This window comes from Gossypium hirsutum, chromosome D08, assembly GCF_007990345.1.
Source record: "Gossypium hirsutum isolate 1008001.06 chromosome D08, Gossypium_hirsutum_v2.1, whole genome shotgun sequence".
Lineage (NCBI taxonomy): Eukaryota > Viridiplantae > Streptophyta > Magnoliopsida > Malvales > Malvaceae > Gossypium > Gossypium hirsutum.
In genome coordinates, this window is record NC_053444.1 from 26,942,038 (window position 1) to 27,014,126 (window position 72,089).

Below are 72,089 nucleotides of genomic sequence, written 5' to 3' on the forward strand. Positions count from 1 at the left end.
TAAACTCGGTTTTGTCTTTAATACATTAAATAAAATTTGCACATATTCATTTAAGCATTAAACTTGTCTTATATTAATATTTGTTATTAATATATCATTGTCATTATATAAATTGATTATGTTCACATAGCCGAATTAATGCATGACATTAATGTGTTCACATCATGCCGAATTTATGAGTGTTCATGAGATGTCTTAATGACTTGTTTATTTCATGTAGGTACATTCCTTTGGACGGTACAATGTATGAATGAAGAAACATCTCTTTTGGGCATTCCACACTCATGAATGAAGAAGTATTAAATGCTGGTGCATGTACGGCTAGATGCAATGTTTCTACAAATTCATGCATGTGTCGAATGCATGTATGGACACTAAAGGCTAGTCCATGAATGGATCAAATGCATGGGATGATAGAATGCATGAATGGCTTAAGTGCATGTATGGTGGCTGTCTCTTAACTTTCCAAGGCACTTATTCGGCCAAGAAGTAGCTGCTAACTAATTCTATGTTGACCATAGAGCTCCTTGAGCATGTTCACACTTTGAATTGACCTATAGGCTACTACACATGCATGGATGGGTTCAAGAACGTCCAAGGGAAGGAATTAACTCAATAATTCAACACATTGATTGAATTAAGTGCATGCACAAAGGGGAGAACGAATTTACTAGGTTCATGCTACCATTTATGAACTTACATGCCATTAAAGTGTTTAATTATGAAGATACATGGTCCATACAAGTGCATGAACGTCCCAAGGAGATGAATGCAACCTTTTGGTGCACATACAAGTCACTTGAAGCCTTTCTTTATGACTAAGCATTCATGCACAAACTAAGGGGGAAGAAAGTGTCCATTCAGCTAGTGCATGAATCTGCCGAATTTATGAACTATTTTAATACATTAGTGTGAACGTTTTTATTATTGTTTGAACACCTAGATGCCGAATTTGAATGGTCATCTATGTGCCTATAAATATTTGTTTTCTTTCATTTGTAAAGGACTTTTGACTTTTGATCATTTGAATGAACTTTGTTCAAAGAGTGAGTTTTCTCCTCTCTAAATTCGTACGAGTTTCGATCTGACTTATCTAGCGTGCTAGTGGCGTCTATCGTTCTCTTTTGAACTTATCACCTTGCTTTGGTGTGGCGTTCAACCCTTCTACAATTCTGTAATCCCACCTTGAACCGAATAGAAATCGGGGTGACACTTTTTAGTGTTGAATCGTTTCTGGTGTTTAAGCTCATTTATCCATTCCACCGTCTATCCTAGATTTTACCCAACTATAATATCTTTTACAAAACCGAGCCTTCATTTACCAACTTCCATTTTTTTCTTATTTTTATCCTTAAATCGAGCCTACTACCCTTATAAATTTACCATCACCTTAGCCAACCTTTAAAACCATTTGAAAAGCTTCCGCATCTTTAGCCTTATCTCATCCTATTTCCGATAACTCAACTATTCCTCGTCGACGATCGGGCAATCAAGTGAATCGACTCAATCAACCGAGCCGGATCACATCAAGGGATAACCAGCCCCATAGGTGCAGCCCTCAACGTGTCCCTAGAATGGATGATGATTTTCATGATCGTGGACAATCATCTTTGGCAAAACCAAAGAGCGAGCAGCAACGAGAACATCTCTTTCATACTCGCTGCCATGTACAAGGTAAGCTTTGTAGAGTTATTATTGATGGTGAAAGTTGCTCGAACATAGCCAGCACGACGATGGTGGAAAAGCTTTGCTTAACCACTACCAAGCATCCACGACCTTATCAACTACAAGGGCTTAGCAACGAAAGCCAATTTAAGGTCACTCAACAAGTGCGCATCGCCTTTTCTATCGGTAAGTATCAAGACGAAGTCGTGTGCGACGTAGTACCTATTCAAGCCTGCCATCTGTTGCTAGGAGAACCATGGCAACTAGATCGAAAGGTCACTCACGATGGTCGTACCAATAGGTATTCTTTCAAGTATCAAGGAAGGAAAATCACCTTAGTGCCGCTCACTCCGGAACAAGTCCATGAGGACCAAATCAAACTGAAAAATTTTGTTGTTAAAACAAGTGAGGAAAAAGAAAACGAGAATGAAAAAGAGCAAAAAGAGATTGAGAGTGAAAAGGAATGTGAAACAGAAAAGAAATTTGAAAAAGAAGTTGAAGAAAGAAGAGAAAATGAGTTAGAAAAAGAAACAAAAGAAAAAGACGAGGAAAGGCTAGTGAGGAATGTTTTCACTAACCAAGATATGAATTTTTCTTGTGTTGCTACTTTTCAGGTTCCCGAAGGACCGAAAGATAACTTTCAACTTCAATACCTCTCAAATGAAAGACGCTTTCATACGATCAACTTAGGCAAAGATGAAATCACACTACATGATCCCGAAGGTAAGCGAGGTAAGGAAATTTTAGAAACCGAGTCCAGTGCAGATTTGAAAATTATTGATAAAACTTTTGGTGACTTAGTTCTTAAAAGATCCCCTCATTTTGATCCGATTAATTGTTACTCTTCGATTGTGGTTGATAAAGTCATTAGGAAAAGAAGCGTGATTTGTTATTCTCTTGATTTACCTTGTGTAAAATCCTCGAATTTGTCCAAATCTGTTTTGGAGAATAAGGTAACGAAATTTTCCAAATTTGTTTTCAATTTATATTCGTGCCTTAAACAGTTTATGTGGTTGTACATGAAGTTTGAGTTCCATTTGACAAAGGTTAACTCAACAACGGAGATTCGACTACACTATGCCCCCGATGAGCGGAGGTTTGTTTTAAATGAAAAAGGTAAAATCGACCCTTATTCTTTTGCTTATCAAGGTAAGATGCTTGAAACCTTTGAAACACTTTTGTACTCCTCGGATAGCGACAAAGATCGTGTTGATGAACACTTAGATCGAAACGTGCTTGACTGTCCTATTTTATTTATTGATGATAAATCTATTTTGATGGTTGATAAAAAGATTCTTGTTTTTGATAATGCATGTGTGAGTGAATCTATAAACCGTCGATTAATGCATGGTAATCTGAATCTGTCCATTCACATGCGTTATACCTGTTCTATTATGCTTATAATTGGACTACAAGCTTGTTTGCGTTGCTTTTTACTATTTCATGGCTATTCTTTTCAGTGGACTCAATTGCCATTAGTCCCGTTCGATCGAGGAAAGTCGAGTTCATTTGATTTTTTAGATTCGAGGACGAATCTTTTTGAGGAAGGGGGGAATGATACGAGTCACAAAGGCCCAACCCAAGCTTAAGAAGGTGATGGGCTCAAATCAAGAAAATCAAGATTCACTTTCTTGTTTTCAAGAAAATCAAGAAATCGAATCTTGGCCCAATTTTGCTGTTCGGAGCGATTTCAAGAATCAAGAAAATCAAGATTTCAAATCTTGGAAATCTTGGTCCAAGAAACCAAATCTTGCAGCCAAAACGCATTGGATCTCCATTACGAGCGTCAACAACCCAATTTCGGTAGGAGATGGATCACAAGCCCAAATTCTTAAAGGCGAGGCCCAATAAGCAAATTCCTAGCCCAATCAAGAAATTTCTTCATACTTAGTTGAGAATCAGGCCAAAATGTCAAAGGGCCCAATTTGTAAACATCTTACTTGTTTAATTTAATTTTTTAATCTTTAGGAGCATTACATGTAAAATTCGACCCAAAGCAGCCCATATAAGTGCATGGCCGAATTTACCTTGTTATTTTGTTAATTAGTTTTAATTTTATTAGTTACTTGTGAGATTAGGATTTGTTGGAGGCCTATATAAGCATTGGCCAGCCACCCTTTGTAAAAAGATCTCATTATTATTTTTTCTATCAAATTTTAGATTTGTTGAGTGCAGAATTTTCTTTGGGGTTTTCTCCAAGAATTCTCTCTTGAGTTTTCTTTAGAAGTTGTTTTAACAATCTTTTGATTGTGCGAGCCATCTTCAACCTTCTTCTTGCCATCGAAATTCTTTGGAGGGGAGATTAGAGCCGTTTGAAGAGATTTGTGAAATCTTTCGGGATTTCAAGGATCTTTAGGACATATCCTTTAATTTTTGCTGTTCAATTTCTTTTATTTACTTCTACTTGTGCCGAATCTCAATTCTAATCTATTTGCTGTTTTATTTGTGTTTCCAGCCCTCGTTTATCTTAAAGAATTGATCAATTTCACTTTTTGCTGGAGTTTGACAATCAGCCCTAAATCCCCAAATTCTAGGGTTCTTGCCGAATACACACTTATTCTTCTTGGGTGAATTTGGTTGTGGAAACTTAGGGGAAACTTTCGTGGTGGTCAATTGAGCAGATCACCTTCGCTTTCTCAGCCTCAATAGCCGTTTTATGCCTTCAATTTCTTTCTTTTTCATTGATGCATAAACCCTAATTTGTTTCAAGAAATTCTGGTCGATCTAATTTGCTTGCTGATTTGGTGTTCTTTGACAGATTCGGCTTGTGGGAGTTCATTCTTGGGAATCAATTTCGTGTTCTTGGTTTCAAGAAACCTCTTTCATAAGTGTTTCGTTCCTTGATTAGATCTTGCTGATTTTTAGGGTTCTTATTCCAGATTTTAATTTTCCAGATTTAATCTCGTTCTTTGTTTGATTTCAGATCTGTTCGTTTAGAGCTTTCGTAGGAGTTTCCCGTGACTTGACGACTCGATCTTGGTCCACGCGCAAACCCGTATCACACATTTAAACGTCATATCCCTATAGAAGGAGGGCCTGCAAATAACCTGACTTGTGTTCAAGTTATGTGTGCATTTCAGGATCTTGGGAGCAACATTCCAGTACCGTCAACCAAGGGGGTTGTGACGGTGAAAAATTTTTCTCGAGCAAGTGGCCCGATTTGAGGACAAATCATCTTCAAGAGGGAGGGAATGATGCGAACCTGGTCGCATCATGTTTCAACCCAACTCGATGTCATTGAGAGTGGCCTAAGCTTGAGGGGCCGAAGTGCAAAATGAAGCCTAATCTCAGCTCGTTGAGCTCAATTCAGCTCATTTCCAGCTCATTGGGCTCATTTGCTTGTTTGAGCTTACTTTGCATTTTATAATTTTAGTTGCTGGAATAAAATAAATGCAAATTAGTTTATTCAGCTAAAATAATTAAATTGCATTTTAATTCTGGACTTTTTAATTAGAAGTGTTTAAATTGTGTCTAAAGTTGAGACAAATTAATTTCATATTCTAATTAATTTGTCTTAGTTGCTGTTGAATTAAATTTGTGTCTAAGTTATTATTTGTTTTAATGTGTCTTAGATTAGGCAAATTAATTACATGTTTTTAATATGTCTTAGTTAGCACATGACATGAATTTATTCAGCTTATTACATCATTTTAATGTGTCTGAGTCCAGCTGAATTAATGAGCAGATTTAATGTGTCTTGTTGCTGTCAATTTAAATGTGTCCTAATATGAATTAAATTTATGAATTAAATTGCTTTCAGGTACATGCATAATTGGCTATGAAGAGAGTTGATGATTCCTTTTCTTCATGTGACTATTCGTGAAGCTCAATGGACCATGAGCTGAATTAAAAATCCAGCAATAGTTTTTAGCTTCTCCAAGTGGCTGTTCATGAAGAGCAATGGACAAAGAGTTGTTCACACAAGGCCATTCATCTCACAAAAACGTTTTCACACCATAAGAGCTATTCATTTTCGTTCATCCACACTTGGAGGCTGTTGGACATCAAGTGTTCACACACTTGGGCTGTTCGTGTGCTTAAACTACCATTAATTTGGCTGTTGCTTATTTAGCTACCCAAGGAGGAATTAAAGGCTGCTCATAATGTTTTCAGCTAATCAAACATTGAACAAAATCATTTCAGCTCATTAGTGCAATTATTAGCTGAATTGGAAGACTAAACAACCTGCCCATTGATGTCACCTATGCATAGAAGTTTCCAAATGACTTTTTGGTTATTTCAACAGCCATTTGAGTTCAATTAAGTGTAATTAAGCTGATTGCTTTGAGTTCATTCGGCTGGAACATATTCAGCCTATAAATTGTTGTTTTTGTAATCATTTGAAGGTTACTAATTTTTGAGACTCTGATCTATTATGAACTTTTGTTCAATTGGTGAGTATTTCAACTCCCTTTGTTCTCTCTTGACTCCATTGACTTATCAAGACATTCTTGTGGCGTCAATCTTGTCAATTTCAAACTTATCACTTTACTAAAGTGTGGCGTTCAATCCTATATCGTTGGTTCTTATCTCTCATAGATATTGGGTCACGATTAACAATTTTTTGTCATTTCAAGCTAACATAAGATTTGGGTCGATATTGCATATAATATCGGTGCTTTCTTCAGCCTTGAAACCGAACCTACCCTATCCATCCTTTAATCACTTAAATATTTTCTTGTTTCCAGCCAATTTTGATACGAGTCACAAAAGCCCAAATTCTTGAAGGCGAGGCCCAATAAGCAAATCCCCAGCCCAATCAAGAAATCCATCCATACTTAGTTGAAAATCAGGCCAAATTGTCAAAGTGGCCCAAGTTGTAAAGTTTTATTTTTATTTATTTATTTATTTATTTACTTAGTTTAAATTTTTATGTCAATATTCAGTCCAAGAGTCCCAGATAAAATGACCTTTGACCAAATTTCCATATTAAAATAATTAGGAGTTTTTTTATTTTAGTTTTCTAATTAGATTAGGACTAGTTATAAGGCCTATTTAAAGGCATGGCTGTCCACCTTGTTAAACACTTATCATTATTATTAAAATTTCAGATTTGTTGAGAGCAGAATTTTCTTTGAGTTTTCTCCAAGATTTCTCTCTTGAGTTTTCTTTAGAAGTTGTTTTAACAATCTTTTGATTGTGGGAGCCATCTTCAACCTTCTTCTTGCCATTGATATTCTTTGGAGGGGAGATTAGAGCCGTTTGAAGGGAGTTATGAGATCTTTCGGGATTTCAAGGCTTCTTAGGACTTATCTTTTAATTTCTTACTGTCAATTCTTTCTTTATTTCTGCTTGTGCCGAATCTTTATCTAATTTATTTTCTGTTCTTATTGTGTTTTCAGCCTTTTTCTATCTTAAGGAATTAGCCCAAAAATCCCCAATTTCTAGGGTTCTTGCCGATTCATCCATACTGATACGAGTCACAAAAGCCCAAATTCTTGAAGGCGAGACCCAATAAGCAAATTCCCAGCCCAATCAAGAAATCCATCCATACTTAGTTGAAAATCAGGCCAAATTGTCAAAGTGGCCCAAGTTGTAAAGTTTTATTTTTATTTTTATTTTTATTTATTTATTTACTTATTTTAAATTTTTATGTCAATATTCAGTCCAAGAGTCCCAGATAAAATGACCTTTGACCGAATTTCCATATTAAAATAATTAGGAGTTTTTTTATTTTAGTTTTCTAATTAGATTAGGACTAGTTATAAGGCCTATTTAAAGGCATGGCTGTCCACCTTGTTAAACACTTAACATTACAATTACATTGAAAATTTCAGATTTGATTTGAGTGAAAATTCTCTTTGAGTTCTTCAAGGATTTTCTCTTGAGTTTTCTTTAGAAGTTGTTTTAACAATCTTTTTGATTGTGGGAGCCATCTTCAACCTTCTTCTTGCCATTGATATTCTTTGGAGGGGAGATTAGAGCCGTTTGAAGGGAGTTGTGAGATCTTTCGAGATTTCAAGGCTTCTTAGGACTTATCTTTTAATTTCTTACTGTCAATTCTTTCTTTATTTCTACTTGTGCTGAATCATTATCTAATCTATTTTCTGTTCTTATTGTGTTTTCAGCCTTTTTCTATCTTAAGGAATCAGCCCAAAAATCCCCAATTTCTAGGGTTTTTCCATACTCTTTTTGGGTGAAATTAGATTGTCGAAATTTGGGGAAAACTATCTTGGTGTTCAATTGGGCAGAATCACAATCTCCTTGAGGGTTTCAAGAACCCTAACACTTATTTCTATTCTCAATTTGATTCTTTGCTGATTTGGGGATTTTATTTCAGATCTGAAAATTCAAAAATCTAATCTTTTAATTTTCTGTTTCGTTTCAGATCTAATTGTTTAGGGTTTTCGTAGGAGTTTCTCGTGACTTGGCAACTCGATCTTGGTCCGCGCGCAATCCCGTATCATTTGGTATCAGATTTTGGGCGTTTTGGGTGTTCTTGGTTGATTTCTAAACTGATCTCTATTTTTTAAAGCATAAACGGCAGTTTTACCCAGAAAAATTGTTTAGAAATAATTCATTTGAGTGGGTAAAAGTTGTTCGATTGATCTGAAATTTTACATACATATTTTTGGCACTGTGATTGAATATAAAAAAATTATTCCTGCAAAAAAATCAGTCAAAAAAGTCAAAAAAATCAAAAAATACGAAATTCAATAAAAATTTAAAAAAAGATTTAGCGGGTTGAATTTGGTGCCCAAAATTTCCAGATCAAAAATTCAATATATAAGGACACTCCAGATTTAATTTCGTGATTTTTGGAGATCGGGAACACCTCGAACGAAGTTGTCAAGTTACTCCGCAGTTTTTCGGGTTTTCTGTTTTCAGCAATTTTTATTGATTCTTAGCTGTAGGTTTTCATTTGTTTCCCTTTATTCTTCCTTTACGTTATCTAACACCTTCTTGTTTCTTGTGTTAGTAGGATTTAAACGTGTGCACAACTTCTTCCTCGGTGCAACACGAATCAATTGGTGTCTCGTCAGTTTTTGGCATCCTAGTGCAAATTAGGATTCTTTGGTAATTTGGTTCACACTCTCTAATTGGTTGATATAAACTCTGATAAAGAACTCACAAGATTGAATTCAACCTCATTGAGAATTTGATTTTTTCTTTTTGAGTGATTAACGGTGAGGTTTGATAACTTTTATTTTTGAGTGTTGAGTGTTTTGCAGGTTTTAAAAAAAAATGTCTACAGGTGATAATACTAGTGACATATTTAAAAAATTCCAACAACAGTTGGACGAACAGGCTGCTGCACTTCGAGCGTTGACTGCTACTATCAATGAGGTGCGGTTGAATCAAGAGCCTCAATATCAAGATCAAATTAAAGACGATGTGGATAACCAGCCTCCTGCTCATAGGCGCGCTCCTCGGCGTGTCCCTAGAACTGATTATGATCTTCATGATCGTGCACAACCCTCTTTGGCAAAACCAAAGAGCGAGCAGCAACGAGAACATCTCTTTCATACTCGCTGCCATGTACAAGGTAAGCTTTGTAGAGTTATTATTGATGGTGAAAGTTGCTCGAACGTAGCCAGCACGACGATGGTGGAAAAGCTTTGCTTAACCACTACCAAGCATCCACGACCTTATCAACTACAAGGGCTTAGCAACGAAAGCCAATTTAAGGTCACTCAACAAGTGCGCATCGCCTTTTCTATCGGTAAATATCAAGACGAAGTCGTGTGCGACGTAGTACCTATTCAAGCCTGCCATTTATTGCTAGGAGAACCATGGCAACTGGATCAAAAAGTCACTCACGATGGTCGTACCAATAGGTATTCTTTCAAGCATCAAGGAAAGAAACTTACCTTAGTGCCGCTCACTCCGGAACAAGTCCATGAGGACCAAATCAAACTGAGAAATTCTGTTAAAACAAGTGAGGAAAAAGAAAAAGAGAATGAAAAAGAGCAAAAAGAGATTGAGAGTGAAAAGGAATGTGAAACAGAAAAGAAATTTGAAAAAGAAGTTGAAGAAAGAAGAGAAAATGAGTTAGAAAAAGAAACAAAAGAAAAAGACGAGGAAAGGCTAGTGAGGAATGTTTCCACTAACCAAGATATGAATTTTTCTTGTGTTGCTACTTTTCAGGTTCCTGAAAGATCGAAAGATAACTTTCAACTTCAATACCTCTCAAATGAAAGACGCTTTCATACGATCAACTTAGGCAAAGATGAAATCACACTACATGATCCCGAAGGTAAGCGAGGTAAGGAAATTTTAGAAACCGAGTCCAGTGCAGATTTGAAAATTATTGATAAAACTTTTGGTGACTTAGTTCTTAAAAGATCCCCTCATTTTGATCCGATTAATTGTTACTCTTCGATTGTGGTTGATAAAGTCATTACGAAAAGAAGCGTGATTTGTTATTCTCTTGATTTACTTTGTGTAAAATCCTCGAATTTGTCCAAATCTGTTTTGGAGAATAAGGTAACGAAATTTTCCAAATTTGTTTTCAATTTATATTCGTGCCTTAAACAGTTTATGTGGTTGTACATGAAGTTTGAGTTCCATTTGACAAAGGTTAACTCAACAACGGAGATTCGACTACACTATGCCCCCGATGAGCGAAGGTTTGTTTTAAATGAAAAAGGTAAAATCGACCCTTATTCTTCTGCTTATCGAGGTAAGATGCTTGAAACCTTTGAAACACTTTTGTACTCCTCGGATAGTGATAAAGATCGTGTTGATGAACACTTAGATCGAAACGTGCTTGACTGTCCTATTTTATTTATTCTATCTGTTTTGATGGTTGATAAAAAGATTCTTGTTTTTGATAATGCATGTGTGAGTGAATCTATAGACCGTCGATTAATGCATGGTATGATTATGCAACTCTGTGAACCATGTGAATCTTTTCAAATACCTACTTGTGACGATTATGTTTACCATTTGATTTATTACTCGCAATTTATTCATGGTTTGTGGGAACAATGTGAGACGACTGAATGCCTTAAAACATGTCCATCTTTGTTTCAAATATTTGACGAGGCAGTGGTGAGTAAATTAGATTGTTTGCATGGTAATCTAAATCTGTCCATTCACATGCGTTATACCTGTTCTGTTATGCTTATGATTGGACTACAAGCTTGTTTCCGTTGCTATTTACTATCTCATGGCTATTCTTTTCAGTGGACTCAATTGCCATTAGTCCCGTTCGATAGAGGAAAGTCGAGTTCATTTGATTTTTCAGATTCGAGGATGAATCTTTTTGAGGAAGGGGGGAATGATACGAGTCACAAAAGCCCAAATTCTTGAAGGCGAGACCCAATAAGCAAATTCCCAGCCCAATCAAGAAATCCATCCATACTTAGTTGAAAATCAGGCCAAATTGTCAAAGTGGCCCAAGTTGTAAAGTTTTATTTTTATTTTTATTTTTATTTATTTATTTACTTAGTTTAAATTTTTATGTCAATATTCAGTCCAAGAGTCCCAGATAAAATGACCTTTGACCGAATTTCCATATTAAAATAATTAGGAGTTTTTTTTATTTTAGTTTTCTAATTAGATTAGGACTAGTTATAAGGCCTATTTAAAGGCATGGCTGTCCACCTTGTTAAACACTTAACATTACAATTACATTGAAAATTTCAGATTTGATTTGAGTGAAAATTCTCTTTGAGTTCTTCAAGGATTTTCTCTTGAGTTTTCTTTAGAAGTTGTTTAAATAATCTTTTTGATTGTGGGAGCCATCTTCAACCTTCTTCTTGCCATTGATATTCTTTGGAGGGGAGATTAGAGCCGTTTGAAGGGAGTTGTGAGATCTTTCGAGATTTTAAGGCTTCTTAGGACTTATCTTTTAATTTCTTACTGTCAATTCTTTCTTTATTTCTACTTGTGCTGAATCATTATCTAATCTATTTTCTGTTCTTATTGTGTTTTCAGCCTTTTTCTATCTTAAGGAATCAGCCCAAAAATCCCCAATTTCTAGGGTTTTTCCATACTCTTTTTGGGTGAAATTAGATTGTCAAAATTTGGGGAAAACTATCTTGGTGTTCAATTGGGCAGAATCACAATCTCCTTGAGGGTTTCAAGAACCCTAACACTTATTTCTATTCTCAATTTGATTCTTTGCTGATTTGGGGATTTTATTTCAGATCTGAAAATTCAAAAATCTAATCTTTTAATTTTCTGTTTCGTTTCAGATCTAATTGTTTAGGGTTTTCGTAGGAGTTTCTCGTGACTTGGCAACTCGATCTTGGTCCGCGCGCAACCCCGTATCAAATTTGTTCTTTCAACCTGACTTGAAAACCTCAACTCATACTTCTTAATTTTAACGATCGGGCAACGAAAATGACTCGGATTCATTAACGAGGCCGGGGTCGTATCACAAGTGTTGAAATAGCATCTTTGAATCGTTTAGCTCTAGCTCACGTTATCGGACCGATGGGCAGCTTGAGGGCTTCTTGTTCGTTCTCCACTTGGTTCGCAGGCAAGCTCACATTATTCCCCTCCTCTTCAGAACGATTTGTCCTCAAATCAAAATCTGCATCAAATGGAGACAAATCAGAAACGTTAAAAGTCGCGCTAACATTATATTCACCAGGCAAGCCCAATTTATAGGAGTTATCGTTAATCCACTCAAGGACTTGAAACGGTCCATCCCCTCTCGGAAGAAGTTTGGATCGCCTTTGCATAGGAAATCTCTCCTTGCGCATATGCAACCAAACCCAATCTCCCGGTTTGAACACAACTCGCTTACGACCTTTGTTAGCATGTTGCTCATAGTTCTTGGTCTTGGCCTCAATATTGTCTCGAACTCGTTGGTGCAATTGCTTGATGAAATCAGCTTTGCGCTTCCCATCTACATGAACAAGTTGATTAGAAGGCAATGGCAATAAATCAAGTGGAGTTAATGGATTGAAACCATAGACAATTTCAAAAGGAGAAAATTTGGTGGCTGAATGAACAGCTCTATTATACGCAAACTCCACATGTGGTAAGCATTCTTTGATGTGATCCGGCCCGATTGATTGAGTCGATTCACTTGATTGCCCGATCGTCGACGAGAAGTTTGTTCGATTTTGTAGATAGATGGAGTTAGATGATTTTTTTATAGCGGAAGTTGAGAAAATGGGTTCAAAAGATGGTTTGGATAGATGTTTGATAGGCTCGGTGAAATAAAGAAATATTGTTTATAATTTAATAGTTAAAATGGAATGGAAAAATAGAACTCAAGCGAAGAACGATTCAATACTATATGAAGTATTGCCCCGGGACTTATATTGCTCAAGGTGGATTAAATGGATTGTCGAAGATGGACCTTGACCCGTTACCTATAGAGAGGTAGGAACCAAAGGTATAAAAAGGTGGATGAACGCCACACCAGGATGGTGATAAGTTCAAGAAGTCGGGTTGACGCCACTAGCGAGCTAGATAAGTCAGAACGAGACTCGTACGAAATAGGATAGGAGGAAACCTCACAATCAAGTTTTCAATAATCAAATTCTGTAACCTTTTTACAAAGAGAAAAGAACTATTTATAGATTACATTAGATAGCCAAATAGACTAAGTAAATTCGGCTTTAATTGAATTAAACTAATCTAGAAATGTATCTTTAAAGGCTATGTCCAAATTCGGCTGAATGGTACTTCAATAGGCAGCTTCATGGCTAAGGAAACAAACTTGAAGGCTTGGTGAATGTATGGGAGAGCAATGGACATGTCTAGGTTCGGCCAAGGTGTGAATGGACACTCCAAGAGATGCCTTTTGGCCGAATAGGTACTTAGGAGATCAATGGACAGCAACCGATGCATGTAAGTGAATATTCATGCATTCTTCCATTCATTGTATTAAATCATTCATGCATCATCCTTACGTTCATTGAACCAGCCCATTCATGAATCATCTTTAATTGTGTTCCCACATCATGCATTGTAAGTAGACGTTCATGCACCTAGCTTGAATGAATCTCCACATTCGGCTGTACCTACATGAAACATGAACAAATTAATTAAAAATAGATATATTAATTAACACATAAATTTAAAATAGACAAATTTAATAAAGTCTTAAGCTAAACATATTAAATTCGGCTAAGACAACTTTAAAAACATGAAATAAATCAAAACATAATTATGAGCTGTAATAACTTAAACTAAGTTAATAAAATACTTTAATTATTCAACCAATAAAATAAATGAGCTGAATTGTAGCTAAATTGAGCTCGATTGAGCTGAAATGAGCTCAATTGAGCTGGTCGGAGTTGAAACGAGCTAGAAAAGCTAAAATGGAGCTGAAATTAGCTTGCACTAAGGTGCATGGTTTCTTCAAGGAGTTGGATCGAGCTTCCTCATCTTCAACAAGCTGATTCTCCTTCCAAAACTTGAACAACAAAGCTGAAACAACTTCATGAAATCACTTGGACCTAGCTCGGGTCATTGGTCCCTTTGGAAGCTCGAGGGAATCAAGACGAGGACTTGATGGGGCTTGGGGCGTGGCCACATCATTCTTCCCAAGCCTTCAAATTCTTTCAAATAATAGCTCGAAGCAATGTAGACAGAATCCGGTTGACCACTTCGGTTTGGCCGTCCGTTTGCGGATGGCAAGTGGTTGAAAACAATAGCTTTGTTCCAAGACGCCCCCATAGTGTCCTCCAAAAATGGCTAAGAAACTTCGCGTCTCGGTCGGACACAATTGTCCTAGGCATGTCATGCAACCTGGCCACTTCTTTGAAAAATAAGTTAGCAATATTCACGGCATCATCAGTTTTATGACATGCTATAAAATGAGCCATTTTTGAGAACCTATCTACAACCAAAAATATTGAATCTCGGCCATTTTTACTCCTTGGTAATCCTAGCACGAAATCCATAGAGATATCAGACCAAGGGGTTTCGGGAATAGGTAATGGTTTATACAAACCGTGGGGCTTAATTCGTGACTTAGCCCATTTGCACGCAATGCATCTATTACAAAATTGTTCGACATCTAGTCGCATCTTGGGCCAAAAGAAATGTTCGTGCAATGATGCGATCCCGGTCGCATCATGTTATGACACAACTCGACGCTACCGAGATTGGTCCAAACTCGAGGGGCCCAAGTGCAAAATGAAGTTTTTAATTTTAGTTTGTCAATTTGGCTGTTGGAAAATAAGGACTTTGATTCATTAATTTTTAGTTATTTTAGTTTGTGTTTTTAATTATGTCATAGTTTGCACATCATTAATATGTGTTCTGCATTTAATAAAGTCATGCATTATTTAACTTTCATGTTAGTTAAGTTTGCATCATTAAATTAAGTCAAGTTAGTTTAATTATGTAACTTTCATGTTAGTTAAATTTACATTTCAAAACCATGCATTTAAGCATCTTAGTTTAATAAATGAGTTGCTGGACATTTATTCAACTCATCTTAGTTTTAATTAATAAGTGTTTTTGTTGAACTTTATTTAATAAGTGTTGTTCTTAATTGATCTAGTTCCTAGGATTATTTATTGATGCATAAATTAAGTTTTTTAAATTATGCTTCTTTAATTAAACTAGTTACTGGAATAATTATTGCATATATGTTTTAGTTCATTTATTTAAGTAAGTTTAATGTTTGTTATGATTAATAAGTGTTTTCATTTGTTTAATAAACTCATTTTAATGTGTTTATTGCAGGTGACTTTTTAGCTTATAGTGGTTACAATTCAAGGCTGTTACACATTTAATTAAGTGGTTGTTCAAGTTCTTTTGAGTTACAACTAAAAGGGCTGTTATAAAGGGAGCTTAAAAATCATTAAAGGAGTTTTTAAAGAGCATTTTATGCCCTTTTGATACGAACTCGTTTTGTGATTGATTCGAGTCGTTAGTGTTTGCTCGATCGTGAATTTGAGTAAGGCTAAGTTTGTTTCAAAATAGAAGAAAGGCTACAAAAAAACGTTTAAAAGGGAAATGGGTTTAACAACGAATGGAAAAATTTGGCTAAGGGCAGAGAATGAACCAACAATAGAGGTTGTTGACCCGAGTCTCAAAGTAGCTCTCAGGTGAATGACGGTATAGGAAAACAACAAAGAAAATACCTCGACCCACTATCAAGAATGATAAGAATCTTGGTATATGATGAACGCCACACTATGAAAGTGATAAGTTCGAAAACAAGAAATGGATAGACGCCACAAGCTAAGCTTGATAAGTCAAATCAATTTCGTAAGAACAAAGAGAATTGGATAGCTCACAATTCAAATATTTCATCTATATTCATCCAAAAGTTCTCCTTCTCTATGGCTGATTACATCTATTTATAATGCTAAAACAAGGTAACCGAATGGTCAAAAACATCCACTTAATGTGCCATAAAAACTGATGTCTTTTCTTATTCTTTGAACCAAATAACTCCTTCCATAAAATCACTTTAATTCAGCTGATTTGAATGTCTTTAATGGCTTAGAAAATGACTCTTGAGTTGTCCTTGGCTGGTTGAATAGACACCATCTCTTAACCAGCTCCTTAATGACATTCAAAGGCTTGATTAATTTCTCTTGAAAGCTCCAAAAACGGCTGGAAGTGGAAGAGTTGCTGCTGAATTTTAAAGGGCATAAAATGCTCTTTAAAAACTCCTTTAATGATTTTAAGCTCCCTTTATAACAGCCCCTTTAATTGTAACTCAAAAGAACTTGAACAACCACTTAATTAAATGTGTAACAGCCTTGAATTGTAACCACTATAAGCTAAAAAGTCACCTGCAATAAACACATTAAAATGAGTTTATTAAACAAATGAAAACACTTATTAATCATAACAAACATTAAACTTACTTAAATAAATGAACTAAAACATATATGCAATAATTATTCCAGCAACTAGTTTAATTAAAGAAGCATAATTAAATGAACTTAACTCATGCATCAATAAATAATCCTAGGAACTAGATTAATTAAGAACAACACTTATTAAATAAAGTTCAACAAAAACACTTATTAATTAAAACTAAGATGAGTTGAATAAATGTCCAGCAACTCATTTATTAAACTAAGATGCTTAAATGCATGGTATTGAAATGTAAATTTAACTAACATGAAAGTTACATAATTAAACTAACTTGACTTAATTTAATGATGCAAACTTAACTAACATGAAAGTTACATAATGCATGACTTTATTAAATGCAGAACACATATTAATGATGTGCAAACTATGACATAATTAAAAAACACAAACTAAAATAACTAAAAATTAATGAATCAAAGTCCTTATTTTTGATACGAACTCGTCTCGTGATGTTTTGAGTCGTATGTGTTGCCCAATCGTGAATTGAGTAAGGATGGATTCGTTTCGGTTTTAAAATGAAACAAAATAGAGATAATAGCTTAAAACAAAGGTAATAAACAAAATAAAGAGGAAACAATAACAAATTAATTGGCTAAGACCGAAAATGAACCAACAATAACGAATTGTTGACCCGAATCTCAAAATGGTCTTTAGGTGTTTTCGTTTAAAGGAAACAGGAAAGGAACCTTGACCCACTATCAACTATGATAGGAACCAAAGGTATATTGAACGCCACACCAAAGGTGATAAGTTCAGCAACAAAGAAAAGATGGACGCCACAAGTTATGCTTGATAAGTCAAATCAATTCCGAAAGAACAAAGAGAATTGGATAGCTCACAATTCAAATATTTCAACTATATTCAGCAAAAAAGTTGTTCCCTCTATGGCTGATTACATCTATTTATAATGCTAGAACAAGGTAACCGAATGGTCAAAAACATCCACTTAATGTGCCATAAAAAACTGATGTCTTTTCTTATTCTTTGAACCAAATAACTCCTTCCATAAAATCACTTTAATTCAGCTGATTTGAATGTCTTTAATGGCTTAGAAAATGACTCTTGAGTTGTCCTTGGCTATTTGAATAGACACCATCTCTTACCAGCTCCTCAATGACATTCAAAGGCTTGATTAATTTCTCTTAAAAGCTCCAAAAACGGCTGGAAGTGGAAGAGTTGCTGCTGAATTTTAAAGGGCATAAAATGCTCTTTAAAAATTCCTTTTAATGATCTTTAAGCTCCTTTTTTTAACAGTCCCTTTAATTGTAACTCAAAAGAACTTGAACAGCCACTTATTAAATGTGTAACAGCCTTGAATTGTAACCACTATAAGCTAAAAAGTCACCTGCAATAAATACATTAAAATGAGTTTATTAAACACATTAAAACACTTATTAATCATAACACATATTAAACTTACTTAAATAAATGAACTAAAACATATATGCAATAATTATTCTAGCAACTAGTTTAATTAAAGAAGCATAATTTAAAGAACTTAATTTATGCATCAATAAATAATCCTAGGAACTAGATCAATTAAGAAGCATCTTATTTAATAAAGTTCAATAACTAACTCATGTATTAAAACTTTAAGATAAGTTAAATTAATTGATCAGCAACTTATTTATTAAACTAAAACAAGTTAATTAAAAGAAACAAATTCAGCTTGCAATAAATTGCAAGTAACGCCTTTTGAACGGTTTGAAGCACGACTATCAAATCCGGCCACTCCCTCTTCCCAAGCTCGTTCCACATAGCTTGCTATTACATTTCGAAATCTCTTAGCTCGTGATCGAGTTATTGGTCCTCGTGGCAGCTCAATGGATTCGGTAGTAATTTCCTGGGCTAAGGTTGCATCATTCCCCCCCTCTTCGAGGCGATTTGCTCCCAAATCGTCACCTACATCGTAAAGAGATAAATCAGCAACATTAAAAGTAGCACTAACCCCATACTCACCAGGTAAATCTAACTTATAAGCGTTATCATTAATTCTCTCCAAGACTTGAAAAGGTCCATCTCCTCGTGGTAATAGTTTGGATCGCCTTTGAACGGGAAATCTCTCCTTGCGCATGTGAATCCAAACCCAATCACCAGGTTCAAATATTACTCGTTTACGGCCCTTGTTAACTTGATGTGCATATTGCTCCGTTCTTCGTTCAATATTATCCCTAACTCGCTGATGTAATTGTTTCACAAAATCTGCCTTTTTCTTTCCATCTACATGCACCAATTTATCAAAAGGTAAAGGCAATAAATCCAATGGAGTTAAGGGATTAAATCCATACACTACCTCAAATGGTGAAAACTTGGTAGCTGAATGTACCGATCGATTGTATGCAAATTCAATGTGAGGTAGACACTCCTCCCAAGTTTTTAAATTCTTACGTATAATGGCCCGCAGTAGTGTTGACAGAACTCTATTAACAACCTCTGTTTGGCCATCAGTTTGGGGATGACTTGTTGTGGAAAATAATAGCTTAGTTCCAATCTTTCCCCATAAAGTCCTCCAAAAGTGGCTGAGAAATTTAGTGTCTCGATCCGAAACAATGGTTCTTGGAATTCCATGCAATCGTACAATCTCCCTAAAAAATAGATTGGCAACATTTAAAGCATCGTCAGTTTTGTTACATGCAATGAAATGAGCCATTTTTAAAAACCGATCAACTACAACAAACACAGAATCTTTGCCATTCTTTGTTCTAGGAAGACCCAAAACAAAGTCCATAGAAATATCCATCCATGGCATTTCTGGAACCGGTAATGGAGTATAGAGTCCATGTGGCTAGACCCTTGATTTCGCCTTCTTGTAAACAATACAGCGATTGCACACTTTAGCCACATCTCGTTTCATCTTTGGCCAATAAAAGTGTTCTTGAAGAACGGCCAAAGTTTTGGCAATACCAAAATGTCCCATTAAACCCCCCACTATGTGCTTCATGAACCAGCAAATTTCTAGTTGATCCTTGGGGTATGCACAACTTATTTTCTCGAAATAGGAATCCATCTTGCTGATAGTACCTGTCATACGCACCTTGCACACATAACTTGTAAACTTCTCCAAAATCAGAATCATCGGCATATAATTCCTTTAAATAAGCAAAACCAAGTAACTTAACATCCAAATAATTTAAAAGAGCATACCTTCGCGATAAAGCATCTGCAACGATATTTTCCTTACCTTGCTTATACTTAATCACATATGGAAAGGATTCTAAGAATTCTACCCATTTTGCATGTCGTTTGTTAAGCTTAGTTTGCCCTCTCAAATGCTTCAAAGCCTCATGGTCCGTGTGTATAACGAACTCCTTAGGCCAAAGGTAATGCTGCCATGTTTCTAATGCACGTATCAATGCGTACATTTCTTTGTCATATGTGGGATAATTGAGCGTAGCTCCATTAAGTTTCTCGCTAAAATAAGCCACCGGTCGCCCATCTTGCGTTAAAACCGCACCTATTCCTATTCCAGAAGCATCACATTCTACCTCAAAAATTTTGTTAAAATTCGGCAAACATAAAAGTGGAGCATTAGTCAAGCAATCTTTGATTTTAACAAAAGCAGATTCTTGTTCATCAGACCAAATAAAAGGTGAATTTTTTTTTGATAATACCGGTTAATGGGGCAGCAAGAGTGCTAAAATTCGGTACAAACCTCCTATAGAAGCTTGCAAGGCCATGAAAGCTTCTAACTTGGCTGATGTTATTCGGTCGTGGCCATTCTTGTATTGCTTTATTCTTCTCTTGGTCCACCTCTAATCCATTCGCACTTACAACAAAACCTAGAAAAACAACTTTGTCAGTACAAAAGTTACATTTCTTAAGGTTTGCATACAATACTTCCTTTCGTAAAACCTTCAAAATAGCATGCAAATGTTCAAGATGTTCAGTTAATGATTTGCTGTAAATTAAAATATCATCAAAATAAACTACGCAAAAACGACCAATGAATGACCTCAAAACGTGGTTCATCAACCTCATGAAAGTACCCGGTGCATTGGTGAGGCCAAAAGGCATCACTAACCACTCATACAAACCGTATTTAGTTTTAAACGCAGTCTTCCACTCGTCCCCCTCCCGCATACGAATTTGATGATACCCGCTTTTTAGATCAATCTTAGAGAACAATTTTGCTCCACTAAGCTCGTCTAACATATCATCAAGTCTAGGAATGGGATGTCGGTATTTGACGGTAATTTTGTTGATAGCTCGGCAATCTACGCACATCTTCCATGAACCATCTTTTTTAGGCACCAACAGAACGGGAACCGCACATGGACTTAAACTCTCCCGTATATAGCCTTTTTCCATTAATTCCGCCACTTGTCGTTGCAACTCTTTAGTTTCCTCTGGGTTGCTTCGATAAGCTGGTTGATTTGGAATTGTGGCTTCGGGAATAAAGTCTATTTGGTGTTCAATACCTCGAAAAGGAGGCAATCCACTTGGCACATCTTCTGGGAAAACGTCTTTGAATTCCTGAAGCAAAGAAACAATAGAGAAAGGTAAAGAATTATCAAGTTCGTTAGCATCAAATAAGCATTCCCTGTACATAAGTACAAGTACGGGTTGATGCAACAACAATGATTTTCTTATCTCTTTTTCTCTCGCAAATACGCTCATTTTACCACTCTCAATTTCTTTTTGACTTTCTTGTTCCTCTCGTACTTTTACCTCCACTCCCTTAATTTTTTCTTTCTTTTTTTCATTTTTCTTGTCTCTCTCTTTTTCAATCTTTTCCTTCAACTTCAATTGATCTTGGTACACTTGCTTTAGGGTCAATGGCGCTAAAGTTACATTCTTGCCTCGATGCTTAAATGTATAGCGATTTGTATAACCATCATAGATCACGCGCCTATCAAACTGCCATGGACGTCCCAAAAGTAGATGTCCCGCATGCATAGGAACTACATCGCACACCACTTCATCTTGGTACTTTCCAATAGAAAATGCCACCACAGCTTGTTTTGTTACTTTCAGCTCACCTCCATCATTTAGCCATTGCAACTTGTATGGAGTTGGATGTTTAGTTGTAGCCAAACCTAGCTTTTCCACCAACATAATACTAGCTACATTAGTACAGCTACCACCATCAATGATCATACTACATACCTTGCCTTCAATGTGGCATCGAGTGTGAAAAATTGATGTGATCTCAATCGCATCATGTTGTGGCACCACTCGTTGCTATCATGATTGGCCTAAACACGAGGGCCCCAAGTGCAAGATGAAGCTCAATCTCAGCTCAACAAGCTCAATCTTAGTTTTTCCCAGCTCGATTTAGCTCACATGAGCTTAATTTAGCTTACTTTAGCTCGTTTGAGCTTGGCTTAAGTTTATTTCAACTCATTTATTTTAATGTCTGAATAAATTAAGTAATTTATTAATTTAGCTTAAATTACTACAGCTCATAATTATGTTTTGACTTATTACATGTTTTAAATGTGTCTTGGCCGAATTTAATATGTCTTGTTAATACTTTATTAAATTTGTCTAATTTAATTTATGTTTAATTAGTGTGTCTAAATTATATTAATGTTTGTTCAGCTGAATTTTATGTGATTTAATTTTGGTTCATGTGTTTTTGTAGGTGAGCTGAATTTGGAGAGTAATTAAACAAGGTTCATGCATGATAGGTTCAATGTATGGGAGTGTGCATGCACAATTGAGGTTCAATGGATGGCATTTAAAGGAGCACATGCATTTGGGACGTTCATGCAAGAGGGAGTTGCTGAAAGTTCATGTATTTGAAGATTCATGGATCATATTTATGGGGGAAAATACATGGGACGTTTCATGCATGATTCATGCATTTTCAAGATGACCATTCAAGTATTTTAGGCACATTAATGCCTCATTCAGCCAAGGGAGATGTAGGATCATTAAAGAGCTGCACATTCATGGAATTATGGAGATTCTTCAAGGCTAAGGATGCATGAATGCATCAAGTGAAGCATCATGATGGTTCGGCCAATTCATGTACCATCTTCAAGCATGAACTGGATTTTAATGCTATTTGTGTGAACATGTTAAATACCTGTGTGAACAGAATTTAAGTTAGTGTGAACAACATAGATGCCGAATATCAATAGGCATTTTAGGCTTATAAATAGCTTACTTGTTTATTGTAAAAGGTTACAGAATTTGATTATTGAAAACTTGATTGTGAGGTTTCCTCCTATCCTATTTCGTACGAGTCTCGTTCTGACTTATCTAGCTCGCTAGTGGCGTCAACCCGACTTCTTGAACTTATCACCATCCTGGTGTGGCGTTCATCCACCTTTTTATACCTTTGGTTCCTACCTCTCTATAGGTAACGGGTCAAGGTCCATCTTCGACAATCCATTTAATCCACCTTGAGCAATATAAGTCCCGGGGCAATACTTCATATAGTATTGAATCGTTCTTCACTTGAGTTCTATTTTTCTATTCCATTTGAACTATTCAATTATAAACAATATTTATTTATTTCACCGAGCCTATCAAACATCTATCCAAACCATCTTTTGAACCTATTTTCTCAACTTCCGCTATAAAAAATCATCTAACTCCATCTATCTACAAAATTGAACAAACTTCTCGTCGACGATCGGGCAATCAAGTGAATCGACTCAATCAACCGAGCCGGATCACATCATTTGGTATCAGAGCTACTAAAACGAGGAGCGCCGACATTCGTAATAAGGCCGCAAGTAGATTCGAAACGTGAAAAAAAAATCAAAAAAAAATTTGAGTTGTAATTTAATTTTTTTCCCTTGTATTTAGCTTACTATTGTATAGGAGTAACAAAAAAATCAAAAAAAAATTCGAAAAAAAAATTTGATTGAAAAAAAAAATTCATAAAAAAAGTGAAAAAAATAGAGCAAAAAAAAAGAAAATAAAAAAAGGTGAGCAAAAAAATCAAGTTTAAAAAAAAAGTGAAAAGTCTTGCGAGTTTTTATTTTCTTCTCTTATTTACTCCGATCATCAAGTTTCCCTTCCTACCATTATTTACCATCCCAACACCACATTTTAAACCAATTTTCTTCTTTATTCAGCCTACCCTACACCCGACATTATTGCTTGTAACCCATTTTGAAACCGACCCTCAAGCAGCAAATTAAGTCTATCGAGACGAATTACGAATTTGTGAGACGAGGTCGAGTGGTAAAAGGCAAGAGAGCGTGAGTTCATTCGAAAAAAAAAAACCTAAAAGAGAGTTCAAACACGAGTGAGTGAATTTTTCTTTTTGAGCGAACTTGAGAGATTTGTGGTGAGAATTATTTTTCTTTCTAATTTAACTTTTGTTTTCTAATATTTTGTTGAAGCATGTCTGAAGAATTTTCTGAATTTGAATTCCAAATGTGGAGACAAGAAATGCAAAGGCTAATGCGATCTGAATTTCGACAATTCGACAAAGATAAAGAAGATTTGACACCTACTATCGTTGACATCAAGATTAGTGCAATCCTTCAAAGATTGGAAAATGAACCACAATGTGAAGATATGTTTCACACGCGTTGCCGTGTCCACGATAAAGTTTGTTGCCTCATTATTGATGGTGGAAGTAGGTCAAACATGGCTAGTATTCGAATGGTAAAAAAACTTGGCTTGGCCACTACCAAGCATCCACGACCCTATCAACTGCAAGGACTTGGTGTTGAAGGCAAATTTGAAGTTACTCAACAAGTGCGTGTTGCATTTTCCATCGGAAGATACCAAGACGAAGTCCTTTGTGATGTTGTGCCTATTCAAGTTTGCCATTTGTTGCTAGGAGAACCATGGCAATCGGATCGAAAGGTCATTCACGATGAACGTACCAATAGGTATTCCTTCAAGCATCAAGGAAGGAAAATCACTTTAGCGCCGCTCACACTGGAACAAGTGCAAGAAGACCAATTCAAAATGAAGCAATCCATTGAGCGAGAAAAGGAGAAAGAGATTGAAAAAGAAATTGAAAGAAAACAAAAAGAAAACAAAAAAGAAAAAGAAATTGCAAAAGAAAAAGAAATCGAAAAAGTGAGAGAAAAAGAAAATGAAGAAAAGAAAATTGAAAAAGAAAAAGCGAAAAAAGAAATTGAAAGAGAGCTTGAAAAGAAATCAAGTGAAAAAGAAAGAGTGTCTGTAAAAGAAACGAGTGAAGTGAGTAATCACGAAAAAGAGAGGAATTCTTTTGCTAACCCCCTTTCGAAATTACCTTGTGATTTTTCTTTGTTTCAGGTTTGCAAGATTCCATCCACGGATTGGTTCCAACTTCATTACCTTTCTACCGAGAGACGTTTTCAATTGATCGAAAGAGGTAAGTTGGAAGATAAAAATGATTGTCACATTTCCAATGGTAAGCAAGGTAAGGGTTCCTTGTTGAGCGAGTTTCAACTCATTTACTCACATGTTTATGACAAGATTGCTGAAAATTGTTTTTGCGAAAGGGTTTTCCCCATTGAATTGGTTAATTTTCGTTCATCTATTATTTATGATTTTGTTTCAACTAGTGCTTTGAAAAGTTTTTTTCTATGATAAGTTTGTTGTTGGCAATTTTATTGAAGGCGTTCGATTAGATCAGCATGAACAAAGTGTGATAGTGTGCGATAAAGATTATTCACATACAAAGTTCGATTTGTTTGATTATCATATTCTGAATGATGGTGATTACACCTTCCATAGTGGTAAGAAGTGTTTTCCTATTGATGAGTATGGTATTGGCAAGAATTTTACTGAAGTACGAATAAATCCGCACAAACAAATTTTGAACTCTTGTGATAAAAAGTTGGCATGTGAAACACCTAGTCTACTTGTGTGTTGTGATAATTTGAATTTTCTATTTTTTTTAAATTCCCCATGTCTGAACAAGTCTATTCGAATGAGATTTACGATGTATGAATGTTTGAACATATGCATGCTCAAATTCTTTTTGTTCCACTTGTGTGAATTGTTGGTAATTAAGAAATTCGCACTGCATTTTGGAACGAGTGAACAATATCGTGTGTTCAACCCTGGAGTTCGCTATTCTAGTTCATCTTTGAGAGAAGGCAAGCATTGTAAATTTTGTTTGAATGACCAAGTAAACAATCGTTGCTTGTATGATGCTTTGTCACTAAGTTTGAAAACGAGATGTGTGAATCTTGTTGGCTTGTTAAGACACAATCAAATTTTTGATTGTGGAGAATGTTGTTTATTTTTGTTTAACAGAATCGAGACATATGAATGTTTAAAGGCATGCTTGTTTAATTTTCTTTTGATCCGAATATGTGATAAGACGATGGCATGTAAAATGGTTAGTGCATTTGAATTTGAAGATGGTGTCTCAAATCTGCCTTGCTATATAAATTCTGCATGTTTAAGTAAGATTGATCGAGTGGAACTTAGATTACATGATCATTTGGAGGACTCCTTGATAAATTTTGATTATAAATTTGATTTGATTCTGATGCATCCTTTATTACCAAGTATGGAAAACCATTGTGAACAGGTAAGATCCTCTTCTACATTTGATCCCGGCATTGGATTATGCATTCTAATTTTGAATAAGATTCTGGAAAGATCGTTTGAGTTTATAAATTTTAGTGTCACTAATTCGTTCTATTTCTATGTAGGTGACACTTTGGAATGGTTTCCTCCTAAAGAGGGAGGGCATGGAACTAAATCATTTTCTTTTCAAACCATTTGTGGTTCCTGGAGTTTTAAAAACAATACTTTTCGAATCATGAACAAAAGGGCTTGTGATCTCGAAAAATTTTTCGCGAGCAAGTGGCCCGATTTGAGGACAAATCGTCTTCAAGAGGGAGGGTATGATGTGATCTCAATCGCATCATGTTGTGGCACCACTCGTTGCTATCATGATTGGCCTAAACACGAGGGCCCCAAGTGCAAGATGAAGCTCAATCTCAGCTCAACAAGCTCAATCTTAGTTTTTCCCAGCTCGATTTAGCTCACATGAGCTTAATTTAGCTTACTTTAGCTCGTTTGAGCTTGGCTTAAGTTTATTTCAACTCATTTATTTTAATGTCTGAATAAATTAAGTAATTTATTAATTTAGCTTAAATTACTACAGCTCATAATTATGTTTTGACTTATTACATGTTTTAAATGTGTCTTGGCCGAATTTAATATGTCTTGTTAATACTTTATTAAATTTGTCTAATTTAATTTATGTTTAATTAGTGTGTCTAAATTATATTAATGTTTGTTCAGCTGAATTTTATGTGATTTAATTTTGGTTCATGTGTTTTTGTAGGTGAGCTGAATTTGGAGAGTAATTAAACAAGGTTCATGCATGATAGGTTCAATGTATGGGAGTGTGCATGCACAATTGAGGTTCAATGGATGGCATTTAAAGGAGCACATGCATTTGGGACGTTCATGCAAGAGGGAGTTGCTGAAAGTTCATGTATTTGAAGATTCATGGATCATATTTATGGGGGAAAATACATGGGACGTTTCATGCATGATTCATGCATTTTCAAGATGACCATTCAAGTATTTTAGGCACATTAATGCCTCATTCAGCCAAGGGAGATGTAGGATCATTAAAGAGCTGCACATTCATGGAATTATGGAGATTCTTCAAGGCTAAGGATGCATGAATGCATCAAGTAAAGCATCATGATGGTTCGGCCAATTCATGTACCATCTTCAAGCATGAACTGGATTTTAATGCTATTTGTGTGAACATGTTAAATACCTGTGTGAACAGAATTTAAGTTAGTGTGAACAACATAGATGCCGAATATCAATAGGCATTTTAGGCTTATAAATAGCTTACTTGTTTATTGTAAAAGGTTACAGAATTTGATTATTGAAAACTTGATTGTGAGGTTTCCTCCTATCCTATTTCGTACGAGTCTCGTTCTGACTTATCTAGCTCGCTAGTGGCGTCAACCCGACTTCTTGAACTTATCACCATCCTGGTGTGGCGTTCATCCACCTTTTTATACCTTTGGTTCCTACCTCTCTATAGGTAACGGGTCAAGGTCCATCTTCGACAATCCATTTAATCCACCTTGAGCAATATAAGTCCCGGGGCAATACTTCATATAGTATTGAATCGTTCTTCGCTTGAGTTCTATTTTTCTATTCCATTTGAACTATTCAATTATAAACAATATTTATTTATTTCACCGAGCCTATCAAACATCTATCCAAACCATCTTTTGAACCCATTTTCTCAACTTCCGCTATAAAAAATCATCTAACTCCATCTATCTACAAAATCGAACAAACTTCTCGTCGACGATCGGGCAATCAAGTGAATCGACTCAATCAACCGAGCCGGATCACATCAAAAATATTCTCCCTTTGTTGATCAGTTTCAACACTTTGAATACTGAGGCTACGCTTCACCACAAGAATTTCTCCTTCAACGGGTAACTCTAAATCTTCATCATCGGATGGCATTTCAGGTTCATTTTCATCTTCTTCCTCCGACTCAACTTCTCCATCAGCTCTTATCACCATAATTCGTCGATTGGGACATTGACTAGCTATGTGCCCTCGGCCTTGACACTTGAAACATCTTATGTCTCTCGTGCGATTTGGCGCTTGCTCATTTTTATTTCGACTTGTCTCTCCAATGGGTTGATTTGATTTAACTGCTACAGTCGGCTCTTTTGTTCTAACAGGGGGTTTGTTGACTCCTTGATTCCATTTGTTGGTTGAAGAATTGGCATAGGGTCTACTAACTCCTTTTCGCTTAAGTTGCTTTTCAACCTTAATCGCCATGTGAACCATGTCCATCACTTCAACATAGTGTTGTAGTTCAACTATGTTGGCAACGTCACGGTTTAAACCTGCAAGGAACCTAGCCATGGTTGCCTCTCGATCCTCCTCGATATCAGCTCGAATCATCGCTATCTCCATCTCCTTATAATAATCTTCAACACTTCTATTTCCTTGAGTAAGGTTTTGAAGTCATTGATAAAGATCTCGATGGTAGTATGATGGAATAAATCTTTTCCGCATGACTAATTTCATTTCTCCCCAAGTAGAGATGGGTCTTTCACCATTTCGTCGTCGACTAGTTACAAGCTGGTCCCACCACACTATGGCATAATCAGAAAACTCAATTGCCGCGAGTTTCACCTTTTTACTCTCCGAATAGTTGTGGCAATCAAAAACAAGCTCAATCTTCTTTTCCCACTCCAAATAAGCTTCAGGGTCATTCTTACCTTGGAATGGTGGAATTGTCATCTTGATATTCTTAAGATTGTCATCTGGTCGTTCACGATCTCTAGGACCTCGTTGTCGTTGACGGCCTCGACGTCGTACACTTTGGGTAGATGAGTGATCACTTTCTTGTCCACTTGCTTCATAAGGATCTTGAATTGGACGTTCTCTCTCTTGTCTTGCATCTTCCGGAGTCATCTCACGTTGTTCTCGTCTCTCGACTCGATATAATCGATCTTCAATTGGTTCAAGTTTTCTATCAAATAATCGCTCCATCTCTCGCATAATTGCTTGAAGGGTAAGATCTGGCACTCCTCCTCCAACATTTCTTACGGGACGGAACCCTCCTTCCACATTTTGATTTCTTTCCGGACTTCATGACATATTTTTTTTTAAAATGAACTCACAACAAAGAATCTCACTATCCACTCACAAAGAAATCCCACTTCCTTGGCTTTTATACTCTCGAATAAACTCACCACTCTCTTGCCTCTTTCCACTCACTCCTCCTCTCTAAGTTCTTAGGAATTATTTAAACTTAAAAAGCAGTTGTTGTGGGTCGGCTTACAACCTTGATGTTTGGGCTTGGTAAGAATATTGTAGGACAAAGGAAAGTAGGCTTGAATCAAGAAATGAAAGGTTGGATGTGGTGAAATAGTAGAAGGTAGTAATAACTATAATTTGGGCAGCAAACAACAACAAAATTTCAAAACTAGCTTCTTCTTTTTTTTCACGAAATTTTTTTTTTCACGAATTTTTTTTTCACGAATTTTTTTTCAACTTGATATCCAATCTCTTGAGTTTGAATGGAAACCAAATTTTTTTTTTTGAATTTTTTTTTGAATTTTTTTTTTGAAGAAACTACTATACCCTATTGCCGACAAAGTCGATTCTTACTCCAAATTCACTAGCTCTGATACCAATTTGATACGAACTCGTCTCGTGATGTTTTGAGTCGTATGTGTTGCCCAATCGTGAATTGAGTAAGGATGGATTCGTTTCGGTTTTAAAATGAAACAAAATAGAGATAATGGCTTCAAACAAAGGTAATAAACAAAATAAAGAGGAAACAATAATAAATTAATTGGCTAAGACCAAAAATGAACCAACAATAACGAATTGTTGACCCGAATCTCAAAATGGTCTTTAGGTGTTTCCGGTTAAAGGAAACAGGAAAGGAACCTTGACCCACTATCAACTATGATAGGAACCAAAGGTATATTGAACGCCACACCAAAGGTGATAAGTTCAGCAACAAAGAAAAGATGGACGCCACAAGCTATGCTTGATAAGTCAAATCAATTCCGAAAGAACAAAGAGAATTGGGTAGCTCACAATTCAAATATTTCATCTATATTCAGCAAAAAAGTTGTTCCCTCTATGGCTGATTACATCTATTTATAATGCTAGAACAAGGTAACCGAATGGTCAAAAACATCCACTTAATGTGCCATAAAAAACTGATGTCTTTTCTTATTCTTTGAACCAAATAACTCCTTCCATAAAATCACTTTAATTCAGCTGATTTGAATGTCTTTAATGGCTTAGAAAATGACTCTTGAGTTGTCCTTGGCTAGTTGAATAGACACCATCTCTTACCATCTCCTTAATGACATTCAAAGGCTTGATTAATTTCTCTTAAAAGCTCCAAAAACGGCTGGAAGTGGAAGAGTTGCTGCTGAATTTTAAAGGGCACAAAATGCTCTTTAAAAACTCCTTTTAATGATCTTTAAGCTCCTTTTTTTAACAGCCCCTTTAATTGTAACTCAAAAGAACTTGAACAGCCACTTATTAAATGTGTAACAGCTGATACGCCCCAGCTCGGGAAGGAGAGTTGAGTCGTAGATGTGCCCGATCGTGAATTGGAGTAATTTGAAAGCTTTACAAAATAGGCTAGAAGAAAAGGAATTATTTAGGCTCAAAAGAGTTTTGCTGGTTTAGGAAATGAATTAGAAGACAATGGATGTAATTTGGCTAAGGATTCAAAAGCCGAACTAACACAATAGTAGTGTGTTAACCCGTAACTTATGAGAATGCTTAGGTTGGTAAGGTGTCAATGGAAGGTTTGTTAAGTGGATAGAAACTTCGACCCGCTATCAAAAATGATAGGAACCTCAGTACGAATCGAACGCCACACTTTCGGGATTAAAGTGATAAGTTCGGATAGAAAGACGGGTTGACGCCACAAGGGTTCTTGATAAGTCAGACGAGTCTTTGGAGAACAATGAGAGTTGAAAACAAACTCACAAAGTAATCAGATTTCATATAAAGTTTAAAAGTATATTGTCTAACCTTAAAACGAATACAAAGCAAGCTATTTATAGCTAAATTCCTAAGGTAGCCGAATGGACTAATAAGATGCTGAATGGTCAGCCAAAATTAAAACAAAAGAGACTAGAAATTTCCAGCAACCTTCCTAAGACATTTTTGGGAAGCTTCATGCATGAAGAAGTCAATTGGACAGCTTCTAGATGTAATCCATTCAGCTGGACATTAATGGAAGTATTGGTGAGCTGAATAAGGGGTCTTGGTTCGGCCAATGAAGTTGAATGCACCTTAATGAAGCCTCCTTGTGAGTTGAACAGCTTGACCATTTTTATTGACGTTTTGGGCACACAAAACAGCTCCTAAATGCTTCTTGGGAGTATGAAACGTCAACCTTGGTTAATTAAGCAACAGACATGCTTTGGCCGAATGGTCACTTGGAAATTCCCCAAACAACAGCTCTTTGCTGTACCCGAAGCAATACCAGCTTTAATGCTGTTCAATAACGTCCCCCTTGCATGCTTTCATTAATGCTGTCCATGCATGGTGAATATCTCATTTAATTCATGTTTTGCTTCCCTTTAAATGCCGTTCCATACATGGGAACATTTCATTTAATTCATGTCTTTGCTGCATATTAAATCAGGAAGCAGCTTCTTTAATTTCGTCCATTAAATGGCCACATGAAAAAGCACAAACAACTCCTTTAATGTCGTTCCTTGCATGTAGAACAGCATCTTTAATGCATGTCTTGCTGTACATTAAATTCGGCCAACATCCACTTCCTTAAATTGCCGTCCAAGCCATTAAACCTGCAGCCAAATAATTAAATTCGGTCATTAATATCTGCTCATTAAAAATCAGCATCTTAAGACAAATTAAATTGGCAGCAATTTGATCAATAAATATGCTCATAAATTCGGCTGAAACTAATGAAAAACATCAATAAATTTGGCAACTAAGACACATTTAATTCAGCATCCTAGACAAGTTAATTAAATTTGGCTGAACATTAAATAACAGCTTAGGCATAATAAATCAGCAATAAGACACATTAAATAATTGTAATATGGCAAACACATTTATGCTAGGTAATAATTAAAACAAATTAAACATGCAATAAACAAACATAATTAAAATGTCCAGATTTCTTAATTAAACACTTAGTAATTATTTGAGCTAAAATAACTAACTCAACTAATTAATTTATTCCGGCAAATTAAATTAAAAGAGCTAACGAGTTAAATTGAGCTTGAATGAGCTGACTTGAGCACGAATGAGCTAACTTGAGCTCGAATGAGTTGAACCACACGAAAAGAAATTCAAATGAGCTAAAAATTAGCTTCATCTTGCACTTGGGGCCCTCGTGTTTAGGCCAATCTCGACGGCGTTGGGTTGTGACATTACATGATGCGATCAGGATCACATCATACCCTCCCTCTTGAAGACGATTTGTCCTCAAATCGGGCCACTTGCTCGAAAAAAAATTTTCAAGAGCTCGAACCTTTTTGTTCATGACCCGAATAGAATCATTGCCAAAACTTTGAAAATCACGAATGGTTCGAGAAAATTTTGAATTATTTCCACGCCCTCCCTCTTTTGGAGGGAACCAATTTAGAGTGTCACCTACACGAGAATGAAAGGAATTAGAGACACTAAAAATTATAAACACAAATGATCTTTTTAGATGCTTATTCAAAATTGGGATGCTTAACCCAATGCCAGGATCAAAAATGAAATTCGGTCTTACCTTTCCAAAATGAATCAAAAAGTTCATGGATAGAAACAAATCCGAACCACAAAACAGTCGAAAGGCATAATCTCGAAAGTCAAAATTGCAAAATCCAAACCCTTTTAACAAGAACAAAGAATAATAATCTCCGGGGTCAAAAACGAAGCTTCCTCTTGCTTGGCTTGACGTTAACTTAGGAATGTATATCCCAGGTTTAAAAACGCAATTTTCATTGGTCGTTTCGCAACGCAACGAAAATTTCTTCTTCACCAAGACTTCACACATGTCAAGCAAATAGGAGTTAGGCATACATACATTCGAGCAATCAAACCCTTCATATTTCATTCGCACACGTAAACAAGAAAAGTTCACACCAGAATTTAGATAATTCACATGATCATCACAAGCAAACAGATTAGATGTCAACTTTTCATCACACAATCCCAATTTTTGTTTGGGCTTACCTGGACTTACTTCTTGATCAATCTTGACAATGATAGGCTTATGAGCAGAAAGATATTTCACATTACTATGTAAAACACATTTATCAACAATCAAATTATGATTTCCAATCAGATCAAGATGAAAAACTTTCTCACAAACTAAGTCTTTGCTAATCTCGTCATCAAGAATCAAGTAAGATTGAGAAGACTCAAATACAGTAGATCCCTTACATGGCTTACCTTTAAGCACTTGTGGACTAGGGTCATCTACGATCTTACCTTTCTCGACTAATCGAAATCGTTTCTCCTTAGAAAAGTATTGAAGTTGAAATTGATCGATGGGATTTCGAGAAACCTGAAAAGTAGAAACAAAATAAGGAAAATTCATAGGATGGTTAGTAACAACACTCCTTTCTTTTTCACTTTCATCCTTTTCATTTCTTTCTTTTTCCAACTCATTTTCAAATCCTCTTTCTTTTACCATATCACTCATTTCTTTTGCACTCTCGTTTCTTCCTTCAATCTCACTCTCTTTTTCGGTTTCCTTTTCTTTTTCGCACTCGTTTTTATTCTCAATCTCATTTTCAATTTTCTTTTCTATCTCCCACTCATCTTCCTTTTCTTTCATTTCTTTTTCATGTTCATTTTCTTGCTCGCGCTCTTTTTCTTTTTGTCTTGTTCTTTCATTACAAGAAGATGATAACTTATAAGAACCATAACGACAAGCTTCTCGTTCGAAAGAAATGGCAGATTCATCATGCAAGTCACGATCATCTCTTTGTGAATAACCCTCCGTATTCGAGTACTTTGACACTCTTGAAACACGTTCGCCTCTTCGTAAATAATCCTTCGTAGATGAATAAATTGAGGCACTTGTAGAGACATGTTTACCTTTTCGTTTATCATCTCTGAAGGACTCAAACTCGGAGTTTGCTTCTCTTGGTCTCGAACGCCTTGTTGAATAAACGTCTTGATAAGAGTCTCTTGTCGAGTAGTGTCGTCGGGATAATCTTAACTCCATCTCATGACTCGATGAAATTTGCTTTTGTTGGGCTCTTGTCTCTATTCGATCCAATCTATCATGCAATTTATCAAAGTTTGATTTCACCATTCTACGCATTTCTTGCATCAAATATTGGAATTCTGATTCGGAAAATTCTTCTTGAGACATTTTTTTTTAATCACACAACAAAACTCACACTTCACTCACAAATAAAATTCACACAATATGGCTTTTACTTCTCTCGAATGGTCTCACCAATCACTCTTGCCTTTTTTTTCCACTCGATTTTTGCCTCTCAAAGTTCTTCGCAAACTAAATCGACGAATCAATACCGTTTGGCGTCGGCTTACAAAATTGATTTGGCTTGGTGGGTAATGATGTCGGAAATGGTAGGCTATCAAACAAAATAGGAATGGTTAAGTGTGGCTATATAGATATGGTCCTTCGGGCAATAAGCAATGCTTTTACAAACCCAAAATGAATTTCAATCACTCTTTTTTTTTTTCAATTTCGATTTTTTTTCTATTTTTTTTAATTCCAAATTTTTTTTCTTCTTTTTTTTTCTTCAATACTAAATACAAAAATTAAAAATAAATTGAATACAAACTTTTTTTGAATTTTTTTTCGAATTTTTTTTCAAGTTTATTTTATTTTTTTTACAATACCGTAATACCGATAACGTCGATCTTACTCCGATTCAGCTAGCTCTGATACCAAATGATACGCCCCGGCTCAGGAAGGAGAGTTGAGTCGTAGATGTGCCCGATTGTGAATTGGAGTAATTTGAAAGCTTTACAAAATAGGCTAGAAGAAAAGGAATTATTTAGGCTCAAAAGAGTTTTGTTGGTTTAGGAAATGAATTAGAAGACAATGGATGTAATTTGGCTAAGGATTCAAAAGCCGAACTAACACAATAGTAGTGTGTTAACCCGTAACTTATGAGAATGCTTAGGTTGGTAAGGTGTCAATGGAAGGTTTGTTAAGTGGATAGAAACTTCGACTCGCTATCAAAAATGATAGGAACCTCAGTACGAATCGAACGCCACACTTTTGGGATTAAAGTGATAAGTTCGGATAGAAAGACGGGTTGACGCCACAAGGTTTACTTGATAAGTCAGACGAGTCTTTGGAGAACAATGAGAGTTGAAAACAAACTCACAAAGTAATCAGATTTCATATAAAGTTTAAAAGTATATTGTCTAACCTTAAAACGAATACAAAGCAAGCTATTTATAGCTAAATTCCTAAGGTAGCCGAATGGACTAATAAGATGCTGAATGGTCAGCCAAAATTAAAACAAAAGAGACTAGAAATTTCCAGCAACCTTCCTAAGACATTTTTGGGAAGCTTCATGCATGAAGAAGTCAATTGGACAGCTTCTAGATGTAATCCATTCAGCTGGACATTAATGGAAGTATTGGTGAGCTGAATAAGGGGTCTTGGTTCGGCCAATGAAGTTGAATGCACCTTAATGAAGCCTCCTTGTGAGTTGAACAGCTTGACCATTTTTATTGACGTTTTGGGCACACAAAACAGCTCCTAAATGCTTCTTGGGAGTATGAAACGTCAACCTTGGTTAATTAAGCAACAGACATGCTTTGGCCGAATGGTCACTTGGAAATTCCCCAAACAACAGCTCTTTGCTGTACCCGAAGCAATACCAGCTTTAATGCTGTTCAATAATGTCCCCCCTTGCATGCTTTCATTAATGCCGTCCATGCATGGTGAATATCTCATTTAATTCATGTTTTGCTTCCCTTTAAATGCCGTTCCATACATGGGAACATTTCATTTAATTCATGTCTTTGCTGCACATTAAATCAGCAAGCAGCTTCTTTAATTTCGTCCATTAAATGGCCACATGAAAAAGCACAAACAACTCCTTTAATGCCGTTCCTTGCATGTAGAACAACATCTTTAATGCATGTCTTGCTGTACATTAAATTCGGCCAACATCCACTTCCTTAAATTGCCGTCCAAGCCATTAAACCTGTAGCCAAATAATTAAATTCGGTCATTAATATCTGCTCATTAAAAATCAGCATCTTAAGACAAATTAAATTGGCAGCAATTTGATCAATAAATATGCTCATAAATTCGGCTGAAACTAATGAAAAACATCAATAAATTCGGCAACTAAGACACATTTAATTCAGCATCCTAGACAAGTTAATTAAATTTGGCTGAACATTAAATAACAGCTTAGGCATAATAAATCAGCAATAAGACACATTAAATAATTGTAATATGGCAAACACATTTATGCTAGGTAATAATGAAAACAAATTAAACATGCAATAAACAAACATAATTAAAATGTCCAGATTTCTTAATTAAACACTTAGTAATTATTTGAGCTAAAATAACTAACTCAACTAATTAATTTATTCCGGCAAATTAAATTAAAAGAGCTAACGAGTTAAATTGAGCTTGAATGAGCTGACTTGAGCACGAATGAGCTAACTTGAGCTCGAATGAGTTGAACCACACGAAAAGAAATTCAAATGAGCTAAAAATTAGCTTCATCTTGCACTTGGGGCCCTCGTGTTTAGGCCAATCTCGACGGTGTTGGGTTGTGACATTACATGATGCGATCAGGATCACATCAATAGCCTTGAATTGTAACCACTATAAGCTAAAAAGTCACCTGCAATAAACACATTAAAATGAGTTTATTAAACACATTAAAACACTTATTAATCATAGCACATATTAAACTTACTTAAATAAATGAACTAAAACATATATGCAATAATTATTCCAGCAACTAGTTTAATTAAAGAAGCATAATTTAAAGAACTTAATTTATGCATCAATAAATAATCCTAGGAACTAGATCAATTAAGAAGCATCTTATTTAATAAAGTTCAATAACTAACTCATGTATTAAAACTTTAAGATAAGTTAAATTAATTGATCAGCAACTTATTTATTAAACTAAAACAAGTTAATTAAAAGAAACAAATTCAGCTTGCAATAAATTGCAAGTAACGCCTTTTGAACGGTTTGAAGCACGACTATCAAATTCGGCCACTCCCTCTTCCCAAGCTCGTTCCACATAGCTTGCTATTGCATTTCGAAATCTCTTAGCTCGTGATCGAGTTATTGGTCCTCGTGGCAGCTCAATGGATTCGGTAGTAATTTCCCGTGCTAAGGTTGCATCAATTTTCCAGCTGCCAAATTGACAAACTGAAATTAAAAACTTCATTTTGCACTTGGGCCCCTCGAGTTTGGGCCAATCTCGGTAGCATCGAGTTGTGTCGTAACATGATGCGACCGGGATAGCATCACCTTTAAAATTCAGCAGCAACTCTTCCACTTCCAGCCGTTTTTGGAGCTTTCAAGAGAAATTAATGAAGCCTTTGAATGTCATTAAGGAGCTGGTTAAGAGATGGTGTCTATTCAACTAGCCAAGGACAACTCAAGGGTCATTTTCTAAGCCATTAAAGACATTCAAATCAGTTGAATTAAAGTGATTTTATGGAAGGAGTTATTTGGTTCAAAGAATAAGAAAAGACATCAGTTTTATGGCACATTAAGTGGATGTTTTTGACCATTCGGTTACCTTGTTTTAGCATTATAAATAGATGTAATCAGCCATAGAGAGAAGAACTTTTTGCTGAATATAGATGAAATATTTGAATTGTAAGCTATCCAATTCTCTTTGTTCTTTCGGAATTGATTTGACTTATCAAGCATTGCTTGTGGCGTCCATCTTTTCTTTATTGCTGAACTTATCACCTTTGGTGTGGCGTTCAATATACCTTTGGTTCCTATCATAGTTGATAGTGGGTCAAGGTTCCTTTCCTGTTTCCTTTAACCGAAAAACACCTAAAGACCAATTTGAGATTCGGGTCAACAATTCGTTAATGTTGGTTCATTTTCGGTCTTAGCCAATTAATTTGTTATTGTTTCCTCTTTATTTTGTTTATTACCTTTGTTTGAAGCCATTATCTCTATTTTGTGTCATTTTAAAACCGAAACGAATCCATCCTTACTCAATTCACGATTGGGCAACACATACGACTCAAAACATCACGAGACGAGTTCGTATCATGCAATGTAGCTAATGTCTTAGCAACACCAAAGTGCCCCATTAATCCTCCGCTATGGGCTTCTTCAATCAACACTTCTCGTACGGAACCTTGGGGTATGCAAAGCTTTCCTTCTCAGAACAAGTACCCATCATGTCAATAGTACTTCTCGTAGGCTCCTTTTGCGCATAACCTAAAGAATTCACAAAGTCAGCATCGTTGGCATATAAATCTTTAAGGAATACAACCCCGCTCAATTTTGCATCCAAAATATTTAGCAACACATACCTTCGAGATAATGCATCAGCCACTACGTTTTCGTTACCTTTTTTTATATTTAATAACATATGGAAAAGATTCGAGAAATTCTACCCACTTAGCATGCCTCTTATTCAATTTCTGTTGCCCTTTTAAATACTTCAAGGACTCGTGGTCGGTGTGTATTACAAATTCTTTGGGCCAAAGATAGTGCTGCCACGTTTCTAAGGCTCGAATCAACGAGTAGAGCTCCTTGTCATACGTCAGGTAGTTTAAAACGGCACCGTTGAGTTTCTCGCTAAAATACGCGATAGGACGTCCATCTTGCATCAACACGGCTCCAATACCTAAACCTGATGCATCACACTCTAACTCGAAAGTTTTATCAAAATTAGGCAAAGCTAATAATAGTGCATGAGTTAAACAATCTTTAATTTTCAGAAATGATTTTTCTTGCTCCTCTCCCCGTACAAAATTAGAATTCTTACGAATAACCCCAGTTAAGGGTGCGGCTAAGGTGCTGAAGTTTGGCACGAATCGTCGGTAAAAACTTGCTAATCCATGGAAACTTCGAACTTGGGAGACATTCGTCGGACGGGGCCATTCTTGGATCGCCTTGATCTTCTCTTAATCGACTTCAAGACCCTCCGAGCTAACAACAAAACCTAAAAACACAACCTTGTTAGTGCAAAAATCACATTTCTTCAAATTAGCATACAAGGTTTCTTTTCTCAATACTTCCAAAACAGCCTTTAGATGTAAAACATGTTCATCCAAGTTTTTACTATAGATCAATATATCATCGAAGTATACTATGCAAAATCTACCAATAAAAGGTCTTAGAACATGATTCATAAGCCTCATGAACGTGCTTGGGGCGTTCGTTAAGCCAAATGGCATAACGAGCCATTCGTAAAGCCCATGCTTTGTTTTGAAAGCAGTCTTCCTGATACGAGTCACAAAGGCCCAACCCAAGCTTAAGAAGGTGATGGGCTCAAATTAAGAAAATCAAGATTCACTTTCTTGTTTTCAAGAAAATTAAGAAATCGAATCTTGGCCCAATTTTGCTGTTCGGAGCGATTTCAAGAATCAAGAAAATCAAGATTTCAAATCTTGGAAATCTTGGTCCAAGAAACCGAATCTTGCAGCCAAAGCGCGTTGGATCTCCATTACGAGCGTCAACAACCCAGTTTCGGTAGGAGATGGATCACAAGCCCAAATTCTTAAAGTTGAAAATAAGGCCAAAATGTCAAAGGGCCCAATTTGTAAACATTTTAGTTGTTTAAGTTAATTTTTAAGTTTTAGGAATATCACATGTTAAATTCGGCCCAAAACAGCCCAATAGGATGCATGGCCGAATTTTCCTTTGTTTTTTTTAATTAAGTTTAAATTTTTTAAGTTTTCTAATTAGATTAGGATTTGTTGGAGGCCTATATAAGCATTGGCCAGCCACCCTTTGTACACATCTTATTATTATTTTTTCTATCAAATTTCAGATTTGTTGAGTGCAGAATTTTCTTTGGGGTTTCTCCAAGAATTCTCTCTTGAGTTTTCTTTAGAAATTGTTTTAACAATCTTTTGATTGTGGGAGCCATCTTCAACCTTCTTCTTGCCATCGATATTCTTTGGAGGGGAGATTAGAGCCGTTTGAAGGAATTTGTGAATTCTTTAGGGAATTCAAGGGTTCTTAGGACTTTTCTTTATTTCTTGCTGTTTTCGATTTCTTTCTTTACTTTTCTTTGCTTATACTTGTGCCGATTTCTCATCTAATATTTTGCTGTTCTTGTTTGTTTTCCAGCATTGATTAAACTCAAGATCTCATCGTTTAAGTTGTTCTCCTATTGGAAGCACCCATTCGAACCCAAAAATCCCCAATTCCTAGGGTTTGGCCGATTGGATTTCTTTCAATTTGGGAATCAATTGATTGCTGGAAATTGGGCATTCTTGGCCGAATCAATTCCTTGGCAGATTCGCATCTTTTCTTTCTTCTCAATTTCGTTTGATTCATCGATTCTATTTCTTTTCTTCTTGCTGCTCTTTTAATTGAATTTGGGAATTTTAAATTCAAATCTAATTCGGTTTAATCTTAATATTTGTTTTTGATTTCAGATCTGTTCATCTAGGATCTTTCGTAGGAGTTTCTCGTGACTTGGCAACTCGATCTTGGTCCGCGTGCGTCCCTTTATCATTTGGTATCAGATTTTGGGCGTTTTGGGTGTTCTTGGTTGATTTCTAAACTGATCTCAATTTTTTAAAGCAAAAACAGCATCCTGATACGACCCCGGCCTCGTGGATGATGATACAAACCCAAGCCCAAGGGAGGCCTTTGAGAGCCCGCAAGCTCAAAATGATGTCCAAGCCATCTTTCCTCTTCCTACGGGCCCAATTGATACGAGCTCGTTTCGGATGTAAAGACGAGTCGTAATCTTTCCCGATCGAAATTAGGTAGTATCGGAATTGAATCAAATTCAAGTCTTGGTGTTTGAAGTTGGATGGCTTTAGGAACAAAGGAGTTTAATGGGTTGTTGTTTGCTGGGTAATTCGATGAAACAAGGTCGAACCCTTATTATCAAATAAGGACCCGGGCTTAAGGTTTCAAAGAAAGAAATGGAAATAGGATAAAAACCGAGACCCTCTATTTAGCAAAATAGGAACCTACGGTATGAAGAACGCCACACCAATGGGTGATAAGTTCGAACAAAGTCAGATTGACGCCACTCGTTGAAGATAAGTCAATTTGAGCTTTGGAGAATAAAGAGAGTGAATTTCTCACTAAAATTATATTTCATTCAGAAATTTGGCAAAAAGTCCTTTTACAAGAAATTCAGCAACTATTTATAGCTTGAGTGACTAGTAGCCGAATAGACAAGTTCAAGACTTAATATCTAAGCAAACATTGAAATAAATTCAGCTTAAATCCATGTATATTGGCCAATGTAGATTCGGCTGAATGGTGACCAAAAATTAAAGCTTCCAAATTGATCAAATGAATTTCGGAGATTCATGTAGCAGCCAAGTTCACCTAATGAATTTAATTGACTCATTCATTAGGCAACTCTTGATGAAAAACGACCAGCATTAAAAGAGGAATTGAGCAGCCTTTTTGGGGTGTGAATGGAAGGTTTTGAAGAGTCCCCATGGTGTGAACATGGCTGAACCGAACAGCCATGGTGTGAATAGCCTTTATGCTCCCTTGAGAAGAGAATCGGCCAAGCTTGGAGGGATGAACAACTTGGACACTTTTGGCCGAATAGTTGCCTTGAAAAACACTAAAATTAATCAACTTTAATGCATTAAACCAGCTGCACATGCACCTTCACATTCATTGAATCTACATGCATGAATCTGCCCAATGTATCTTCAAATTCGGGTGCACCTACATAACACAAATGAACTTAATTAAAAACATAATGTGAACATCCTAATTATCATTGTGACAACTTGAATATTAATAAACATGACACATAAATTCGGCTGGACAGATTTAATGCATGTATAAATTTAGACAAACTAAATAAAATCAAGACATCTTTAATTTAACTAGATCAAGACAAATTAATTAACTCAACTTATTAATGCCGAAGATAATAAGACACATTAAATGACTTAAAGGCACAATTAACACCTAGTTAAATTAGTTAATTAGCTTAAACTAAATTAACTAAAATTTATTCCAGCAAAATAAAAAAAAATGCAAAACTAAAAGAAACTAAAATGAGTTTATTGAGCTAGTTCGAGCTCATTGAGGTTGTAAAGAGCTGGAAATAAGCTAATTGAAGCTCCACAAAATAAAATTGAGCTACGTCCAGCTTGCAAACACGATGAGCCTCGCTTGTAGGCTGAAACAATAGCCGTTCCCGGGGGCGGGTCGTATCATTCCCTCCCTCTTTAAAGCGATTTGTCCCCAAATCGGGCCATTTGCTCGCGAAATATCCTTCCTTAACAAAGCCCCCTTGGTTGTTAAATTTAACAAACTTATGCCCAACAACCTGAAATTCATGAATAGATTGAAAATAACACCGATTAGTTACTTGCCCTCCCTCTTTAGGGCAAAGCCACTTCAAGGTGTCACCTACACAATAAAGAAAATTATAAATGACACGATGAACTAAAAACTTGCAAACTCTTACCAAATTTTCAATCACAATTGGAGCAGATAAGCTATTGTCGAATTCAAGAATATAGATAAGCCTTACCTTTCCAAATGGATTTTCCAATTTCATCAATGACCTAGTCATGGGAAATAATTCTTCAAATATGAACAGTTCATTCAAATAAACACATATCCCAACCCACACTTGATCAAAAGGATTCAAACACTCGTGATTCAAACAATTAAATTGATTTATCACACCTTTACCATGCAAAGTCTCATCCAATGAAGAAAATGATTTTAAAGAGTAACCACAAGTCGACAATAATTCATTTGAGCCAATATGTAGGACAAGTATTAGTCGGCCCAAACAAACAAGATCACTAAATAGAATCAAGTTTTGCACATTTAAATTTAACAATGGCCAACAACCTTTCACTTCTTCATCAAACTCATCATAGTCACGAACATCATCACTTCTTGAGCAAAACAGAGATGTTTTTAGTTTTTCAGAAATCAAACCTTGTTTATCCTTGAAATTAGGGATTTGAAGATCGGTTTTACCATTCTCTCGCAATATGAACCTTCTCTTCTCAGGAATATAATGTAATCGTAATTCCTTGCTTGGTTTAACCCGAAAAAATGAAGAGATAGGAAGACAACGATTAATCAAAACATTTTTCTTTCTCTCACTCAAATTTCTTTCACTTTCTTTTTCTTTGATCTTGTTTTTCTCACATTCTAGATTCTTTTCTTTTTCACTCTCTCTCAATTTCTTTTTTTGTTCATTCAATTCTTCCAAAGATTGCTTTAATCGTTGTTGATCTTCCATCACTTGTTGTGGAGACAATGGGGCCAAAGTGATATTTTTGCCCTTGTGCTTGAACGAATATTGGTTAGAAAACCCATCGTGCTTGACTCGCCGATCAAATTGCCACGGCCTCCCAAGAAGTAAATGGCCCGCATGCATGGGCACAACGTCGCACAAAATCTCGTCTTGGTACTTTCCAATTGAAAAGGAAATCAAGGCTTGTTTGGTTACCTTAAGTTTGACTCCTTCATTGAGCCATTGCATCTTATAGGGACTTGGGTGCTTAAGGGTCGGCAAAGACAACTTCTTGATCATAAGTGTGCTTGCAACATTTGTGCAATTCCCGCCATCGATCACAACGCTACAAACCCTTCCATTAACATAACATCGGGTATGGAACAAATTCTCGCGTTGCGGTTCACCTATAGAGCTTTGTGCACTAAGACTTCTTTTAACAATGAGCATTTCACCTTCAACAGCAAATTCTACTTCATCTTCATTTTCGGATGGATGTTGAACTTCTTCTTCGTTTTTGTCTACTTCATCCTCCGACTCCGATTCAATCTCACCATTGGGAAGCATGATCATTGTGTTACGATTTGGGCATTGGCTTGCGATGTGCCCTCTCCCTTGGCACTTAAAACACTTAATATCACGTGTTCGGGATTGAGTATTTTCAATGGCCTTACCTTTGCTAGATTCAGCCACAGACTTGTTGGACTTCATGGGCACCACAGTTTCTTTTGATTGATTTGTTGAAACATTCTTACTTGCCCCTTGGTTCCACTTAGATGCATTCGAAGAGGAATAACTACGTACGGCTCCTTTCATTTTGAGTTGCTTTTCGACCTTGATCGCCATGTGAACCATATCGACGATCTCTACGTAGTGTTGCAACTCAACTATGTTGGCAATTTCACGGTTAAGTCCGGCTAAGAAACGAGCCATAGTTGCCTCTCGATCTTCCTCCACATCCGCTCGAATCATGGCCACTTCCATCTCCTTGAAGTAATCCTCCACGCTTCTCGTCCCTTGTGTAAGATTTTGAAGTTTTTGGTACAACTCCCGATGGTAGTACGAAGGGATGAAACGTCGTCGCATTACAGCCTTCATCTCGGACCATGTTTGGATAGGACGCTCGCCATTTCGCCTTCGGCTAGTTGTAAGTTGGTCCCACCACACCATTGCATAGTCCGAAAATTCGATAGCAGCCAACTTAACTTTCTTGGCCTCAGAATAGTTATGGCATTCAAATATAAGCTCGATCTTTTTCTCCCACTCGAGATAAGCTTCGGGATCCGATCGGCCTTGGAATGAAGGAATTGACAACTTAATGCTTTTCAAGTCATCATCGAACCCCCTCGATTTCGTTGGCCTCGGTTGCGTTGGCCTCTTCGTTGAACATTCGCATTGGACCCTTGATCACTTTCGTGTTCAATCGACTCGAAAGATTCATCATCTAAATCAGATTGTCGTCCTCGATTTCTTGGAGGGCTTAAGGGAGTTCTCCTTCGTTGGGCTCTTCCTTCCACACGATCAAGTCTATCTTGAATCGGTTCTAACTTTTGATCGAACAATCGTTCCACCTCGCGTAGCAATGCTTGCAAATTCAAGTCCGGCACATTTCGAACAGGTTGCCTTTCTGCCATGTTTTTTGTAGGATTTCTTGATATATGAAATTATAACCTCTCAACAAAAACTCACAATTCACTCAAAAAGAAAAAATAATTCGGCACTCCACTCGTGTTTACACTCTTTAATGGCTTTTTCTTGATGTACTCTCTTGCCTTTTACCTCTCAAATCCAACTCTCAATATTCTAAAAAGCTACCTTAGACTTATCCCACTTGTGGGTCGGCTTCAAAGGCTAAACAAGGGAAAATCGTATGGTTTAGGGTAGGCTCGAAAGAAAGAAAGGTTTAAAGATGTGGCGTATAAAATGAATTCACGAATTGAAATTTTTTTTTTTAATAGTGTGAAATTTCACTCAAAGGGGTATAAAAGGGTGTATAATATGATTTTGGAAAAATTTTTGTTGAAGTGTTTCCAGACTCTTTTTTTTTTTTTTTTTTTTTTTACGGATTCGTACACACCTAGACCGTATGCAATTTTTTTTTTGCAATTTTTTTTCCTTCTTTTTTTTCGGATTTTTTTTTTCGAAACCTTTTTTTTTAACTTTTTTTTTCCGAAGCTACGATTTACGTACCTAATTTAGCTAGCTCTGATACCAACTGATACGAGCTCGTTTCGGATGTAAAGACGAGTCGTAATCTTTCCCGATCGAAATTAGGTAGTATCGGAATTGAATCAAATTCAAGTCTTGGTGTTTGAAGTTGGATGGCTTTAGGAACAAAGGAGTTTAATGGGTTGTTGTTTGCTGGGTAATTCGATGAAACAAGGTCGAACCCTTATTATCAAATAAGGACCCGGGCTTAAGGTTTCAAAGAAAGAAATGGAAATAGGATAAAAACCGAGACCCTCTATTTAGCAAAATAGGAACCTACGGTATGAAGAACGCCACACCAATGGGTGATAAGTTCGAACAAAGTCAGATTGACGCCACTCGTTGAAGATAAGTCAATTTGAGCTTTGGAGAATAAAGAGAGTGAATTTCTCACTAAAATTATATTTCATTCAGAAATTTGGCAAAAAGTCCTTTTACAAGAAATTCAGCAACTATTTATAGCTTGAGTGACTAGTAGCCGAATAGACAAGTTCAAGACTTAATATCTAAGCAAACATTGAAATAAATTCAGCTTAAATCCATGTATATTGGCCAATGTAGATTCGGCTGAATGGTGACCAAAAATTAAAGCTTCCAAATTGATCAAATGAATTTCGGAGATTCATGTAGCAGCCAAGTTCACCTAATGAGTTTAATTGACTCATTCATTAGGCAACTCTTGATGAAAAACGACCAGCATTAAAAGAGGAATTGAGCAGCCTTTTTGGGGTGTGAATGGAAGGTTTTGAAGAGTCCCCATGGTGTGAACATGGCTGAACCGAACAGCCATGGTGTGAATAGCCTTTATGCTCCCTTGAGAAGAGAATCGGCCAAGCTTGGAGGGATGAACAACTTGGACACTTTTGGCCGAATAGTTGCCTTGAAAAACACTAAAATTAATCAACTTTAATGCATTAAACCAGCTGCACATGCACCTTCACATTCATTGAATCTACATGCATGAATCTGCCCAATGTATCTTCAAATTCGGGTGCACCTACATAACACAAATGAACTTAATTAAAAACATAATGTGAACATCCTAATTATCATTGTGACAACTTGAATATTAATAAACATGACACATAAATTCGGCTGGATAGATTTAATGCATGTATAAATTTAGACAAACTAAATAAAATCAAGACATCTTTAATTTAACTAGATCAAGACAAATTAATTAACTCAACTTATTAATGCCGAAGATAATAAGACACATTAAATGACTTAAAGGCACAATTAACACCTAGTTAAATTAGTTAATTAGCTTAAACTAAATTAACTAAAATTTATTCCAGCAAAATAAAAAAAAATGCAAAACTAAAAGAAACTAAAATGAGTTTATTGAGCTAGTTTGAGCTCATTGAGGTTGTAAAGAGCTGGAAATAAGCTAATTGAAGCTCCACAAAATAAAATTGAGCTACGTCCAGCTTGCAAACACGATGAGCCTCGCTTGTAGGCTGAAACAATAGCCGTTCCTGGGGGCGGGTCGTATCACCAATAACCCGTTCTAGAGCCCAAAAACTCAAGCAAGCCTTGGCAATACTTCTTTCACAAGCTTGGGCCGAATGTGAAGCAAAGGCCCAAGGAGAAGAAGTTCTAAGCCATATAATTTATTCTTAGTGATAATTAAAACTTAAATCCATTTTGGTATTTTGGGCCTATTTAAAATTCATTTTTGTTGATTGTTTTGGGCCTAATTAATTAAAGTATTTAGTGTTTCTATATTTTAAATTAAGTCATAAGCATGTTTAGGTTATTACATATTTATTAGTATGTTTTAAATATGTTTTCATTATATATTTAATAAGATGTTAATATGCCTTAAACTATTACATAGATTTCGTGTGTTTAATTTATCCTAGATTGTGAACTAATTTGGGTTTTAATGTGTCCTAGGTAAGCTTTAAAGTGGACGGTTGCAAGGGGGAGTATGTGTCCATTCGGCCACCACCATAATCACCCATTCATGCATTCCCAAGATGACCATTCAAGTGGACAGCACAAGGGCCGAATCATACAAAGTACTCAATTCCATTCAAGGGTGGTGCATGTTCTTCCATAATTACATTCCATGAATCCTATGAGCCCATTCGAGTTTCTAGGTGACCATTCATGATACAAAGTCTTTCATGGCCGAATTTGACCTTTGGAATTGTGACCATTCGGCCATACAAAGAATCCATCCGTCCAAGGCATTAAAATCAAGTCTTTTGGCCATTAAGCTACTCCAAGGTGCATGGATGAACATCAAGCTTCAAGTTGTCTTCTTGGTTTCATCAAAGGTCCTTCTAGAAGCCATTAAAGTCCAAGCTATCCATGTATCATCTTTAAGACGTTTTGACCATTCATGTACTCATCTTGGCCTATATATTTTCGGCCATTTGGACTGTTTAAGGTAAATGAACATTTTATATTTTGTGAGAATTAAAGTTCTTCCTTTGTTCTTATTCTGACTTTGTGAGACTTATCAAGCTAGCTTGTGGCGTCTTCCAAGTCTACTTCCATCTTGATAACGTTGGTTCTTACCTTCCATAGGTAACGGGTCACGTTCCTTAACACCCCCTCCCTCTTTCCAATTTCTTTGCAATCCTTGCCAACATAAGAAATGGGTCTGACTCTTTAGTCTAGGTTCTTTCTTCGGCTAAGTCTTAGTTCGTATCAGATGAATTTTGAGTCGTGTTTGTTGCCCGATCGTCCTAACGATGAAGTTTCGTTCGTCTTGAATCAAAGAGTTATATTTGTTCAATGAAGGTGTTAATGGTTCATTTAAGGTTAAAAGGAAATGGTTGGTAAGGTATTTCGGCTAAGAAAGAAAGAAAACAAATATTAAAGGTATGGAATTTTCGGTTTAAGGTGAAATGGAAAGATAGGCTTAAAAACAAGAATGAACCAACACTAAGGGAAATATTGACCCTAATCTTATATGTCTTTAAAGTGGATGAAACGGATGTAAAGGACCTCGACCCACTATCTATCAAAGATAGGAACCTTGGTATAATTTGGGTTGAACGCCACACGTAAACGTGATAAGTTCGATTGAACAAAAACAGTTGACGCCACTAACTACTTAGATAAGTCAACGAAGTTTTTGGACGAAATTCAGGAGAAGAGTTCTCTCAACAAATTGACAGCATTTCATTAAGGTTCAAAAGTCCTTTACAAAATGAATTTAACAAATACTGAGCTACCGAATAGTCACATGAATTCTTAAGTATTAAGCAAATGAACTCCTTTAATGTCAATGGATAGGTTCGGCTGAATGGGGAGCTCCAATAGTCATCTTCTAGATGGATAATTGAACTTGGCACTTGAGTAAATACATGGCAGCAGCTACATTCGGTTGATGTGCTTAAATGATGTGATCCTGATCGCATCATGTAATGTCACAACCCAACGCCGTCGAGATTGGCCTAAACACGAGGGCCCCAAGTGCAAGATGAAGCTAATTTTTAGCTCATTTGAATTTCTTTTCGTGTGGTTCAACTCATTCGAGCTCAAGTTAGCTCATTCGTGCTCAAGTCAGCTCATTCAAGCTCAATTTAACTCGTTGAGCTCGTTATTAGCTCTTTAGCTCTTTTAATTTAATTTGCCGGAATAAATTAATTAGTTGAGTTAGTTATTTTAGCTCAAATAATTACTAAGTGTTTAATTAAGAAATCTGGACATTTTAATTATGTTTGTTTATTGCATGTTTAAATTGTTTTAATTATTACCTAGCATAAATGTGTTTGCCTTATTACAATTATTTAATGTGTGCGATTTAAGCTAAGTAAATTTGTTGAATTTGCTAGGACAATGTACATGGACGGCAAAGAAGAGGTGGACTACAACAAGCATAAAAGCCGAATTAATGTGGAGGTGAACGGCATGAAATTAAGGAAGCATTTGACCAACATCATGCATAATTTATGGAACAAATTAAGGAAGCACTTGACCAACATCATGCATAATTCATGGAAGAATTTGAGGAAGCATTTGACCAACATCATGCATAATTCATGGAAGAATTTGAGGAAGCATTTGACCAACATCATGCATAATTCATGGAAGAATTTAAGGAAGCATTTGGCCAACATCATGCATAATTTAAGGAACAAATTGAGGAAGCACCATGGCCGAATTTGGCTTCCAATTTTACCCATTCGGCTACCCTTTTGTTTTGCCTATAAATATGTGTTAAATTTCATTGTAAAAGGGGAAGAACCTTGAATTAATGTTTTTACATTTTGTGAGATTGTTTACAACTCTCATTGTTCTCCAAAGACTCGTTTGACTTATCAAGTAACCCTTGTGGCGTCAACCCATTCTTCTTATCCGAACTTATCACTTTGCATCCAAAGTGTGGCGTTCAAGTTATACCGAGGTTCCTATCATCTTTGATAGTGGGTCAAGGTTCCATTTTATTCGTTTTTCATCCATACAACATTTAACCTTTCCTAAGTATTCGTATAAGTCCCGGGTTAACACACTTATATTGTGTTGGTTCAACTTGAATACTTGGTTTTCATTTACCTATCATCCTCAATACACTTCATAACCCCTTTTGAACTAAATTTGAGCCTTTATCCCTTCTTTCTTAACCTATCTTCGACAAACCTTGATATTACTCCAATTCACGATTGGGTACATCAACGACTCGACTCTCATCACCGAGGCCGGGGCGTATCATCTGGTATCAGAGCTAGCCGAATCGGAGTAAGAATCATCATCTTTGATATTATGGTTTTGTAAAAAAAAATTTGCCTACGGTCTAGGCGTGGACGAAAAGAACGTGAAAGATCCGTAAAAAAAATAAAAATAAAATTTTGCCTACCTAGGCGCGGACGAAAAGAACGTGAAAGATCCGTAAAAAAAATCAAAAAAAATTTTTGCCTATGGTCTAGGCGCGGACGAAAAGAACGTGAAAGATCCGTAAAAAAAAGAAAAAAGAGAAATTCAAAAAAAAAACAAAAAAAAATTCGGAATTTAAAAAAAAAGTGATTGAAATTCATTTTAAGTTTTGTTTGATAGCCTACCATTTCTGACATCATTGCCCACCAAGCCAACTCAATTTTGTAAGCCGGCGACAAACGGTATTGATTCGTCTATTTAGTTTGCGAAGAACTTCGAGAGGTAAAAAAAATGAGTGGAAAAAGGCAAGAGTGATTGGTGTGAGTTCATTCGAGAGAAGAAAAGCCAAAAGCGAGCGTAAACGCGAGTGGAGTGAAAATTTTCTTTCCGAGTGTCTTGCGAGGTTTTATGGTGAGGTATTTACTTTCTATTTTAAACACTTATTCTTTTTAGCAAAAAAAAATGTCTCAAGAAGAATTTTCCGAGTCAGAATTCCAATATTTGATGCAAGAAGTGCGTAGAATGGTGAAATCAAAATTTGATAAATTGCATAATCGATTGGATCGAATAGAGAAAAGAGCCCAACGAAAGCAAATTTCATCGAGTCAAGAGACGGAGTTAAGATCATCTCGACGACACTACTCAACAAGAGACTCTTATCAAGACTTCTATTCAACAATGCGTTCGAGACCAAGAGAAGCAAACTCCGAGTTTGAGTCCTTTCGAGATAATAAACGAAAAGGTAAACATGTCTCTACAAGTGCCTCAATTTATTCATCTACGAAGGATTATTTACGAATAGGCGAACGTGTTTCAAGAGTGTCAAGTACTCGGCTACGGAAGATTTATTACAAAGAGATGATTGTCATTTGTATGAAGAATCCTTTTCTTATTCTCAACAAAAGGATTCTCGTTTTGATGATTTCTACTTTTGTAATGGAATTGAAATAGCATGTGAAAAAGAAAAAGAGCGCGAGCGAGAAAATGAAAATGAAAAAGAAATGAAAGAAAAAGAAGATGAGTGTGAGATAGAAAAGAAAATTGAAAATAAGATTGAGAATAAAAACGAGTGTGAAAAAGAAAAGAAAACTGAAAAAGAGAGTGAGATTGAAGGAAGAAATGAGAGTGCAAAAGAAATGAGTGATATGGTAAAGGAAAGAGGATTTGAAAATGAGTTGGAAAAGAAATAAGCGAAAAAGATGAAAGTGAACAAGAAAGGAGTGTTGTTACTAACCATCCTATGAATTTTCCTTGTTTTGTTTCTACTTTTCAGGTTTCTCGAAATCCCATCGATCAATTTCAACTTCAATACTTTTCTGAGAAGAGACGATTTCGATTAGTCGAGAAAGGTAAAATCATAGATGACTCTATTCCACCAGCGCCTAAAGGTAAGCATGGTAAGGGTTCTATGTTAGTCGAACTTCAACAAATTCATATGCATGATAATGTTGAGATTGCTGAAGAATTAGTTAGTAGAAGACTTTCCTATCCTGATATGTCTAAGTATCAATTTTTGATTGGTAATGACTTTGATTGGGATGATGGATTGAAAAGTTTTCCTCATGATATTTCTGATGTTTACAAGTTTGATGATGAAACCAGATTAAAACAACACAAACAAAATTTGGGATTGTGTGATGAAAAGTTGACACCTAATCTGTTTGCTTCTGTTGATCATGTGAATTATCTAATTTGTGATTCTGAAAATTGCTCCATGTCGTGGTTTAAAAGGTTTGAACATGTTTTGCATAATCATTACTTAAAATTACATCGTTTCCTTTTTATGATACCGATTTTGAAATTGTCATATCAAATTGGAATGGCAAGAGGAAACTTTGTTTTTGACCCCGGTGCATATCATTTTAAATTGTTGTCAAAAGGATTCGAACTATAGGAAGTTGACTTCAAAAATTATAGCTATCAAGTGCCTTGTGACCCAGGTTTGTTGCAATCAATGAATTTTTTAATTCATTTTGATAAGGTAAGACCAACTTCTACTTTTGATCCCGGTATTGACTCATATGTTCACTTGTTGAATAAGATCTTTAAAAATTCTTTTGAGTTTATGATTTCTAGTGTCACTAACCTATCTCTTTCTTGTGTAGGTGACACTTCAGAATGGTTCCCTCCAAAAGAGGGATGGCGTGGAAATAATTCAAAATTTTCTCGAACCATTCGTGATTTTCAAAGTTTTGGAAATGATTCTATTCGGGTCATGAACAAAAGGGTTCGAGATCTTGAAAAATATTTTTTGAGCAAGTGGCCCGATTTGAGGACAAATCGTCTTTAAGAGGGAGGGTATGATGTGATCCTGATCGCATCATGTAATGTCACAACCCAACGCCGTCGAGATTGGCCTAAACACGAGGGCCCCAAGTGCAAGATGAAGCTAATTTTTAGCTCATTGAATTTCTTTTCGTGTGGTTCAACTCATTCGAGCTCAAGTTAGCTCATTCGTGCTCAAGTCAGCTCATTCAAGCTCAATTTAACTCGTTGAGCTCGTTATTAGCTCTTTAGCTCTTTTAATTTAATTTGTCGGAATAAATTAATTAGTTGAGTTAGTTATTTTAGCTCAAATAATTACTAAGTGTTTAATTAAGAAATCTGGACATTTTAATTATGTTTGTTTATTGCATGTTTAAATTGTTTTAATTATTACCTAGCATAAATGTGTTTGCCTTATTACAATTATTTAATGTGTGCGATTTAAGCTAAATAAATTTGTTGAATTTGCTAGGACAATGTACATGGACGGCAAAGAAGAGGTGGACTGCAACAAGCATAAAAGCCGAATTAATGTGGAGGTGAACGGCATGAAATTAAGGAAGCATTTGACCAACATCATGCATAATTTATGGAACAAATTAAGGAAGCACTTGACCAACATCATGCATAATTCATGGAAGAATTTGAGGAAGCATTTGACCAACCTCATGCATAATTCATGGAAGAATTTGAGGAAGCATTTGACCAACATCATGCATAATTCATGGAAGAATTTGAGGAAGCATTTGACCAACATCATGCATAATTCATGGAAGAATTTAAGGAAGCATTTGGCCAACATCATGCATAATTTAAGGAACAAATTGAGGAAGCACCATGGCCGAATTTGGCTTCCAATTTTACCCATTCGGCTACCCTTTTGTTTTGCCTATAAATATGTGTTAAATTTCATTGTAAAAGGGGAAGAACCTTGAATTAATGTTTTTACATTTTGTGAGATTGTTTACAACTCTCATTGTTCTCCAAAGACTCGTTTGACTTATCAAGTAACCCTTGTGGCGTCAACCCATTCTTCTTATCCGAACTTATCACTTTGCATCCAAAGTGTGGCGTTCAAGTTATACCGAGGTTCCTATCATCTTTGATAGTGGGTCAAGGTTCCATTTTATTCGTTTTTCATCCATACAACATTTAACCTTTCCTAAGTATTCGTATAAGTCCCGGGTTAACACACTTTTATTGTGTTGGTTCAACTTGAATACTTGGTTTTCATTCACCTATCATCCTCAATACACTTCATAACCCCTTTTGAACTAAATTTGAGCCTTTATCCCTTCTTTCTTAACCTATCTTCGACAAACCTTGATATTACTCCAATTCACGATCGGGTTCATCAACGACTCGACTCTCATCACCGAGGCCGGGGCGTATCATTAAAGGAGTTCATTTAATTGGCAACCATTGCTGAAAAATTACCAGCAATTAAGGAGATGTTGAGTAGTCACTTCAAGTGTGAAAACCAAGTTTTGAAGAGTCCTTGAATATGAACACCTTGAACCGAACAGCCAAGATGTATCCAGCAATGTGAAAGCAATAAATTCGGCTGAATGGTCACTTAGGAAACTTCAAACAGCAGCCAACTTCATTTTCCCATTCATGCATGTGCCGTCCCCTTCATGTACCTCCTTTTAACACCTTTCATGCACCAAGGACGTTCATGGGTAATGTACTGCAACAACATTCATCAAATCAATCAAATACATGTTTGACACATTAAATTAACACTAAAATTCTGCACATTAAATTCGGCAGCCTTAGGACATAATTAAAACAAGTAATAAAGTTGACACATTAAAAACATGCATCAAAACATATTTATAGGCTGTAGGAATTAATATGACTTAATAACATGTAAGAAAAACATATTTAACATGCTTATTTAAATTCGTCCAGATTTAAGACCAATTAAACAACAAAAATTAATTGAGCTGTAATAAACTAATTAAATGACGCAAATAATTAGTTCAGCTACTATAATAAAGGTCTTAAAGATATTGAGCTGAAATTGAGCTGGTTCGAGCTCATTGAACTTGAAGGAGCTGGAAATCAGCTAAATGAAGCTCCACAAAAAAATAAAATTGAGCTACGTCCAGCTTGTAAAAACGACGAGCCTCGCTTGTAAGCTGAAATAATAGCCGTTCCCGGGGGCGGGTCGTATCATCCCCTCCCTCTTTAAAGCGATTTGTCCCCATATCGGGCCAGTTGCTCGCGAAGAAACTTCTATTAACAAAGACCCCTTGGTTGTTGAATTTGACAAACTTGTGCCCAGCAACCTGAAATTCATGAATAGATTGAAAATAACACTGATTAGTTACTTGCCCTCCCTCTTTAAGGCAAAGCCACTTCAAGGTGCCACCTACACAGTAAAGAAAATTATGAATGACACGATGAACTAAAAACTTGCGAGCTCTTTCCAAATTTTCATTCACAATTGGAGGAAAAGAACTATTGCCGAATTCAAAAATATAAATAAGCCTTACCTTTCCACATTGATTTTCCAAATTCATCAAGGATCTAGACATGGGAAATAATTCTACCAATATGAACAGGTCATCCGAATAAACACATATCCCACAACACACTTTATCAAGTGGATTTGAAGACTCATGAATCAAACAATTAAATCGATTTGTCAATCCTTCACCAAGGAAAATCCCATCCAATGGACAAAGGGAATTTAACGAATAACCACATGTCAACAAAAAGTAATTTAAACAAATATGTGGGAAAATATTAATCGGCCAAAAGAAACAAGATCACTTAGTCGAATCAAGTTTTGCAAATGTAAATTTAGCAGTGGCCAATAATATTTCACTTCTTCATCAAACTTGTCATTTTCACGATTGTGATCACTTTTTGAACAAAATAGAGATGTTTTTAGTTCTTCAGAAACCAAACCTTGTCTATTCTTGAGATTATTGATTTGAGGATCGGTTTTACCGTTTTCTTGCAATATGGACCTTCTCTCCTCAGGAATATAACGTAATCGAAGCTGCTTGGTGAAGTTAACCTGAAAAGAAAAGTCATGAAAATATCGATTAAATAAAAAACTTTTCTTTTTCTCATCCATTAATCCTTCACTTTCTTTTTCATTGCTCTTGTTTTTCTCACAATCTCGATTCTTTTCTCTCAATCTCTCTTCTTTCTTTTCTTTTGAATCATTTTTCTTTTCTTTTTCACTCTCTCTCGATTTCTTTTTCTGTTCTTTCAAATTCTCCAAAGATTGCTTTATTCGTTGTTGATCTTCCATCACTTGTTGCGGAGACAATGGGGCCAAAGTGATATTTTTGCCTTTGTGCTTGAACGAATATTGGTTAGAAAACCCATCGTGCTTGACTCGCCGATCAAATTGCCACGGCCTCCCAAGCAGTAAATGGCCCGCATGCATGGGCACAGCGTCGCACAAAATCTCGTCTTGGTACTTTCCAATTGAAAAGTGATACGAACTCGTCTCGTGATGTTTTGAGTCGTATGTGTTGCCCAATCGTGAATTGAGTAAGGATGGATTCGTTTCGGTTTTAAAATGAAACAAAATAGAGATAATGGCTTCAAACAAAGGTAATAAACAAAATAAAGAGGAAACAATAACAAATTAATTGGCTAAGACCGAAAATGAACCAACAATAATGAATTGTTGACCCGAATCTCAAAATGGTCTTTAGGTGTTTTCGGTTAAAGGAAACAGGAAAGGAACCTTGACCCACTATCAACTATGATAGGAACCAAAGGTATATTGAACGCCACACCAAAGGTGATAAGTTCAGTAACAAAGAAAAGATGGACGCCACAAGCTATGCTTGATAAGTCAAATCAATTCCGAAAGAACAAAGAGAATTGGATAGCTCACAATTCAAATATTTCATCTATATTCAGCAAAAAGTTGTTCCCTCTATGGCTGATTACATCTATTTATAATGCTAGAACAAGGTAACCGAATGGTCAAAAACATCCACTTAATGTGCCATAAAAAACTGATGTCTTTTCTTATTCTTTGAACCAAATAACTCCTTCCATAAAATCACTTTAATTCAGCTGATTTGAATGTCTTTAATGGCTTAGAAAATGACTCTTGAGTTGTCCTTGGCTAGTTGAATAGACACCATCTCTTACCAGCTCCTTAATGACATTCAAAGGCTTGATTAATTTCTCTTAAAAGCTCCAAAAACGGCTGGAAGTGGAAGAGTTGCTGCTGAATTTTAAAGGGCATAAAATGCTCTTTAAAAACTCCTTTTAATGATCTTTAAGCTCCTTTTTTTAACAGCCCCTTTAATTGTAACTCAAAAGAACTTGAACAGCCACTTATTAAATGTGTAACACCTTTGAATTGTAACCACTATAAGCTAAAAAGTCACCTGCAATAAACACATTAAAATGAGTTTATTAAACACATTAAAACACTTATTAATCATAACACATATTAAACTTACTTAAATAAATGAACTAAAACATATATGCAATAATTATTCCAGCAACTAGTTTAATTAAAGAAGCATAATTTAAAGAACTTAATTTATGCATCAATAAATAATTCTAGGAACTAGATCAATTAAGAAGCATCTTATTTAATAAAGTTCAATAACTAACTCATGTATTAAAACTTTAAGATAAGTTAAATTAATTGATCAGTAACTTATTTATTAAACTAAAACAAGTTAATTAAAAGAAACAAATTCAGCTTGCAATAAATTGCAAGTAACGCCTTTTGAACGGTTTGAAGCACGACTATCAAATCCGGCCACTCCCTCTTCCCAAGCTCGTTCCACATAGCTTGCTATTGCATTTCGAAATCTCTTAGCTCGTGATCGAGTTATTGGTCCTCGTGGCAGCTCAATGGATTCGGTAGTAATTTCCCGGGCTAAGGTTGCATCATTCCGCCCCTCTTCGAGGTGATTTGCTCCCAAATTGTCACCTACATCGAAAAGAGATAAATCAGCAACATTAAAAGTAGCACTAACCCCATACTCACCAGGTAAATCTAACTTATAAGTGTTATCATTAATTCTCTCCAAGACTTGAAAAGGTCCATCTCCTCGTGGTAATAGTTTGGATCGTCTTTGAACGGGAAATCTCTCCTTGCGCATGTGAATCCAAACCCAGTCACCAGGTTCAAATATTACTCGTTTACGGCCCTTGTTAACTTGATGTGCATATTGCTCCGTTCTTCGTTTAATATTATCCCTAACTCGCTGATGTAATTGTTTCACAAAATCTGCCTTTTTCTTTCCATCTACATGCACCAATTTATCAAAAGGTAAAGGCAATAAATCCAATGGAGTTAAGGGATTAAATCCATACACTACCTCAAATGGTGAAAACTTGGTAGCTGAATGTACCGATCGATTGTATGCAAATTCAATGTGAGGTAGACACTCCTCCCAAGTTTTTAAATTCTTACGTATAATGGCCCGCAGTAGTGTTGACAGAACTCTATTAACAACCTCTGTTTGGCCATCAGTTTGGGGATGACTTGTTGTGGAAAATAATAGCTTAGTTCCAATCTTTCCCCATAAAGTCATCCAAAAGTGGCTGAGAAATTTAGTGTCTCGATCCGAAACAATAGTTCTTGGAATTCCATGCAATCGTACAATCTCCCTAAAAAATAGATTGGCAACATTTAAAGCATCGTCAGGTTTGTTACATGCAATGAAATGAGCCATTTTTTAAAACCAATCAACTACAACAAACACAGAATCTTTGCCATTCTTTGTTCTAGGAAGACCCAAAACAAAGTCCATAGAAATATCCATCCATGGCATTTCTGGAATCGGTAATGGAGTATAGAGTCCATGTGGCTGGACCCTTGATTTCGCCTTCTTGCAAACAATACAGCGATTGCACACTTTAGCCACATCTCGTTTCATCTTTGGCCAATAAAAGTGTTCTTGAAGAACGGCCAAAGTTTTGGCAATACCAAAATGTCCCATTAAACCCCCACTATGTGCTTCATGAACCAACAAATTTCTAGTTGATCCTTGGGGTATGCACAACTTATTTTCTCGAAATAGGAATCCATCTTGCTGATAGTACCTGTCATACGCACCTTGCACACATAACTTGTAAACTTCTCCAAAATCAGAATCATCAGCATATAATTCCTTTAAATAAGCAAAACCAAGTAACTTAACATCCAAATAATTTAAAAGAGCATACCTTCGCGATAAAGCATCTGCAACGATATTTTCCTTACCTTGCTTATACTTAATCACATATGGAAAGGATTCTAAGAATTCTACCCATTTTGCATGTCGTTTGTTAAGCTTAGTTTGCCCTCTCAAATGCTTCAAAGCCTCATGGTCCGTGTGTATAACGAACTCCTTAGGCCAAAGGTAATGCTGCCATGTTTCTAATGCACGTATCAATGCGTACATTTCTTTGTCATATGTGGGATAATTGAGCATAGCTCCATTAAGTTTCTCGCTAAAATAAGCCACCGGTCGCCCATCTTGCGTTAAAACCGTACCTATTCCTATTCCAGAAGCATCACATTCTACCTCGAAAATTTTGTTAAAATTCGGCAAACATAAAAGTGGAGCATTAGTCAAGCAATCTTTGATTTTAACAAAAGCAGATTCTTGTTCATCATACCAAATAAAAGGTGAATTTTTTTTGATAATACCGGTTAATGGGGCAGCAAGAGTGCTAAAATTCGGTACAAACCTCCTATAGAAGCTTGCAAGGCCATGAAAGCTTCTAACTTGGCTGATGTTATTCGGTCGTGGCCATTCTTGTATTGATTTAATCTTCTCTTGGTCCACCTCTAATCCATTCGCACTTACAACAAAACCTAGAAAAACAACTTTGTCAGTACAAAAGTTACATTTCTTAAGGTTTGCATACAATACTTCCTTTCGTAAAACCTTCAAAATAGCATGCAAATGTTCAAGATGTTCAGTTAATGATTTGCTGTAAATTAAAATATCATCAAAATAAACTACGCAAAAACGACCAATGAATGACCTCAAAACGTGGTTCATCAACCTCATGAAAGTACTCAGTGCATTGGTGAGGCCAAAAGGCATCACTAACCACTCATACAAACCGTATTTAGTCTTAAACGCAGTCTTCCACTCGTCCCCCTCCCGCATATGAATTTGATGATACCCGCTTTTCAGATCAATCTTAGAGAACAATTTTGCTCCACTAAGCTCGTCTAACATATCATCAAGTCTAGGAATGGGATGTCGGTATTTGACGGTAATTTTGTTGATAGCTCGGCAATCTACGCACATCCTCAATGAACCATCTTTTTTAGGCACCAACAGAACGGGAACCGCACATGGACTTAAACTCTCCCGTATATAGCCTTTTTCCATTAATTCCGCCACTTGTCGTTGCAACTCTTTAGTTTCCTCTGGGTTGCTTCGATAAGCTGGTCGATTTGGAATTGTAGCTCCGAGAATAAAGTCTATTTGGTGTTCAATACCTCGAAAAGGAGGCAATCCACTTGGCACATCTTCCGGGAAAACGTCTTTGAATTCCTGAAGCAAAGAAACAATAGACAAAGGTAAAGAATTATCAAGTTCGTTAGCATCAAATAAGCATTCCTTGTACATAAGTACAAGTACGGGTTGATGCAACAACAATGATTTTCTTATCTCTTTTTCTTTCGCAAATACGCTCATTTTACCACTCTCAATTTCTTTTTGACTTTCTTGTTCCTCTCGTACTTTTACCTCCACTCCCTCAATTTTTTCTTTCTTTTTTTCATTTTTCTTGTCTCTCTCTTTTTCAATCTTTTCCTTCAACTTCAATTGATCTTGGTACACTTGCTTTGGAGTCAATGGCGCTAAAGTTACATTCTTGCTGATAAAGAGGCGTACGCGGACCAAGATCGAGTTGCCAAGTCACGGGAAACTCCTATGAAAGCTCTAAACGAACAGATCTGAAATGAAACAAAGAACGAGATTAAATCTGGAAAATTAAAATCTGGAATAAGAACCCTAAAAATTAGCAAGATCTAATCAAGGAATGAAACACTTATGAAAGAGGTTTCTTGAAACCAAGAACACGAAATTGATTCCCAAGAATGAACTCCCACAAGCCGAATCTGTCAAAGAACACCAAATCAGCAAGCAAATTAGATCGACCAGAATTTCTTGAAACAAATTAGGGTTTATGCGTCAATGAGAAAGAAAGAAATTGAAGGCATAAAACAGCTATTGAGGCTGAGAAAGCGAGGGTGATCTGCTCAATTGACCACCACGAAAGTTTCCCCTAAGTTTCCACAACCAAATTCACCCAAGAAGAATAAGTGTGCATTCGGCAAGAACCCTAGAATTTGGGGATTTAGGGCTGATTGTCGAACTCCAGCAAAAAGTGAAATTGATCAATTCTTTAAGATAAACGAGGGCTGGAAACACAAATAAAACAGCAAATAGATTAGAATTAAGATTCGGCACAAGTAGAATTAAATAAAAGAAATTGAACAACAAAATTGGGCCAAGATTCGATTTCTTGATTTTCTTGAAAACAAGAAAGTGAATCTTGATTTTCTTGATTTGAGCCCATCACCTTCTTAAGCTTGGGTTGGGCCTTTGTGACTCGTACCATTCCCCCTTCCTCAAAAAGATTCGTCCTCGAATCTAAAAATCAAATGAACTCGACTTTCCTCGATCGAACGGGACTAATGGCAATTGAGTCCACTGAAAAGAATAGCCATGAAATAGTAAATAGCAACACAAACAAGCTTGTAGTCCAATTATAAGCATAATAGAATAGGTATAACGCATGTGAATGGATAGATTCAGATTACCATGCATTAATCGACGGTCTATAGATTCACTCACACATGCATTATCAAAAACAAGAATCTTTTTATCAACCATCAAAATAGATTTATCATCAATAAATAAAATAGGACAGTCAAGCACGTTTCGATCTAAGTGTTCATCAACACGATCTTTGTCGCTATCCGAGGAGTACAAAAGTGTTTCAAAGGTTTCAAGCATCTTACCTTGATAAGCAAAAGAATAATGGTCGAATTTACCTTTTTCATCTAAAACAAACCTTCGCTCATCGGGGGCATAGTGTAGTCGAATCTCCGTTGTTGAGTTAACCTTTGTCAAATGGAACTCAAACTTCATGTACAACCACATAAACTGTTTAAGGCACGAATATAAATTGAAAACAAATTTGGAAAATTTCGTTACCTTATTCTCCAAAACAGATTTGGACAAATTCGAGGATTTTACACAAGGTAAATCAAGAGAATAACAAATCACGCTTCTTTTCGTAATGACTTTATCAACCACAATCGAAGAGTAACAATTAATCGGATCAAAATGAGGGGATCTTTTAAGAACTAAGTCACCAAAAGTTTTATCAATAATTTTCAAATCTGCACTGGACTCGGTTTCTAAAATTTCCTTACCTCGCTTACCTTCGGGATCATGTAGTGTGATTTCATCTTTGCCTAAGTTGATCGTATGAAAGCGTCTTTCATTTGAGAGGTATTGAAGTTGAAAGTTATCTTTCGATCTTTCGGGAACCTGAAAAGTAGCAACACAAGAAAAATTCATATCTTGGTTAGTGGAAACATTCCTCACTACCCTTTCCACGTCTTTTTCTTTTGTTTCTTTTTCTAATTCATTTTCTCTTCTTTCTTCAATTTCTTTTTCACTCTCAATCTCTTTTTGCTCTTTTTCATTCTCTTTTTCTTTTTCCTCACTTGTTTTAACAGAATTTTTTAGTTTGATTTGGTCCTCATGGACTTGTTCCGGAGTGAGCGGCACTAAGGTGAGTTTCTTTCCTTGATGCTTGAAAGAATACCTATTGGTATGACCATCGTGAGTGGCCTTTCGATCCAATTGCCATGGTTCTCCTAACAACAAATGGCAGGCTTGAATAGGCATTACGTCGCACACAACTTCGTCTTGATACTTACCGATAGAAAAGGCGATGCGCACTTGTTGAGTGACCCTAAATTGGCCTTCTGATATAGGATTGGGCGCGGACCAAGATCGAGTTGCCAAGTCACGAGAAACTCCTACGAAAGCTCTAAATGAACAGATCTAAAAATTAAAACAAAGAGCAAGATTAAACTATTCAGATCTGAAATTAAATCCCCAAATTCAATTAAATGAGCAGCAAGGAACAAAGAACGAATGAATAAATGTATTCAGAGTTCAAGAAGATGAAATCGAACTCCAATAGTGAAATCCCACAAGCCGAATCTGCCAAGAACACCAAAATAGTAAGTAGATTGAAACAATCAGATTTTTAATTGGAAGATTAGGGATTTGGACGGCAAAAAAAGAAAAGAAAGAAATAGATGAAATTGAATGGCTCAAGAAGTGAATTTAAGTTGCGATTCGGTCCAATTGAACACCCAATATGAATTGCCCAAATTTCAGCAGTCGAATTTCACCCAACAAGAAGAAATAGAAAACGGCAAGAACCCTAAATTTTGGGGAATTTTGATTCGATTATATGTTGCCAATAAAAGAACCGATTAAATGAAGAGTTCTTGGAGTTTGAATCAAGGCTGAAACACAAACAAGAACAGCAAATTATTAGATGATGAATCGGCACAAGTAGGAATAAAGAAACAAATCGAAACAGCAAGAAATAAAGAAAAGTCCTAAGAACCCTTGAATTCCCGAAAGAATTCACAAATTCCTTCAAACGGCTCTAATCTCCCCTCCAAAGAATATCGATGGCAAGAATAAGGCTGAAGATGGCTCCCACAATCAAAAGATTGTTAAAACAACTTCTAAAGAAAACTCAAGAGAGAATTCTTGGAGAAAAACCCCAAAGAAAATTCTGCACTCAACAAATCTGAAATTTGATAGAAAAAAATAATAATAAGATGATTTTACAAAGGGTGGCTGGCCAATGCTTATATAGGCCTCCAACAAATCCTAATCTCACAAGTAACTAAAAAAAAATTAAACCTAATTAATAAAATAACAAGGTAAATTTGGCCATGCACTTATATGGGCTGTTTTGGGCCGAATTTTACATGTAATGCTCCTAAAGATTAAAAAATTAAATTAAACAAGTAAGATGTTTACAAATTGGGCCCTTTGACATTTTGGCCTGATTTTCAACTAAGTATGAAGAAATTTCTTGATTGGGCTGGATTTTGGTTATTGGGCCTCGCCTTCAAGAATTTGGGCTCGTGATCCATCTCCTACCAAAATTGGGTCATTGATGCTCGTAATGGAGATCCAATGCGTTTTGGCTGCAAGATTTGGTTTCTTGGACCAAGATTTCCAAGATTTGAAATCTTGATTTTCTTGATTCTTGAAATCTCTTCGAACAGCAAAATTGGGCCAAGATTCGATTTCTTGATTTTCTTGAAAACAAGAAAGTGAATCTTGATTTTCTTGTTCTCTCGTGTATGCATCTAAGGCCTTGCTAACAAGCTCTTGAATGGTCCCATTTAGTTTGGACCGCATTTGTAGGGCCTTTGATCTCGTTATTGGGCCTTGTGGCAATTTGAGCCCATCACGTTCTTGAACTTGGATTGGGCCTTTATGACTCGTATCATTCCCCCCTTCCTCAAAAAGATTCGACCTCGAATCTGAAAAATCAAATGGGGACAAGTCAGCCACATTAAAAGTAGAACTTACATTGTACTCACCAGGTAGATCAATTTTATAGGCATTATCGTTGATCCGCTTGAGTACTTGGAAAGGCCCATCGCCCCTTGGGTCCAACTTAGTCTTCCTTTTTGTAGGAAATCGTTCTTTCCTCAAATGGACCCAAACCCAATCTCCGGGTTCTAGTACAACCCGTTTGCGCCCCTTGTTTGCTTTGTTGGTGTTGGCATCATTTGTTTTGGCTATTCGCTGTCTAGCCTTCTCATGTAAGGATTTCACCAACTCAGCTTTCTGTTCGCCATCTAAATTCATAACGTGTTCAAGAGGTAATGGCGCAAGATCAAGTACTGTTAGTGGGTTAAAACCATAAACAAGTTCAAATGGGGAATAACCAGTTGTAGAATGAATAGATCTATTATATGCAAATTCAACGAATGGTAGGCATTCTTCCCAATTTCTAATGTTCTTTCCCACAACAGCTCGTAATAGAGTCCCTAAGATTCGATTAACTACTTCAGTTTGACCATCAGTTTGGGGGTGACATGTAGTAGAATAAAGCAATTTAGTACCAAGCTTACCCCACAATACCTTCCAAAAGTGGCTAAGGAATTTGACATCTCTATCAGAAACAATTGTTTTAGGGATGCCATGAAGTCTTACCACTTTTTAAAGAATAAGTCTGCCACATGTGTAGCATCATCTGTTTTGTGACAAGGAATAAAATGTGACATCTTTGAAAACCTGTCAACAACAACAAATATACTATCTCTTCCTTTTTTTGTTCGAGGCAAACCTAAAATAAAATCTATGGATAAATCTACCCAAGGTGAAGTAGGAATCGGTAGAGGAGTGTAAAGGCCATGAGGCATTACCTTAGATTTTGCTTGTTTGCATGTAATGCACTTGGAACATACCTTTTCCACATCCTTCTTCATATGTGGCCAATGGAAGTGTTCTTGCAATATGTCTAGTGTTTTGGCCACTCCAAAATGTCCCATTAGTCCCCCACTATGGGCTTCATGAATCAACAATTCTCTCATGGAACACTTTGGTATGCATAACCTGTTTAAACGAAAAAGAAAGCCATCTACAAGATAAAATTTTTCAAAAGCAGTATGTCCACAATTCTTATAGATATGGCTGAAATCAGTATCATCATCATATAACTCTTTAATATGTTCAAACCCTAAGACTTTAGCATTCAATGTAGTTATTAAAGTATATCGTCTAGACAAAGCATCTGCGACTACATTATCTTTACCAGTTTTATATTGAATCACATAAGGGAATGTTTCAATGAATTCTACCCATCGGGCATGTCTTTTACTCAACTTACCTTGTCCCTTTAACCATTTAAGAGACTCATGATCTGTATGTATGACAAACTCATTTGGCAGCAAATAATGTTGCCATACTTGAAGTGCACGAACTAATGCCAATAGTTCTTTGTCATAAGTCGAGTAATTTAACTGTGCACCATTCAATTTCTCACTAAAATAAGCAATAGGTTGCGTATCTTGCATTAAAACAGCACCGATTCCAATTCCTGAAGCATCACACTCAAGTTCAAAAGCTTTAGCAAAATCAGGTAATTTAAGCAAAGGAGCAGAACATAACTTAGCTTTTAGAGTTTGAAAAGCTTTTTCTTAGGTTTCACCCCATTTGAAACCCACTGATTTCTTTATAACTTCAGTCAATGGGGCAGCAATAGTAGAGAAATCTTTCACAAACCGTCTATAAAAACTGGCTAAACCATGGAAAGATCTCACCTCAGTTACCGATTTAGGAGTCGGCCACTCCTTAATTGCCTTAACTTTGTCCTCGTCGACATGAATACCTTGAGCACTAACTATGAAACCTAAGAATATTAGTTTATCACAACAGAATGTGCATTTATCAAGGTTGGCAAATAATCTTTCAGTTTGTAGAATATCCAAAACGGTTCGAACATGGAAAACATGATCATCTAATGACTTTGAGTAAATTAAAATATCATCAAAGTAAACTACTACAAATTTACCCAAATGTAGCCTCAAAACATGATTCATTAATCTCATAAATGTACTAGGTGCATTAGTAAGGCCGAAAGGCATAACTAACCATTCATACAATCCAAATTTTGTTTTAAAGGCTGTTTTCCATTCATCCCCTTCCCTCATTTGAATTTGATGATAACCGCTTTTTAAATCAATTTTTGTAAATATTATTGAACCATGTAATTCATCAAGCATATCATCAAGTCTAGGGATTGGGTGTCGATACTTTATCGTTATCTTGTTGATTGGGCAACAATCAACACACATACGAAACGTACCATCTTTCTTTGGCACCAATAAGACAGGAACAACACAAGGACTTAGGCTCTCACGAATGTACCCTTTGTCTAGTAATTCCTCCACTTGCCTTTGCAATTCCTTTGTCTCCTCGGGATTGCATCTATAGGCTGGTCGATTTGGGATTGAAGCTCCGGGTACTAAGTCAATTTGATGTTCTATCCCTCGTAAAGGTGGTAAACCTTTAGGGGCCTCACTAAAAACATCCTCATAATCCTGCAAAAGAGATTGAAACACACTAGGCAAATTTTCGTTAATGTTAGATAAAGATAAATAATTTTGCCTAAACCTCACAAGGATACAAGGCTGTTTATTAAGTAGGGCTCTCTTCACATCTTTTTTTGTTGCCAAAAGATTTTTTCCGCTCATTTTACCACTAGAGGATTCACTCACCTTTGGGCTTTTTAAATTTTGACTTTTTCCACTACTATTAGCCTCTTTTCTCTCTGTCTTTTGTACTTGCTCTTTCTCCCTTACCCCCTCACAAAATTTTATCATCCTCAATTGATCTATATATACATCAGTAGGATTTAAAGGAGCAAAAGTGAATTTCTTGCCTTTAAATACAAGGGAGTATCGATTAAGTTTACCTTGGTGTGTAACATCACGATCAAATTGCCAAGGTCGTCCAAGGAGCAAGTGTGCCGCATGCATGGGGACTACATCACTCCATATGTCATCCTCATAATTGCCGAGTTTAAAAGTGACCAAGGACTGTTTCGTAACTTTAACTTCGGAACATTCATTAAGCCACTGAAGGTGATATGGCTTAGGGTGTTTGGTACAAGGCAACTTTAAAGAATCCACCAAATAACTACTCACTACATTCGAGCAACTCCCACTATCAATAATGAGTGAACATAAGTTACCTTTAATAAAACACCGAGAATGGAAAATATTGGTCCTTTGGCTCTCATCATCTTTCATCTGAATGTTAAGGGTTCGACGAACTACAAGGCATTGAAAATTAGCAAAGTCCCCTTAATTTGGTGGTTCGACCAACTCGTCGCCATTATCACTGTCATCCACAAGTTCTGGCATATCTGGATCTGTATTATCAGAGTCGGAAGTGTACTCACCATTATCTTTTAGAAGAAGTAATCTCGTGTTAGGGCATTCTCTACTATAATGACCACGCCCTTTGCACTTAAAGCATTCAATCTCACGAGTCCTCTTCGCACTCGAATCACCTAAATTGGGCTACTTAGACGGTGTTTGCGTTTTTGCAGGAGCCCCTTTTTTCCAATCTGATTGTTTACTTCCATTACTCAAAGAAGACTTGTTAGTAACAAAAGGTGGTTTTGAACTCTTAAAATCAGAATTGGAATTGTTACCTCGATAATATTGTGAAGTAGAGAAGGACCCAAACCTTTGTTCCTTTAATTGTTGCTCGATCTCAATGGCTTTGTGAACTGCTTCTTCCAAATCAATGTAAGTTTGTAGCCTCAATGTATTAGCTATCGGCCTGTTCAAACCATCAATGAATCGAACCATAGTTGTTTCTTCATCTTCCTCCACATTAGCTCTCTGAATGAGCATCTCCATCTCTTTAAAATATTCATCCACCGTCCTACTACCTTGGATAAGTCTTCTCAACTTTGTTTTAATTTCTCTTTAGTAGTGAGGTGGAATAAACCTTTTACGCAGAATCTGTTTCAACTCATCCCATGTCGAAATCTCACCTTCATAATTCCGATGGCGGTTTACCCCAAGTTGAGTCCACCAACTTAATGCATAATCAGAAAATTCCAGTGTTGCTAACACTACCTTTTCATCATCCGGACATTTATAATACCGAAACATGAGTTCAATCTTAGATTCCCATTCACAATAAGCGTCAGGATCATTCTTACCACGAAATTGGGGAATTGTGAATTTCGGTTTTGCCAAAGAAGGTTGTCCACGATCATGAAAATCATCATCCATTCTAGGGACACGTCGAGGGCCGCGCCTATGGGGCTGGTTATTCCTATCTTCCCTGATTGGATCTCGATATTGAAGTTCTTGATTCATTCGTACCTCATTCAAAGTAGTATTCAATGCTTGAAGGGTAGCATTTATTTGTGTGATTGCAGCAGTGTGTCCTTCTAACTGTTGTTGGACTTCCATAAGTGTATCATTATGGTCATCTTTAGACATCTTCCAAAAAAGCTGCAAAAATAAACACTCAACACTCAAAAATAAAAGTTATCAAACCTCACCGTTAATCACTCAAAAAGAAAAAAAATCAAATTCTCAATGAGGTCGAATTCAATCTTGTGAGTTCTTTATCAGAGTTTCTATCAACCAATTAGAGAGTGTGAACCAAACTACCAAAGAATCCTAATTTGCACTAGGATGCCAAAAACTGACGAGACACCAATTGATTCGTGTTGCACCGAGGAAGAAGTTGTGAACACGTTTAAATCCTACTAACTCAAGAAACAAGAAGGTGTTAGATAACGTAAAGGAAGAATAAAGGTAAACAAATGAAAACCTACAGCTAAGAATCAATAAAAATTGCTGAAAACAGAAAACCCGAAAAACTGCGGAGTAACTTGACAACTTCGTTTGAGGTGTTCCCGATCTCCAAAAATCACGAAATTAAATCTGGAGTTTCCTTATATATTGAATTTTTGATCTGGAAATGTTGGGCACCAAATTCAACCCGCTGAACCTTTTTTTAAATTTTTAGTGAATTTCGTATTTTTTGATTTTTTTGACTTTTTGACTGATTTTTTTTGCGGGAATAATTTTTTTATATTCAATCACAGTGCCAAAAACATGTATGTAAAATTTCAGATCAATCGGATAACGTTTACCCACTCAAATGAATTTTTTTCTAACAATTTTTCTGGGTAAAACTGCTGTTTATGCTTTAAAAAATAGAGATCAGTTTAGAAATCAACCAAGAACACCCAAAACGCCCAAAATCTGATACCAAATGATATAGGATTGCGCGCGGACCAAGATCGAGTTGCCAAGTCACGAGAAACTCCTACGAAAGCTCTAAATGAACAGATCTGAAAATTAAAACAAAGAACAAGATTAAACTATTCAGATCTGAAATTAAATCCCCAAATTCAATTAAATGAGCAGCAAGGAACAAAGAACGAATGAATAAATGTATTCGGAGTTCAAGAAGATGAAATCGAACTCCAATAGTGAAATCCCACAAGCCGAATCTGCCAAGAACACCAAAACAGTAAGTAGATTGAAACAATCAGATTTTTAATTGGAAGATTAGGGATTTGGACGGCAAAAAAAGAAAAGAAAGAAATAGATGAAATTGAATGGCTCAAGAAGTGAATTTAAGTTGCGATTCGGTCCAATTGAACACCCAATATGAATTGCCCAAATTTCAGCAGTCGAATTTCACCCAACAAGAAGAAATAGAAAACGGCAAGAACCCTAAATTTTGGGGAATTTTGATTCGATTATATGTTGCCAATAAAAGAACCGATTAAATGAAGAGTTCTTGGAGTTTGAATCAAGGCTGAAACACAAACAAGAACAGCAAATTATTAGATGATGAATCGGCACAAGTAGGAATAAAGAAACAAATCGAAACAGCAAGAAATAAAGAAAAGTCCTAAGAACCCTTGAATTCCCGAAAGAATTCACAAATTCCTTCAAACGGCTCTAATCTCCCCTCCAAAGAATATCGATGGCAAGAAGAAGGTTGAAGATGGCTCCCACAATCAAAAGATTGTTAAAACAACTTCTAAAGAAAACTCAAGAGAGAATTCTTGGAGAAAAACCCCAAAGAAAATTCTACACTCAACAAATCTGAAATTTGATAGAAAAAATAATAATAAGATGATTTTACAAAGGGTGGCTGGCCAATGCTTATATAGGCCTCCAACAAATCCTAATCTCACAAGTAACTAAAAAAATTAAACCTAATTAATAAAATAACAAGGTAAATTCGGCCATGCACTTATATGGGCTGTTTTGGGCCGAATTTTACATGTAATGCTCCTAAAGATTAAAAAATTAAATTAAACAAGTAAGATGTTTACAAATTGGGCCCTTTGACATTTTGGCCTGATTTTCAACTAAGTATGAAGAAATTTCTTGATTGGGCTGGATTTTGGTTATTGGGCCTCGCCTTCAAGAATTTGGGCTCGTGATCCATCTCCTACCAAATTTGGGTCGTTGATGCTCGTAATGGAGATCCAATGCGTTTTGGCTGCAAGATTTGATTTCTTGGACCAAGATTTCCAAGATTTGAAATCTTGATTTTCTTGATTCTTGAAATCTCTTCGAACAGCAAAATTGGGCCAAGATTCGATTTCTTGATTTTCTTGAAAACAAGAAAGTGAATCTTGATTTTCTTGTTCTCTCGTGTATGCATCTAAGGCCTTGCTAACAAGCTCTTGAATGGTCCCATTTAGTTTGGACCGTATTTGTCGGGCCTTTGATCTCGTTATTGGGCCTTGTGGCAATTTGAGCCCATCACGTTCTTGAACTTGGATTGGGCCTTTATGACTCGTATCACCTTCATTGCTAAGCCCTTGTAGTTGATAAGGTTGCGGATGCTTGGTAGTGGTTAAGCAAAGCTTTTCCACCATCGTCGTGCTGGCTATGTTCGAGCAACTTTCACCATCAATAATAACTCTACAAAGCTTACCTTGTACATGGCAGCGAGTATGAAAGAGATGTTCTCGTTGCTGCTCGCTCTTTGGTTTTGCCAAAGATGATTGTCCACGATCATGAAAATCATCATCCATTCTAGGGACACGTTGAGGGCTGCACCTATAGGGCTGGTTATCCCTATCTTCCTTAATTGGATCTCGATATTGATGTTTTTGATTCACTCGTACCTCATTCAAAGTAGTATTCAATGCTTGAAGTGTAGCATTTATTTGTGTGATTGCAGCAGTATGTTCGTCTAACTGTTGTTGGACTTTCATAAGTGCATCATTATTATCACCTTTAGACATCTTCAAAACCTGTAAAAAATAAACACTCAACACTCAAAAATAAAAGTTAGCAAACCTCACCATTAATCACTCAAAAAGAAAAATCAAATTCTCAATGAGGTCGAATTCAATCTTGTGAGTTCTTTATCAGAGTTTATATCAACCAATTAGAGAGTGTGAACTAAACTACCAAAGAATCCTAATTTGCACTAGGATGCCAAAAACTGACGAGACACCAAGTGATTCGTGTTGCACCGAGGAAGGATTGTGCACACGTTTAAATCCTACTAACACAAGAAACAAGAAGGTGTTAGATATTGTAAAAGGAGAATAAAAAGCAAACAAATGAAAACCTACAGCTAAGAATCAATAAAAATTGCTGAAAATAGAAAACCCGAAAAACTGCGGAGTAACTTGACAACTTCGTTCGAGGTGTTCCCGATCTCCAAAAATCACGAAATTAAATCTGGAGTGTCCTTATATATTTAATTTTTGATCTGGAAATTTTGGGCACTAAACTCAACCCGCTGAATATTTTTTTAAATTTTTATTAGATTTCGTCTTTTTTCTATTTTTTGACTTTTTTGACTGATTTTTTTGCGGGAATAATTTTTTTATATTCAATAACAGTGCCAAAAATATGTATGTAAAATTTCAGATCAATTTGACAACGTTTACCCACTCAAATGAATTTTTTTTGAAAGATTTTTCTGGGTAAAACTGCTGTTTTTGCTTTAAAAAATTGAGATCAGTTTAGAAATCAACCAAGAACACCCA

The 72,089-nt window shown here is 36.2% G+C and overlaps 1 pseudogene; it reads right to left on the bottom strand.

The window, feature by feature from the left end:
- Positions 1 to 18,385: 18,385 nt before the first annotated feature.
- On the bottom strand, positions 18,386 to 42,524 carry LOC121220313 (uncharacterized; annotated as a pseudogene).
- Between the last annotated feature and the right edge of the window lie 29,565 nt (positions 42,525 to 72,089).